The 72089-nt window shown below is 42.6% G+C and overlaps 2 protein-coding genes across 2 annotated transcripts; both read right to left on the bottom strand.

Annotated features, from left to right (window-relative positions):
* Window positions 1–5156: 5156 nt before the first annotated feature.
* LOC132832866 (zinc finger protein 721-like) lies at window positions 5157–32353 on the bottom strand. The gene is made up of 3 exons (XM_060851059.1): window positions 32313–32353; window positions 28946–30499; window positions 5157–9276 (listed from the first exon to the last, which is right to left on the bottom strand). Exons 2-3 carry the CDS (start codon window positions 30092–30094, stop codon window positions 8110–8112), a joined length of 2316 nt encoding a protein of 771 aa, XP_060707042.1. The 5' UTR covers window positions 30095–30499; window positions 32313–32353; the 3' UTR covers window positions 5157–8109.
* A 5976-nt stretch (window positions 32354–38329) lies between these two features.
* On the bottom strand, window positions 38330–58949 carry LOC132832867 (zinc finger protein 271-like). Its single transcript, XM_060851060.1, has 2 exons — window positions 57308–58949; window positions 38330–41410 (listed from the first exon to the last, which is right to left on the bottom strand). Exons 1-2 carry the CDS (start codon window positions 58065–58067, stop codon window positions 40593–40595), a joined length of 1578 nt encoding a protein of 525 aa, XP_060707043.1. The 5' UTR covers window positions 58068–58949; the 3' UTR covers window positions 38330–40592.
* Window positions 58950–72089: the final 13140 nt, after the last annotated feature.

Genomic DNA, 72089 nt, shown 5'->3' on the forward strand with positions numbered 1-72089 from the left:
TCAAAAACAGCAAAGGCAGTAACTATGCAGGTTCTCTCTCTCTCTCTTGCACTGTCCTCACCATGTGCTTCCTTTGTCTGTTCTTCTCCTTTTTAAAACTGCTGTTGTTTTGACTTTTTTTTTTCCCAAAGTTCCTAAACAATGCAACAGCATATAAAATAGTCATTGCTGCTCCTGGAATTCGAGGAAATCACTTCCAGCACCTAAAATACCTCAAAAAAAGGAGCAGCTCTTACAGCCAGAAATTTTGTAAATCAGATAAGTTTTTCTGAAAACTGCAATGGATTCAGAGTCATCATTATTAGACTCTTAATTCCAGATTCTTACTGAATCCACGTTCCACCATCTGCCAAGACAGGATTCAAACTTGGCCCTCCAGACACTATCTGAGTCTTAGGAGTAATAGTCCAGTCATAACACCACTAGACTGTTGTCTTCCCCAAATTGGTGTGCCTATAGGAGAGATAGGGATTTCCCTTATCTTAATTGTCAATCATTTTTCTTCATCCTCTGCATCTCATATTTGCTTTCTCAACTCAATTCTGAACATTTTCCATTCAGCTTGGGTTCTTGATTGAATTTTTCAACTGACACTCCCATATGCACACTTCTTCTTCTTAATTTCTATCTTTTCTTTTAACCAGGGAGGTCTAGATTTGTTTTCCCTACTTTTACCTTTTGAGGGAATGCACATTGCTTGTCTCCATATCACATTTTGTCTGAAGGTAGCTCATTGTTGTGCTGATTGTTATTCCCATAACCTTTGGCTCCCATCTATCTGGCCCGGCTGCACTCTTGTCCAATTGGAATCACCTCTACCCCAGTTAGTTATTCTTACTCTCAGCTGTCCATTTCTCAAGTGATGCAGTCACAGGCACAGAAGCAGGTCCTTTGGTCGAACCAGTCAATGCATACCATAATCTCAAACTAAACTAGTCCCATCTGCCTACGCTTGGTCTATATCCCTGAAAACATTTCTTATTCAAGCACTTATCCAAATGTCTTTTGAACCCTTTACTATTGTCATCTTAAACCTTATGATACAATGATCACTGTCCCCTTGATGTTCCCTCACTGACATTTGACTTATTGACCGTACCTCATTCCCAAGCACCACCTCAAGACAGTCTCCTTTCTTTTTGGATATAGGGCTGCTGGGGGTTATGGGAATGTGCTAGGGGCAGAGAGGCGGTGCTGGGAAGAGCAGGTGGGTGTCAGAGAGAGTTATGGGGAAAAGCAGGAAAGTGGAGTTGAGGATTATGATATCAGCAATGATCTCATTAAATGGGAGCAGATTTGATGGTTTGAATGTACAACCTTTGGAAACACTATAGGAACCAAAGCACATTTACAGAGAGTGGTGGGTATGTGAAATGCATTGCCAGCAGTGATAGGAGAGTCAGATACATTAGGCATATTTAAGCGACTCTTGGATAGGCACATGGATAATAGTAAAATGAAGGATATTATGGATGTTAGTTTGATCTTAGAGTAGGATTAAAGATCAGCACAACATTGAGGGCCAAAGCGCCGATACTATGCTGTACTATGTTCGAAGATGCTAAACAGAATCGTTCAGATTTCAGAGAGATTTTTAAGGGGCCTGGAGTCAGGAGGGACACCCATTATTGTTCCGCCAGGCCTGATCCCTCCTCCTTTTCCTCTCTCTTGCCCCTTGCCTTCCTGACAGGATGCAGTAACATTCAGGTGAATGATTTTAGGAACAACAGTTCCACAGAGAGATTGGAGAAGTTGGGATTGTTCTCCTTGGAGAAGAGACGGTTGAGAAATGAGATCAAGGTTTTAAAAATTATGAGGCATCTGGACAGAGCAGAGAGGAAGAACATGTTCCCCTAGAGAATAATGACAATAAAATATGATTTTGTGGCTGTAACAGACACCTAGCCCAAAGAAGGATGATGTTGGGTATGAAATAGTCCTTGGTACAAGGTGTTCAGAAAAGACAGGAAAGGAAGAAAAGGTGGACGAGTAGAAGTGTTGGTAAGAGAAACATTCAATCACGATAAGTGTTTGGCAAGACAAACAAGGCAAGTGAATACATGAAGAATGTAGGACTCTTAGACGCACTGAGGATCAGAGAGACCTTGGTGTACATTTACATTTGTCCTTTAAGATATCAATATAGGAGGATAAAATGGTTCTGAAGGCATATGGTATACTTGCCTTTATTAGTTGAGGCACAGACTTTAAGGGCAGGGAGGTGATGCTGAAACTGTATAAAACATTGGTTAGGCCACAGCCTAACAATCCAAGAGTATTGTCTTGCAGTTTTGGAAATTATATTAAGTGAAGGATGTGACAGCAGTGTAGAGAATATTTACGGGAATGTTGCCTGGGCTGGAGAGTTTCAGTTATGAAGAGAGATAGGATAGACTGGGGTTGTTTGCCTTGGAGTACAGGAGTCTGAGCTGGGCATGTGATTATGGTGAATTAAATTATGGCAACAATGACAGGATAGGCAGAAAACTTTTCCCCCGGTGAGGGAATAATCACCAGAAGGCATTGATTTAAGGAGCACAAGGTTCAGAGCGGATATGATGAATTTATTTTTCACCCAGAGTGTAGTGGAATCTGGAATTAACTGACTGTAAAGGTCGTAGAGGCAGAAACACTCATAACACTTAATAAGTATTATGCCAAGACATACAAAGCCATGGGTCAAGTCCTGGAAAATGGGATAAGAAAAGGTAGGTGGTTGTTTTTGACTTTATGGGCTGCAGAGCTTTTTTCTATGCTTTAGACCCCTATGATGTGTCAAAGAGAGACGTTATCATAGAAATGTACAGCACAGAAACAGATCCTTTGGTCCAACCTATCCATGCCGTTCAGATGTCTTAAATTAATCTAGTCCCATTTGCCAGCATTTGGTCAGTATCCCTCTAAACTTTTCCTATTCATATACCCATCTTGGTAGGTCTTTTAAATGTTGTAGTAATCTCCACTATTTCCTCTGACAGCTCATTCCATTCATGCACCACCCTCTGCATGAAAACATGCTCCTTCGGTCCCTTCTAAATTTTTCCCATCTTATCCTAAACCTATGCCTCTAGTTCTGGACTCCGCCACTCCAGGCAAAAGATCTTGTTTATTTATCTTACCCATGTCCCTCATGATTTTATAAATCTCTATAAAGTCATCCCTCAGCCTCCAATACTCCAGTCAAAACAGCCTCAGCCTACTCAGCCTCTTCCTATCTCTTAAACTCTCCCAACCCTGGCAACATCCTTGCAAATCATTTCTAAACCCTTTCAAGTTTCACAATCTGGACTAATCAAGGACAGAATCTATTTGGATAGCACTAAAGAACAAAAAAGGGTTTAATCACATACTGCTTGTAATCTATAGCTGAGACACAATGGAAATGATATAGAGTAATCTACAAGAAGATCACAGTTGGGGAAAGAAATATAGAGTAGTCATGATGGGAGAATTGTAATTACCTGAAAGTAGACTGGGATTGTGCTGGTGCAGAGGGCATGGGGCAAGGGTTCCTAGATTTTTATTGCACTACATTTCAAATCCAATGAAAAGGAAGCAGTGCTTGACATGGTTCTTAGGAATAACGTGAGCCAAGTAGATCAGATTTCATTGGAAGAACATTTAGGAGGCAATGATCATTCAATCATAAAATGTAGGTTCACGATGGAAAAGGACAAAGAACAGTCTTGAGTAATAATAAACTCTGTGAAAGCCAACTTCAATGTAGTGAGAATGGATCTGGGTTGAAAGGCTGGCAGGAAGTATGGTAGCTGAATAGTGGGCTACTTTAAGAGAATCTAGTTTGGATGCCATGTAAGAATTTGAATATTCTGATTTAAAAACCCTTTTAATTCAAATATTTATGTTCTGAGTTCTTAATTTGTAATAATGAGATCCTCAGTTGTAAGGGTTTGGTTAGCTCAGTTGGCTGGATGGTTGATCAATGATGCCAACAGTGTAAGTTCAATTCCTGCACTGGCTAACGTTATCATGAAGGACTCTCATTCTCAACCTCTCTCCTCATCTGAGGCATGGTAACCCTCAGGTTAAATGACCACCAATCATCTTGCTCTCTCTCCTTAATGAGAGAATAATACTTTGGTGATTTTACTTTGTTTTACCTCAGTTGTGCCTGACAGAACAAGGAAAGAACAACTAGTATTTGTGAATGTAGTAGAACTGCTGAAGTAAGATGTTAATATAGCCAACAAAAAGCTGTCAAGACAAGGTAGAAATTTTGAGGGCTTAGGGTTCGTCAAACAAGTCAAAGTCTTTCTTCTACCGTGGAACTGTGTCTTAGGAGAATTGTAATACAAAAGCAAAGGTCAAACAATGCCAAGAAAAACCCAAGCATTTCCAAATTTTATCCAAAAGGTTCTTCATCCCTCATTAGGAAATCATCCCTTTACATTGTCTGAAGGTGAGGGACAGCTGGTGTCTTTCCACATTTGTAGCCCCTGTCCTTTGTGCAGTAGGATGAGATAGATGTCTATATCCTACTTCAAGGCCCCTGTAGCTCACAATACATTGTGAATAAATGATACATCTTCCTTAGATACGTACTGTAGTTGTACAAAGAATGTCACATCCTCAACAATAATACAAACTGTTGTGGACAGTTGACACTAACATGCTAAACAATTACATGGATAAGAATGTGAAAACAGTTCTTTGCATTATTTCAAAGCAAGGTGTCAGAAAAGATTGTCTTTAAAATGTAGCTGTTCTGTCCTACAGATATAGTTACTATATCAAAGCAATTAGTGAGCTGAATCCTAATTAAAATATATGATTCTTGATTAAAGATAAGGTATAATTTTACATCAAACATTTTATTAACCAGCACCTATGGATCCAGCACTGTTATACATTATTTACAGCATAAATCATTTAAATAATAATGCAACTTTCCCTTAAATAAAGCTTACCAGCCTCAATGGATATTGTGGATATCGCAATAATACAATAATCTTCCAGTATTTCATGTATATAATTTTTGCCGGTTCATTGAGAGTGCCAGTTGGTAAGTGCTGATTAAAACAAAGTTTGCTGTAATTTCAAATCATTGAGTTCAAACCTTTTGCTTATTTCTTTAAAATTGAAAAACAGGCCTTATATTGTACATTTAAGACAGATGCAAATGCTTTAATCTAGTCATTTTTCTTACATCTTTAAGGTCATGTACTTCATCAAAAACAGTATCTCACAAGCAGTTCCTTTCGTGTTCTCAGGCTGCCTTCAACATTACTTGTCCATCAAGCAGAAATTCAAACTGAATTATTTCAAAAGGTGGTTTGATAAAATCCATAAATATTAGTTCAAAATAGTAGACTTCTGAAAATTTATTTTCAAAGTTATACATCCAGTTCTTTAGCAAAGACCTCTTGGTTTATAGCTGTATCCCTTCTGATCACTCTAAACCTTCAAGCTAAAAATTATAATCCTGAAACTAAAATTTATATTCTGCAATGCATGAATCATGGACTAAGTATTTGCAACACTTACCTGCCAGAAGAAAATTAAAATGTATCACACATGATGGGTTATCATTTACAGTTGCAATTTAGCATGGTTGCTTTTAATATACTCACAGACTAGATTAATCAAAGTGACAAGGGTAGCCTTGAGGGAGAGTTCACTGAATGTATCAGAGATTGTTTCTTGGAGCAGTATGTTGTGGAACCAACCAGGGAGCAGGTTATTCTGGATTTGATACTATGTAACATGGTGGGATTACTTAATGATCTCATAGAAAAGGATCCTTTCAGAAGAATGATCATAGCATGCTAGAATTTCTAATTCAGTTTGAGGGTGAGAAATAGGTCTGGAATTAAACAAAGGTAATTACAAACTCATGAGGACAGATCTGACTCTAGTGGACAGGACAGGAAGACTAAAAGTTAAGACATTTGATAAGCCGTTAGCTGTTTAAGGAGATACTGAATTGTTTCCAATGAAGATATATTCCAGAAAGGAAGAAAGGTTGTAAGAGAGGGAAAAAAAAAATCATGGCTGAGCAAGGAAGCTAAAGATAATATAAAGACAAAAACCAAGACATACCATGTTGCAAAGGCAAGTGCCAGGCTGAAAGATTGGGAAACATGTAAAGATCAACACACGGTTACTGAAAATTTCATAAAAAGAGCAGAACATAAATTATGGAAGAAAACTAGAAAAATATAAGAACAGTTATCAAAAGCTTCTAATAGTATATAAATGGAATGAAAATAGATGTAGTGAATGTTGGTCCCTTGGAGGATGCCTTTGGGAAGTTAATAATGGGGAACACAAATAGCAGAGACACTTTGCTTCTGTTTTCATGGCGGAGGACTAGTATCATCCCAATTAAAACTGGTAATGCAGAGGTTATAGAAATTGAGGAACTTAGAATAATCATACCAGGGAATAAGTACTGAGCAAATTATTGGGATTGAAGGCAGATAACTCCCCAGGGCCTGATATCCTATAAGTAAGTGCCAGCAGTGATAGCAGATCCATTGGTTATAATAATTCAAAATACCCCTGGATGAGAGAACGGTTCCAGGGGATTTCAAAAATGTTAAAGTAACACCCTTATTAAAACAGGGAGGGAGGCAGAAAGTAGGAAACAGTCAGTTTAAGATCTGTCAATTTTTAAAATCTATTATTAAAGAAGATATTTGGAAAGTTAAAATAAAGTCCATCAGAATCAACATGATTTTATGAAGGGTGAATCATGTTTGACTAAATTGCTCATGTTCTTCAAATACGTAACAAGTGAGATCCTGTAAATGTAGTATATCTGGACTTACAGAATGAATTTGATAAGGTCCTGCATAAAAGGTTAGCACACTAAGTAAGATCCATAAGATTAAGGGTAATTATGAACTTGGACATAAGACTGGCTAAACAACAGAAAGCAGAGGGTCAGGATAAATGAGCCTTTTTCTAGTTGACAAGCTGTAACTACTGGGGCACCAAAGGGATTGATCATTGTGCCCAATGATTTACAATCTATATTAATGACTTGGATGCAGGGATTGAAGGTCCTATAGCAGATTTGCAGATGACAGTAAAATAGGTGGCAATGTAAGTTGCAGTAAAGAAATAAGAAACTTACAAATTAAAATGGATAGATTAGGTGAATGGGCCAAAACATGGCAGATGTAGTATAACATGGATAAGTGTGAGGTTATCCAGTTTGTTTGGAGGAATAGAAAATCAACCTATTATCTAAATGGAGAGAAACGTCAGAGTGCTTCAGTGCAGAGGGATCGTTTTTATTCACTCACTGCTGTAGGCCAGCATTAATTACCAATCCCTGAAGACAGTTAACAGTCAACCACATTGCTGTTGTTCTGGAGTTACATGCAATCAAGGCCTGATAAGGATCGCAGTTTCCTTCCCTGAAGGACATTAGTGAACCAGTTGGGTTTTCCTGACAATCGACAATGGATTCATGGTCATCATTAGACTGTTAATTACAATTCTTTTTTACTGAATTCAAATTACACCATCTACCTTGGTGGAATTTGAACCCAGGTCCCCAGAACATTACAAGGGTCTCCCGGGGAAGTCCCCAGAGGATCTTATTCATTTCAATTAAGTAACTTTTCATTCCTCCAAAATCAATGGACACAGGCTTGATCTGTCCAACCTTAGCTGAGTGAATCTTCACTGAACTGTTTCTATTGTATTTATATCCCTTCTTAATTATGGAGACCAAAACTGTACATGGTATAGTACAGTAAAACTGTATACTCCATGAATGATCTCATTGATGCCCTGTACAATTGCAGCATTACGTCCATTTGTTCATCCTTTCACCTTGCAATAATATTCTACCATTTAAACCTGGAAACAAAAAACAAAGACATGCATATATAAGTATCTACAACACCAAGAAGAACAACTGTGTGCAAAATGGTTCAACTTCTTGCAGATAAAACACTCTAAGTTCACAATTGAAGACTTCCTCCTCTGTGTGGATCCCCTGATGGAATATAAGGTCTGACAAACTTAAGAAGGACTGTTACACACTTTGCAGGGAAAAGGTTTTCCTCTCTGGGTGTGTTGGTGTGCACAGAAGGATGTTGAGTCAGAGAATGATTTCTTGCACATTTAGCATGATTAGAGATTCTCAACTTTGTGAATGTATTTGTGCACACAGAGGTTTCCTAGCTGTGAGAATGATTTGTCACACACCTCACACGTGAATGGTTTCTCCCCTGTGTGGATGTGCCAATGTTTCAGCAGGGCTGATGATTCTGCAAAGCCCTTGCCACACACCTTACACTTGAATGGCATTTCCCCAGTGTGAATGCATTGGTGGGCACGGAGGTTTGATGATCTCAAGAATGATTTGTTACACACTTGACACGTGAAAGGCTTCTCTCCAGTGTGAGTCCGTCGGTGTCTGTGGAGGTGCGATGAATCTGAGAATAATTTGTTACACATCTCACACTTGAACGGCTTCTCCCCAGTGTGAATGCGTTTGTGTCTACCAAGTGTCGATGACTGTGTGAAAGTTCGATTGCACACGTCACATTTATAGGGTTTCTCCCCTGTGTGAATCAACTGGTGTCTCAAGAGATCAGAGGTTTGGTTGAAAGCCATCTCACAAAATTCACATTTGAAGGGTTTCTCCCCTGTGTGAATCCTCTGGTGTATCAGGAGAGTTGAGGATGTTGCAAAACCTTTATTACAAGCCTCACACTTGAAGGGTTTCTCCCCTGTGTGGGTTGTCTGATGTAGCAGGAGACTCCTTAACTGTGTGAAGACTTTGTCACATACCTCACACTTGACTGCTTCCTCCCCTGTGTGAATGCGTTGGTGTGCACGGAGGTTTGTTAACCATGAGAAGGATTTATTGCACATCTCACACTTGAATGGTTTCTCCCCAGTGTGAATACGTTGGTGTTCGCGAAGGTTCGATGACTGCCTGAATGCTTTGTCACAGACTTCGCATGTGAATGGTTTTTCTCCCGTGTGAATACGTTGGTGGTCACGGAGGGTCGATGGCTGTGAGAATGATTTGTTGCACACCGCACATGTGAAAGGTTTCTCCCCCGTGTGGATTCGCAGGTGCACACGGAGAGTCCATGACTGCGAGAATGATTTGTTGCACACCTTACAGGTGAATAGATTCTCATTTTTCTGAATGCACTTGTGCACACGGAGATTTGATGATTGTGAAAAGGATTTGTCACACACCTCACACGTGAATGGTTTCTCCCCTGTGTGAATACGTTGGTGTTGAACAAGTGCTGAAGGCTTTGTGAAAGCTCGGTCACAGAACTCACATTTGAACAGTTTCTCTTCCATGAAGCTGTTCTTGTGTTAACAGGTTGGACAATAAACCTTGTGTGTTAGGTGATTCTATGAGCTTGTGCAGTTCTCCTCACAACCTCACATTTGAATAGTCTCTCATCAATAGGAATGAGTCAGTAGTTCATGAGGTTCATACACTTCTTCCCAGCCTCACCCTGACCGATCATCCTTTGCCAAACCTTCAGAAAGTTTGGTTCTAATGGAAGGCTCCATACCACTGACCAGTTTCAGATCTGGTGATATATCAAATGCTCCTGACCCAATCCAACATCCAGATGATGGTTTCACTGCCCAACTTCCTCTGTGTTGAGCAATGTTACAGAGGGACTGGATTTCTCCCCATTGTTGTGCAGTTGTTTCTTGGGTAATGGTCAGCATCTAACTGTGGTGTTTATCCTCTCTGATTCTCTGGTGTAGTACAATGCAATCCTTCTGTAAAACAGGAAAATGAAGCATGATTTCCTTCAAATCCCACTCCTCCTTTGCTGAAGGGGCTGACTCCTCAGATAGAAACTATTCTATAGAGAGTGCCAGTCTGTAATTCCCCAGTGTGGGAATCATATCCAAATCTTTTCTTCTTCCTCACCTGACAGTTACACACCTTCTGTTTCTAGCAGGGACACGAAATAGTGACCAGAGCAGACAAGGTGGCTACTTTCTTTCCTCTACCCATACCCCAACTTTCCAGACACCTTGAGGGCAATAGAAAAGAGTCAAGTGCAGTGTAAAATGGGTTATAGTTCACTATGAGATTAAGTCATGTTGGTGAACACCAGTATTACCCTTAGAGAATGTGTTTAGTGTAACAAAAAGATAAATCTGATTAAGAAATTTCATCCACTGATTTCAATTTATTTAAAGAAATAAGACTTAGCATGAATTTCTATAACTGAGGAAATATTGCTTCAGTGTAGCTGATTGAAGGGTTCTGGTTTACCTTGAGAAATCAGATAATTTGATACACTAAAGGGCGAGGTCTTCAGGTAAAATCTTTAACAAAGCATAAAAAGACATTTTAATAAATGTGTTACCAGGTATGACAGCTGAATTGTTATGGAGCTGGATTAACAATACAGATTGTGGAAAGATGGAAATTTCTGGAGAAACTCAGCAGGTTTGGAAGCATCTGCAGAGAGACAGAATCAGTTAACATTTCATTTCCATTGATCCTTTGTCAGAATTGTAGAACAGAGTTTGGCTGCAAAAATGGATAGCTCATGGGAAATTTCCTGACTTTCTAGACCCATCTCGGTGCAAAATGTCCAATTAAGTCCTATTTGCAATTCGTGAGGAGAGAGTGAGATATTGTCAGGTCTGCTTCTACTGGATGCAAATTGAAGTAGACCAATTTCAAATGCCGAAGCAAGCTGGTTAAAAGGTCCACCTTTATGCCATCTCATTTTTTTTTAAACATTTGTGGCCTTCAGCCCTTCCACACTGCCTATCTTCCCTCTAAACTGCATGTGCGCAGCCACTCCAACATTCCATATCAGCTGTGGATCACAGCAAAAACGTCCAGTTCCAGACCTCAGAGATCTGTGCAGATGAAAAAGAAATTAAAGGGAATTCTGACTCGAGCACCTCTACGCCATGATAATTAACTGCCAAAATCATATTCCCACCTCTCATGGCCCTCTTTATCCCAACCCTTCCACGATCCTGAGCAATTAGCTTTCATATGAACTAACTAAATATTCACCATAGGCAGACCTCAGCAGCCATGCTAAGCAGAAAGAAAATCAAGACATGCATCTTCACCACGACTGAAAGACTCCCGGATTAACAATTTCTTTTAGAACCCAAAATGTGGGAGGCCTGTCACAAATCTGGCGCTGACCATGTTCACCAAGGGGTGGCGAGAACAGGAATCCTGAAAATCCCTACAGTGTGGAAACAGGCCATTTGGCCCAACAAGTCCACAGGGACTGTATGAGGAGCATCCCACCCAAACTCATCCCCCTACCCTATAACCCTGCATTTCCCATGGCTAATCCACCTAACCTACACATCCCTAGACATTATGGGCAATTTAGCATGGCCAATCCACGTAATCTGCACACCTTTGGACTGTGGGAGGAAATCCATGCAGACACAGGGAGAACATGCAAACTCCACACAGTTGCCTAAGGCTAGAATTGAACCCCGGTCTCTCTTGCTGTGAAAAAGTAGTGCTAACCACGTGCCACCCTAACTGTAAATGGGTTGTCCTTCACACGTACGAAGTCAATGCATATGTGAAACAGCAGCTGCCTTCAGTCAGATACAACGTTCTCTTCTGGGACTTAACAAGAGAGGGTTAAACTCTTCTTTAGAGAGGTGAGGTAGGCTTTTGGATAGGTTCAAGGTATGTTTTGGAGAGATACAGTGATCTTTGGAACTGTTAGAAGTCGACATGTATGTGTGTAAAATCAAATCAACTCATTGGAATAGTGAGGTTCAGGCATGAACTGTGGGTGTTTGATGTGGCATCCACTGAATGGGCAGAGGAATTTGTGGTATGGGCAGTGAGGACTGAAGGCTTTTTTTTTTGCTTTTTTCTGTTCAAGCTATGAATGGAAATGTCCAGTTGTCAAAGGATTCTAGAGGGAACTGTAAAGGTACACCAGGCCAGACAAAATGCCAAAGCATTGAGGTGAACCTTTCCCACAGCCTACCTCCATGAACTTTTTCCAGGTTTGTAGCTCTGATTCAAACAAATACCCACTCCTGTGGATTGAAAATTCGTGTGTCTAGAGCTCTTTCTCCCAAGTTGTGAATTTTCCCAACTCTGTGCTTGAGAGTGAAAGTTTCGACAAAAGTTCTGAAAATGTAATGTATCCTTCAATATAATTTACCTCTTATGTAATTAATGCATTACGACCATATATTCATAACTCTACTTCAGGCGGGTAATCAATCACTATCCTGATTGACTGTCAATCAAATTATGAACTTCAAATTCCCCCTTTGAAATTATTTTAACTTTGGGCAGCATCCAAGCACTCACAACGACACAATGGCAACCCTGAGGGAAATGTCAACAAAGAAGTGCTGGAACTGATGGAACACAATTTATTTTTCATCTCTCTCTGACAGGAAAGTCTGTGTTTTCTTGAAATTTAAATGGATGGGGATTTAAACATTTCACATCATTAGTTACAGAGAACCCTACCCACCATTAAAAAGCATAGAAATGGAGGCAGGAATCCAATATCCAATTACTTCCCATCATTTTGGAAGCTGCAAGAAGTCTCCATGATTGTTGCGAATATCTGGCCCTTTGAGTTTAAATCCAAACACAGAAGGTTACACAGAATCACAGAAATATTACTGTGCAGGCCATTCAGCCTATTGGCATGAGGGAATAGAATCAATGCTACCACAATCTCCTATATTTTCCCAATACGGCAGACCATTACCATCCAAAAATAACGTCTGATGAATGGCTTAGTTGAACCTGCTTCCACCACATTTTTTAGGCAGCATATTACATACCTTAACTATTCGCTGTGTGAAAAATGTTTTCTTATATCATCCTTACATATTTGCACATTGCATTAAATTTATGTTCTCGTTCTTGTTTTTTTGATGAGCTAGAACTATTTCTCCTTATCTACTCTGTACGGCATGCTCACAGTTTTGAAAATTTCTAGCAAATCTTCTCTCCGCCTTCTTCTTTCCAAAGGGAGCAGTCCCAACTTTTAGAAAGAATCCTCATAACTGAAGTTTCTTATTTCTGGAACCATTCTTGTAACTTTCTTCTGCACTTCCTCCAACGTATTTAATATATATATATATATATATATATATATACACACACACACACCTTTCTATAATGTGGCATCTACAACTGTACACAAAACTCCAGTGAACATTTTGCAAGTTTCTTGTACAAAGCAACATCACCTCCCTGCTTTTATGCTCTATGCCTCTACTAATAAAGCTGAGAACACTATGCTTTATTTACTGCTTTCTCCATCTGTCTTGCCACTTTTAATGATCCATGCAACTATACACCCAAATCCCTCCACTTCTACACTTCCTTTAGAATTGTTACCCCCTATTTAATATTGTCTTTCAGTGTTTTCTGATCAAAATGCATTATCTCACACTTGATGCACTGAAACTCATCTGCTACCCACTTCATCAACTTATCAATGTCCTTTTGGAGTTCCACACTATTACCCACACAGTTTCAAGTTTAGTGTTACCTGCAAACTGTGAAATTGTCCCCTGCACATCATTAATATATATGAGGAGAAACAAGGGCCCCAATATCAACTTCTTGAGGGTCTCTACCATAAAGTTTCCTCCAGTTTGAAACATATACATTGGCCATGCAGTTTGAAGAAAAAGTGTCTCTGGAAATATTGTTTGATAATTTTGATTGTTGAATGATTATTTAGGTATTTATTAATGGTAAAGTCCTAGGGAATGTTTCTGAACAAAGAGACCTTGGAGTGCAGGTTCATAGCTCCTTGTAAGTGGAGTCACAGGTAGATAGGATAGTCAATAAGATGTTTGGTATGCTTTCTTTTATTGGTCAGAGTATTGTGTAGAGGAATTAGGAGGTCATATTGAAGCTGTACAGGATATTGGTTAGGCCACTAATGGAATATTGTGTGCCAATCCTGGTCTCCTCCCTATCGGAAAGATGTTGTGAAACTTGAAAGGGTTCAGAAAAGATTTACAAGGATGTTGCCAAGTTTGGAGGATTTGAGCTACAGGGAGAGGCTGAACAGGCTGGGGCTGTTTTCCCTGGAGTGTCGGAGGTTGAGGGGTGACCTTATAGAGGTTCACAAAATTATGAGGGGCATGGATGGGATAAATAGACAAAGTCTTTTCCCTGGGGTCGGAGAGTCCAGAACTAGAGGGCATAGGTTTAGGGTGAGAGGGGAAAGATATAAAAGAGACCTAAGGAGCAATTTTTCACACAGAGGGTGGTACATGTATGGAATGAGCTGCCAAAGGATGTGGTGGAGGCTGGTACAATTGCAACATTTAAAAGGCATTTGGATGTGTATATGAATAGGAAGGGTTTGGAGGGATATGGGCCGGGTGCTGGAAGGTGGGACTAGACTGGGTTGGGATATCTGGTCGGCATGGACAGGTTGGACCGAAAGGTCTGTTTCCATGCTGTACACCTCTATGACTCTATGACCATAATGTCTGTTTTCTATCACTCAGCCAACTCACCTTCATTCCCCTACGCCCTCGGATTAATGAGTTCAACACGCGCCGAGATATTGAGCAATTCTTCCGCCGCCTTCGCCTCCGTGCCTACTTTCACAACCAAGACTCCCGCCCACCCTCTGACGACCCCTTCTCCCGCCTCCAACACACCCCATCCACCTGGACACCCCGTGCTGGCCTCCTACCCGCCCTCGACCTCTTTATAGCCAACTGCCGCCGTGACATTAACCGACTCAACCTGTCCACCCCTCTTACCCACTCCAACCTCTCACCCTCAGAACGTGCAGCCCTCCACTCCCTCCGCTCCAATCCCAACCTCACCATCAAACCCGCAGACAAGGGAGGCGCGGTGGTAGTTTGGCGCACTGACCTGTATACCGCTGAAGCCAAATGCCAGCTCGCGGACGCCTCCTCTTATCGCCCCCTTGACCACGACCCCACCTCCCACCACCAAACCATCATCTCCCAGACCATCCAGGACCTCATCACCTCAGGGGATCTCCCATCCACCGCCTCCAACCTCATAGTCCCACAACCCCGCACCGCCCATTTCTACCTCCTGCCCAAAATCCACAAACCTGCCTGCCCCGGCCGACCCATTGTCTCAGCCTGCTCCTGCCCCACCGAACTCATCTCCCAATACCTCGACACGGTCCTGTCCCCTTTAGTCCAAGAACTCCCCACCTACGTTCGGGACACCACCCACGCCCTCCACCTCCTCCAGGATTTTCGCTTCCCCGGTCCCCAACGCCTTATTTTCACTATGGACATCCAGTCCCTGTACACCTCCATCCCCCATCACGAAGGACTCAAAGCCCTCCGCTTCTTCCTTTCCCGCCGCACCAACCAGTACCCTTCCACTGACACCCTCCTTCGACTGACTGAACTGGTCCTCACCCTGAATAACTTCTCTTTTCAATCCTCCCACTTCCTCCAAACTAAAGGAGTTGCCATGGGCACCCGCATGGGCCCCAGCTATGCCTGCCTCTTCGTAGGGTATGTGGAACAGTCCATCTTCCGCAACTACACTGGCACCACCCCCCACCTTTTCCTCCGCTACATTGATGACTGTATCAGCGCTGCCTCGTCCTCCCACGAGGAGGTTGAACAGTTCATCAACTTTACTAACACCTTCCATCCCAACCTCAAATTCACCTGGACCATCTCAGACTCCTCCCTCCCCTTCCTAGACCTCTCCATTTCTATCTCGGGCGACCGACTCAACACAGACATCTATTATAAACCAACTGACTCCCACAGCTACCTGGACTACACCTCCTCCCACCCTGCCCCCTGTAAAAATGCCATCCCATATTCCCAATTCCTTCGTCTCCGCCGCATCTGCTCCCAGGAGGACCAATTCCAACACCGCACAGCCCAGATGGCCTCCTTCTTCAAGGACCGCAGATTCCCCCCAGACGTGATCGACGATGCCCTCCACCGCATCTCCTCCACTTCCCGCTCCTCCGCCCTTGAGCCCCGCTCCTCCAACCGCCACCAAGACAGAACCCCACTGGTTCTCACCTACCACCCCACCAACCTCCGCATACAACGTATCATCCGCCGCCATTTCCGCCACCTCCAAACGGACCCCACCACCAAGGATATATTTCCCTCCCCTCCCCTATCAGCGTTCCGCAAGGACCACTCCCTTCGTGACTCCCTCGTCAGATCCACACCCCCCACCAACCCAACCTCCACCCCCGGCACCTTCCCCTGCAACCGCAGGAAATGTAAAACTTGTGCCCACTCCTCCACACTCACATCCCTCCAAGGCCCCAAGGGATCCTTCCATATCCGCCACAAGTTCACCTGTACCTCCACACACATCATCTATTGCATCCGCTGCACCCGATGTGGCCTCCTCTATATTGGTGAAACAGGCCGCTTACTTGCGGAATGCTTCAGAGAACACCTCCGGGCCGCCCGAACCAACCAACCCAATCACCCCGTGGCTCAACACTTTAACTCTCCCTCCCACTCCACCGAGGACATGCAGGTCCTTGGACTCCTCCACCGGCAGAACACAACAACACGACGGCTGGAGGAGGAGCGCCTCATCTTCCGCCTGGGAACCCTCCAACCACAAGGTATGAATTCAGATTTCTCCAGTTTCCTCATTTCCCCTCCCCCCACCTTGTCTCAGTCGGTTCCCTCAACTCAGCACCGCCCTCCTAACCTGCAATCCTCTTCCTGACCTCTCCGCCCCCACCCCACTCCGGCCTATCACCCTCACCTTGACCTCCTTCCACCTATCCCACCTCCATCGCCCCTCCCCCTAGTCCCTCCTCCCTACCCTTTATCTTAGCCTGCTTGGCTCTCTCTCTCTCTTATTCCTGATGAAGGGCTTATGCTCGAAACATCGAATTCTCTATTCCTGAGATACTGCCTGGCCTGCTGTGCTTTGACCAGCAACACATTTGCAGCTGTGATCTCCAGCATCTGCAGACCTCACTTTTTACTCAGTTTTATATCTACTTTGCTACTATCCCTTTTATACCATGACCCATAACTTCCCTCACAAATCTGCTGTGGGTCACTGTAACAAACATGTTCTGGAACTTATATCACGTGAACAGCAGTACCTTCATCAAGCCTTTCTGTTACCAATCAAAAAACTCCAAGTTAGTTCAACACAATGTATACTTCAGAAATCCATGCTGACTCTTCCTAATCAACTAACCTTTTTCCATGTGACTTCTGATTCTATTCCAAATAATTGTTTCAAGAAATTTTCCCACCACTGAAGGTAAACTAGTTTGTTTGTAATTGCTGGGATTATCCTTAGAGCTTTTTCCTGAACATGACTGAATTGTTTGCAATCCTGCAGTCTTCAGAGAACTTCCCCAAGTCCAGGGAAAACTGAAAGATTACAGCACAAGCAATTTTTATCATAACTTCCTTCAAAATCTTTCAATACATCTCGTCTGGTATCTTGTCAATTCTGAGTGTCAAAAATCTATCCAAAACTTCTTATTAAATTTGAACATCTCCAGTGACAGTTTCTTCATCTGTTACCATGGCCTGGACAGCATCCTACCCTTTTATAAAAGTAGATGCAAAATATTAATTTAATACCTGTGCCCTTGCCTCTGTCTGCAGATCCCCTTTTGGTCTCTGATCAGCCCGACGCTTCCTTTAACCACTCTTCTGATCATTTATGTACCTATGGAAGACTTTGTGATTTCTGTTTACATTAGCTGCTAGTTTTTTCTCATAGTTCCACAATGGAAATAGGAACAGGCATAGGCCCTAACCAGTCCCTTCAGCCTGTTCCACCATTCAATGCTGGCTGGTTTGTGGCTTAAATCCATATACCTGTATTTTGGCTCATATATCTTAAAACCTTTGCTTAACCAAAATTGCATCTATCTCAGATTTAAAATTCACAACTGATCCAGCATCCTTTACTTTTTGTAGAACAGAATTACAAACCTTTACCACCCTTTGTATGTAGAACTGTTTCCTAAAATCTCTTCTAACTGTTTGGTTATAATTCTCCTCTAGTTCTAGAATCCCCAACAAGTAGAAATACTTTATTTTTATCTAACCTGTCTTTTCCTTTTAATATCTTGAAAACTTTGATCAGATCACCCCTTAACCTTCTTTGCTTCTCTTATTTGCACTCTCACCTTTCCCCTAAACCTGTGATATTCCTATTGGTTCTCACATAACAAAAGCAGATTATTTGGCTTGACAGGTCCATGCTGGTGGGTCTCAGCTGTACTTTCTCTATAACTCTTGGTGTCATTGTTTGTCAAAAATCTATCTAACTCAATCTTGAATATAGTCAATGACACAGTCTCTGCCGCTTTTTGAGTAGGGGAATCCATTGAATAATAACAGTAAGAAAATAAAATTCTTTTAAATTCTATCTTGAAGGGAGACCTCACATTTAAACTGTGTGACTGGTTCTATTTTCCTTGGTAATTGGAAACATCTTCCCAATATTCACCCTATAAGTTTTTCTCTGGTTTCAATATATTTCAACAAGATTACCTTTTTCTCTTCAAAGCTCCAAGAGGTACTAGTACAAGCAACTTCATGTTTCCTTATAAGTTAACACTTATTCTCAAAATAATCTTATCCAAACTGCAATTACATCCTTTCTGAACCACAGAGACCAAAACCATAGACAGTATTTCAGATGTGATTCCACCATGGCCCTATGTGGCCTTCTGAGAGTGCATCCTTACAACTGCTCCCATCTGACAGTGAAGTACATCCTCAGGTAGAAGTCATGTTTCAGTGACGCAAAGCCCTAGTTTGACCACACCTGGAATACAGGTAGCAATTTTGCACACCTCACTACAGGAAGGAGATGTTAACCTTGGAAGGTGTGCAGTGTTGATTTGAAATGAAACAAGCTGGGGATAAATTCCCAATGTTTAGAAAGTTAAGGTGTAATAAAATCAACATTTTTGAGATATGACAGGGTGAATACAGATCAATTATTTTGATTGGTTGGAGAAGATAAAGCCAGGTCATCATTTAAAAATCAGAGCCAGACCTTTCAGGGATGAAATGAGGAATTACTTTGACACACTAAGTGTGGAAGAAGATTTGAACTCACTTCCACAAATCATAATGGATGGACAGCATAGTCATTTTGTGGTTAGCACTGCTGCCTCACAGCACCAAGGACCCAGGTTTGATTCCCTTCTTGGGTGACTGTCTGTGTGGAGTTTGCACATTCACCCCGTGTCTGCATGGGGCGGGGGGGCTTTCCTCTGGGTGCTCTGGTTTCCTTCCACAATCCAAAAGTATGCATGCTAAATTGCCCATAGCGTTAGGTGCATTAGTCAGGGGTAAATATAGGGTGGGGGAATGGGTCTGGGTGGGTTACTCATCGGAGGGTTGATGTGGACTTGTTGGGCCAAAGGGCCTGTTTCCATACTGTCGGAAATCTAATCTAATAATATGTGGAATGTGTAATGTGTGAGACTGATTGAATTTTGCTCATCCAAGGTCTATGACCATAAGATAGAGGAACAGAATTAGCCCATTTGGCCCATGCAGTCTGTTCTGCCATTCAATTATGGCTGATATAGTTCTCAACCTCATTCTCCTTCCCCCCCATCACCACTGATCCCCTTATAAATCAAGAACCTATCTATCTCTATCTTAAGTACACTCAATAACTTGGTCTCCACAGCCTTCAGAGAGAATGAGTTCTTCAGATTCAATACGTTCTCGTTGAAGAAATTCCTCCTCATTTCTAAAGGGTCTACCCCTAATGCTGAGATTGCGCCCTTGTTTGAAGGGATGGGAGAAAGGGCAGAAATATAGAGCTTGATCACAGAACCACCCTGATCTTGTTGAGTGTGGGACATACTTAAGACACTAAATATCCGATTTCTATTCTGACATACAATCTCCCACTCCCTCAACACTGCACTGCACCTACCCATGCTTCCCCACCCCCCCCCCCCCATACATCTCACCAAGGCAAAAATTCCCTCAGAGGAACTGTAAAATGATGGTCGACTAGATAATAATTAGCTTCCGACACACATACGGAATTCAACACGAGGAAATCAGTAAGAATCCCCAGACACTCTGCATCTCCCAGATAATTACATCTCATTTTCTCATATTCAGTAATGAGCCATCAACAAAGTTCAGGCTGGAAATCAGAATGAAAGTGCTTCCAATAAACGCACCCAATATCCAACACAGTTTCTGTCAAACAGTTCAGCACAAAGCACCGAGTAAACAGCTCTCTCAGCTAGATCTTCTCACACAGCATAAGGGACATTTCCACTCCTGATTACCCACAGGATAGTCAGACTGCCTGAAGATTGGTGTGGATATTCTGGGATACAATTTATATAAAAGCTACTCCTTCACTCACCATCTCCTCACTTGGTTTTCAGTCCCTATAGGAAGTGAACCAGCTCTGGAAGAGGAAGAGGAGACAATGGGCAGAGTGGGTGGGCTCTCTGATTGACGTCTCTCTCAGTCAGTCCAAATATTTCTGTTAAAAATCACACAACACCAGGTTATAGTTCAACAGGTTTAATTGGAAGCATGCTAGTTTTCAGAGCGCTGCTCCTTCATCAGGTGATAGTGGAGGACACAATTTATAGCAAAAATTTACAGTGTGATGTAACTGAAATTATACATTGAAAAATACCTTGATTGTCTGAGTGTAAGGATGCATATGTGCTTTGGGGGAGGGGGGCAATGCACGGTAGAGTATGTCACATCATTATAGCGTTGTGTGCTCTGCACAATCTCAGCAGGTAACAAGGCAATGTGATAGATGCTGAGGAGCAGGGAGAACAGGAGCAATTTTGATTAACATGCAAGTGGTTTGTTATATTCTGGAGGCAAAATGCATCTTCTGTTCATTTGGTTTCTGTTTGCTTTTGATGATTATAATAAAAAGATAATCTTTTACATTTTTTGAAGGTCTCTCCGTGGTGGTTTCCCCACTGAACAATGATCAAATGCTGGTCTACACTGGGGAAAGAGTAGCGATGACTGGAGAGAGCAGGAAGAGTGGATATGCCTAAGGCTGGCTAAGCTAGATGGCCTGGTGGTGGTACACAACTCCATTTTATCAACCCAGTTGCTGCATATGAGGGAGTGTCAGCCATGCCATAAACCGTGTAGGTTTTGGCTGCTGTCCATAATGCCAGTGTGTGTTCAGTATTAAGGCTGAGGTATCAAGATGGCATTGGCACCAGAGATGCCACTCTATTCCAGGATATGTGTACATCAATGATTTCTTCCACCTGTGGTGAGTGGGAGAATTTGGCTAGCATCGGAGAGGTGCAGAGTACATAGTTAATGAGGTGCATTTGGTACAATTATGGTGAAAAAGCCTTACTAAGGCTCAGAGAAAAAAACATTCCAAGAACCATGATGAAATTAACTCAGCCAAAATATGATAAGATTCAGTCCAAGACAATGCTGACACTGATAGCTCAAATCATTTGCTATGTTAGAGCAAATTGAACATTCAGGATTCCAATTTTGAGGGGAAAAAACATTCTGTACTAAGCCTTGGGACTTAGAAGGTGAATCAACTACAATGAAATCACTGAATATGTTCAAGACAGAAATTGATAGACTTCAAGGGATTTGAAGATGGAGCAGAAGATGGCTTTGAGGTAGATGATCATGTTATGATTTGTATGAATGGTAGAAAACGCTTGATGAACCAAATGGCTAACCCTTGCTCTTAGTTCTTATTTTCCGATAAAATATTGAGTTATTGTCAACCATGTCTCAGAGAGCACTCTCGTTTCTGAGTCAGAAGGTTGTGAGTTCAGATCTCAATCCAAAGATCTGAACAGTGTACCAGTCCAAGGTACCATCTCGCTGAAGAGTTATAGAATCACAGAAATGTACAGCATGGAAACAGATATTTTGGTCCAACTTGTCCATGCCAACCAGATATCCTAAATTAATCTAGTCCCATTTGCCAGCATTTGGCAATTATCCCTGTAAACCCTTCCTATTCATGTACACATTCAGAGGTCTTTTAAATGTTGTAGTTGTACCAGTGTCCACCAGCTCCTCTGGCAGCTCATCTCATACTCTGTGTGTGAAAACGTATCCCATATGTCCCTTTTAAATCTTTCCCGTCACTTCAAACCTATGTTGTCTAGGTTTGGACTCCACTACTCTGGGAAAAAGACCTTGGCTATTCACCCTATCCATGTCCCTCATGATTTTATAGACTTCTATAAGATCAACCCTCAGTCTCCAAGGAAAATAGCCCCAGCCTGTTCAGCCTGTCCCTATAGCTGAAACATTCCAATCCTGGCAACGTCTTTGCAAATTGTTTCTGAACCCTTTCAAGTTTCACAACTTGCTGCAACTATACAAAAGTCTAGTGAGGCCGCACTTGGAATATTGTGTGCATTTCTGGTCGCCCCATTACAAGAAGGTTGTGGAAGCATTGGAAAAGGTGCAAAGGAGATTTAATAGGATGTTGCCTGGTCTGGAGGGAAGGTCTTATGAGGAAAGGCTGAGAGACTTGGGTCTATTCTCGTTCGAAAGAAGAAGATAAGAGGAGATTTGATAGAGACATACAAGATGATTAGAGGATTAGATATGGTAGACAGTGAAAGTCTTTTTCCTAGGATGTCAGCTTGTACAAGGGGGCATAGCTAAAAATTGAGGGGTAATAGATTTAAGACAGATGTCAGAGGCAGGTTCTTTACTCAGAGAGTGGTAAGCACGTAGAATGCCCTGCCTGCCAATGTAGTTAACTCAGCCACATGAGGGAAATTTAAACAATCCTTGGATAAGCACATGGATGAGATGGGATAGTGTAGAGGAGTGAGCTTAGATTCATTCATAGGTCGGTGTAACATCAAAGGCAAAAGGGCCTGTTCTGTGGTTTATTGTTCTGTGTTCTAACATCCTTCCTATAGCAGAGAGACCAGTATTAAATGCAGTATTCCAAAAATGGCCTAACCAACGTACATTACAGCTGCAACATGACCTTTCAACTCCTATACTCAATGCACTGACCAATAAGGGAAAGCACACCAAATATCTTCTTCGCTACCTGTCTACCTGCAACTGCACTTTCAAGTAAGAACAAGACTGCACTCCAAAGTCTCTTTGTTCAGCAACACTCCCTAAGACCTTACCATTAAGTGTATAAGTCCTGTCCTGATTTGCCTTTCCAAATGCAGTATCTCACATTTATCTAAAATAAACTCCATCTGCCACTGCTTGGCCCATTGGTTCAGCTGGTCTGTTTGGCCTCTCAGGTGAATGTAAAGATCCTGTGACACAGGTTAGAGAAGAGCAGGGGATGGTATCCTTTTGTCCTGATTAATTTAGATCTTGCAATCAATTTGAAACAGATCATTTGATCATTGTCACATTTCTGTTTATGGGAGCTTGCTGTCTGCAAATTGACTGCCAAATCACAACAGTGGCTATATTTCAAAAGTATTTAATTGGATTTAAATTACTATCATTTTTACCTGAATTTGTGAACATTGATATTTAAATGCAAGTCATTTTTTTCAGGAAATATTCTGCTTCCTGTGAACTGTAAATTATAAATCCATTGATGTGGAAAGTATCCCAGCTGACAGTAATACTGACCAGTGTACATTGTACAGGACTCTTACTCAAGGATCCTGAATATTAGTGAATAGGAACACAACATGCTGATAAATTATAAAGAGTTTGGGTTAAGCCAAAATTTATTATGGATTACAGATCTATACTGAAAGCGGAAAGAACAGCTGAAAAACAACATAATATTCAGCCTACAATAACAAAACATTTGCAAATGATTCGATGTTTCCCAGGACATAAAATGAATCTTGCAAGTGTGTAAGGTGAACATATCACACTTTTATTACATTGAGCTATGATGAACTGTGGCAACTCAGGTCTGTAGATACTCATTCTACTCCCTCACCATACTCAGGACAGTAGTTTTCCTAGACAGAAAAATACAGAAATAAAAACGGGGTATCTAAAGCTAGAGTAGCCTGGATGACTAAGGGTAGTGATGAAAAAAAAGGAAGAAAAGGAGGCACATGATGCACTCCAGAATAATAATAGCAATAAATATCAGGAAGAATATCTCAAATATAGGAGAGAGATTAAGCCTGGAAATACGGAAGGCAAACAAGAAGGAGGAAAAGATGGCATGCTGTGCTGAATCAAATTTGTTCGAACATATTAGTTGTAAAAGATTAGGAAAGGCCCATAAGGAACAAGTAGGATAAGCTGGTCATTGAAGCAAAGGTATTGCAGAGGTACTAAATGAGTACTTTTCTTTTGTGTTTACCAAATTAGAAAATGGTGACAACAGCCCATTTGAAAATGTGGGTATTGAGCAACTGAGCAGAACAATGATAGATAAAGATGAGGAGCTAAAAAGACTGGTAGCACTCCAGATACAGAAGTTGCTAGGCCCGAATGGGATATTTTGCAGATTACTGAGAGAGGTAAGGGAGAAAATCGCGGAAAAGTTGATAGAAATCTTCCAGGCTTCTCTGAACATAGGATTAGTCTCAGGGCACTGGAGGATTGCAAATGTGACACTGTTGTTTAAGAAAGGTTCAAAGGATAACCTAGGAAAATATAGACTTATTAGCTTAACATCAATTGTGTGAAAACTGAAGAAGACCATAATACAGGATAAGATAAATATACACTTAGTGGAAAATAAGTTATTACTAAACAGTCAGTATGGCTTGTCAAGAGCAGGGCATGTCTGACAATTTAATTGAGTTCTTTGGTGAGGTGACACAGACAGTGGAATGAGGGTAGTGTTTTTGATATTGTTATTTGGACTCTCAGAAAGCATTTGATGCAGTACCATGTGGTAGGTTGGTGAGCAAATTTAAAAGCATGGGATTGATGGGTTCTTGGCAGCATGGATCGGAAGTTGGCTAAATATAAGGAACAAAGCATTGGTACTGGCAATTCTCAGTCTGGAGACAAGTTGAAAGTGGTGTTCCCCAAGGATTGCTTTTTCTGATTTACATATGCAATTTTGAAATGGGTATTTAGAGTAAAATCTCTACATCTGTAAATGAGAGAAAGTGCTAAGGAGAATAGTGAATTTTACATGTTGCCAAATGGGCAGACACATGGCAAATGAATTTCAATACAGAGAAATGTGAGATAATAATTTTGGTAGAACATACATGGAGAGACATTACAGTTTCAATCGTACAACTTTGAGGGGAATACAAGAGCAGAAGAACTTCAGGGTTCAAGTGCTTGATTCTCCTGATGGTGGCCAGGAAAGTTAAAACAGTGGTCAGAAGCTTTATAGGATCCATGGGTATATAAATAGAGACAGAGAGTATAAAAGCAAGCAATTGATGCTACCCTTTAAAAATCATTGGTCAGACCATATTTGAAGTATTGTGTTCAATTCTGGGCACCTTACTTAAGGAAGGTTGTTAAAGTCCTGGAGAGATTACAAAGGAGGTTTACCAGAATGATACCAGGAATGAGGCATTTTAGATACAAGGTAAAATCAGAGAAATTGGGTTCATTGTCCTTGGAGTAGTGAAGATTAAGAGGTGATTTTATTGAGATATTAAAAACTATGAACAATTTTGACAGGGTAAAGAAGGATATTCTGCTTCTATTAGCTAATAGGCCAGTAACTAGGGTTTTAGATTGTCAAAAATTGAGAGCTAGGAGTGAGAGGAAGAGAAATGTCTTTACTCAGAGATTTGGAATGCATTGCCTGTGAGAGCAATGAAGGTTTCAAAAGAGAGCTGGATATATATTTGAAAGTGATGAATTCAGAGAAGTACAGAGACTGGGCTGGAAAACGGGACTAGCTGGGCAGCTTATTCTGGAGCAGGTATAGACATGGTAGGTTGAATTGCCTCCTCCAGTGCTGTAAAATTCAATCAATCTAATCACCATGGTATTAACCAAACACCTGTCACCTGAAGAGGGTCTCTCAAAAGTCAGATCACCAACTAAAGCAGTGTCTGATTCTACCTCAAACCCACTTGTGAGAGCTGGCTCATTTTACTAACATTTTACTAACTTAGTGGGCGGCACGGTGGCACAGTGGTTAGCACTGCTGCCTCACAGCGCCTGAGACCCGGGTTCAATTCCCGACTCAGGCGACTGACTGTGTGGAGTTTGCATGTTCTCCCCGTGTCTGCGTGGGTTTCCTCCGGGTGCTCCGGTTTCCTCCCACAGTCCAAAGATGTGCGGGTCAGGTGAATTGGCCATGCTAAATTGCCCGTAGTGTTAGGTGAGGGGTAAATGTAGGGGTATGGGTGGGTTGCACTTCGGCGGGTCGGTGTGGACTTGTTGGGCCGAAGGGCCTGTTTCCACATTGTAAGTAATCTAATGTAATCACACACACACACACACTCACATCAGGGGAAACTCTCTCAAAATAATGTAGACAGAAGTTTCTTTAAAATCCCTTTAGTCTGGATCTCAATTCTGATGGTCAAAAATGACACCGAATTTTGGTAACACAGGATGGAACCTGTTTCCAACTTACAAACCCACCAATGGTTACAGAGATCCAATGATCACATGAGTACATGAACCAATCGGTTCCATTCCTGGAAGATCCTTTCTTCCCCCCCCTCCACCAGGCGAATTTGACAGTGTTTTCTAATTCCCAACTCCCTGCTCTTTGTCCTTCTGTGCACCACAATGTTTCTGTAGCTATCAATCTGGTTTGTCATTCAACTATATCAGCATTCTGTGCTTCAAATTACCTTTACTCTCATCCTTTTGGTCCATCTTCCTGCTGCTAATGTTGAAGGCAAAAAGATTTGAGTATATCTTGCTCACAACTGATTTCACCAGAATTGTTTGATCCACATCAAGAACTAGTGGTCCTGCTTTCCTCTGTCAAAAGTGCTCATTACTCTCGGACCATCCTGAAGAGAAAAGATAAACCACAGCCTCTCCTCCCAAAACCAGTTGTGTCCTTGTGGATGTTACATGCAAATGGTGCAGAGCTCTGTTGAGATTCTACCTGGAGAACTTCATTCATTTCTGGGCACTGCACCTGAGGAAGGATATAATAGTTTTGGGGGAGTGCAGCATGGATTCACCAGAATGCCTGGGATAAAAGGTTTAAATTATCTGTACAGACTGAGTTTACATTCCCTTGAATGTAGAAAATTAAATGGCGAGCTAACTGACATGTTTAAGATTAATAAGCAAATGAGTAAAGTAGTTCATGAGAAACGATTCCTCTAGTGGGAGAGTCCAGAACAAGGAGCAGAGCATTAAAATTAGGGAGAGAGTGTTCAGCAAAAAGGGGACTGGAAATCTTGCCCCACGGAAAAAACCTGTTAAAGCTGGGGCTCAACTTAACATTTCAAAACTGAGACTGACAGATTTATTGCAACAAGTAGGTAAAGTTAAGATGCAGATCAGCCATGATCTAACTGAATGGTGTCACAGGCTCAAGGTATTATTCCAGTTCCCACATTCCATAAGTTACTCTCGAATACTCTCTTCACTTACATTTCCAACAAAAACTGGTCAATATCATCTTCTTCAACCACCAGCTGAGCTTCCAATCACATATCCTCTCCATCGCAAATGTCACCTGCTTCTCCCTCTGTAATATTTCTAATTCCTGATGAAGGGCTTTTGCCCAAAACGTCGATTTTCCTGCTCCTCAGATGTTGCCTGACCTGCTGTGCCTTTCCAGCACCACTCTGATCTAAATTCTGGTTTCCAGAATCTGCAGTCCTCACTTTTGCTTAACATTCCCAATTTCCAACACCCACCCCATATTAGTCCATCTACTGTTGAAATTCTCATCCATACTATTGTTTCTAGATTAGATCATTTAAATGTTCTCCCATCCAGCTTCCCATCTTCCATACTCCGTAAACCTCATCTCAGCTAAAGCTCTGCACTCTCTATCCTAACTCTCATACCTATCTCCCCTGTGCTCACTGGTTTTCACTGGTTCTCAGTCCCACAGTGTCTCCAATTTAAAATTTCCATACTTCCAATACAAATTGCTGCATGACCTCAGCTCCTCTGTATTTCTGTCATCTCAAACTCATCTCCCTCTGAAATCTCCAATGGATGCAGCACAGGAATGGTGATGTTGATCGGAGGAATGGCCTAGTTACATTATCTCTTGGTTATTAACAGAGAGACTCAGCTGATGTTTTGGGATCCAGGTTTGAATTCTACCAATGGCAAATGGTGGATTTTGAATTCAATAAAAATCTTCAATTAGGAGTCAAATGATAACTATGAAATGATTGACAGGAAAAACCCATTTGATTCACTAATGTGCTTGAGGGAAGGAAATCTTGTCATGCTTACTTGGTCTGGCCTACATGTGACTCCACACCAACAGCAAAGTGGTTGTTTCTTAAACTCTCTGTGGACACCAGGACCTATGCTGACCGACAAAGATTTTTAAAATATATTCTTTTGTGGGGCTTGAGTATTGCTGTCAATGTAGGAGAGGTTTGAGACAGACCCTGCTGAAACAGACAGTGCTTTGGAACCACAGCTCCCCTGGAGGGGAAACAACACAGACAGCTCTCAGTGCAGCGGAAGCAGGTGACCTGGCTCCAGGATCACATTGAATCATTGGTGTCTGCTGGGGGAGGAGGAAAAGGTGAAACAATCCTGACACGTGACTCCCCCATCTCTGGTTTGTCTCCCATGTGGGTTCACTAATGATCCAGAAGGTCCGACAATTGTATAAAGGCTTTATTAAACAATTCACACCAACAAGAGTTTCTTCACCCTGTGTGAATGGACCAGCAGATACACTAACCATGTAAAAGCCTGTCACAAACAGTGCACCTGAATGGTTTCTCAATGCCTTGATCCCATTGGTGCTTCAGAAGATTGGAGGAGTTTCATGAAGAGTTTCACTCCAATTCCAGGAGGGTGAAGATGTGATGAAGGCTTAAACCACACACTTTGCATGTTACTGGCTACTCCCCTGTGTGAATGCACAAGTGATACACTGTTCAAAATCCTCATTACACACCTCACACTTAAAGGGATTCTCTCCAGTGTGAATCTTCTGGTGTGTCAGGAGACCAGAGGATTGAGTGAAAGCTTTATCACAAACCTCACACCTGAAGGGTTTCTCCCCTGTGTGAATCCTCTGGTGTCTTAGAAGGGTTGTAGAGGCCGCAAAACCTTTGGCACAAATCTCACATCTGAAGGGTTTCTCCCCTGTGTGAACTGTCTGATGTCTAAGGAGGCTTGACAATTGTCTGAAGGATTTAGCACACACATTGCACGTGAATGGTTTCTCCCCTGTGTGAATGCGTTGATGTACACGAAGATTCATTAAGTGTGAGAAGGATTTATTGCACACCTCACATGTGAATGGTTTCTCCCCCGTGTGAATACGTTGATGTGCATGAAGATTCGATGACTGTGAGAAAGATTTCCCACAAACCTCACATTTGAAGGGTTTCTCCCCAGTGTGAATCCTTTGGTGCATCAGGAGCTCGGAGCATAGCGTGAAAGACATCTCACACACTTCACACCTATACGGTTTCTCTCCTGTATGAATCCTCTGGTGCATCAGAAGCCTGGTAGATGTTGGGAAAGCTTTATCACAAACCTCACATTTGAAGGGTTTTTCTCCTGTGTGGATTGTCTGATGGGCCTGGAGGTGTGATAACTGTGTGAAAGCTTTGTCACACACCTCACAGGTGAATGGTTTCTCTCCTGTGTGAATGCGTTGGTGAACCCGGAGGTTCATTAAGTATGAGAATGATTTGTCGCACACCTTGCATGTGAATGGTTTCTCTCCTGTGTGAATGCGTTGGTGTTCGTGAAGAGTTGATGGTCGCGAAAACGTTTTGTCACACACCTCACATGTGAATGGTTTCTCCCCTGTGTGAATACGTTGATGTTTACGGAGTGTTGATGAATGTGCAAATGACTTATTGCATACTTTGCATGTGAATGGCTTCTCTCCTGTGTGGATACGTTGGTGTACACGGAGGTTTGATGACTGTGAGAAGGATTTGTTACACAGTTCGCAAGTGAATGCCTTCTCCTCTGTATGCATGCTTTGGTGTGTTTGGAAATTTGAGGACTGTGAAAAATCTTGGTCACACATCTCACATTCAAATAGCTTCTCTTCCATGTGGCTGTAGAGCAGATGCACCTTGTGCATTAGAAGATTTTACAAGGCTGTGGAGCCCTCATCACACTTGAACAGCTCTCACCTACATGAGTGAGTCAGTTCATGAGGCTTGATGAATGACTGAAGCTCTAACCACATTTGGACCCACTCAGATTCCTTCCCAACCTCACCCTGTTCGATCACCTACAACCGAACCTTCAGAGGGAAGGCTCCACACCACTACTGAGTTTCAGATCTGATGACAGATCAGAGTTCCCCTGACCCAATCGATTTCCAGCTGATGGTTTCACTGCCCAAACTTCTTTGTGTTGAGCAATGCTGTGAAGTAATTTGGTGTCTTTCCACTGTTGTGCTGTTGTTCCTTGGGTGACAGTCAGGATCTATTGGCAGTGTCTATCCTCTCTGTATTCTCTGGTGTTAAACAAAGTAATCCCTCTGTAAAACAGGAAAAGGAAACATGATTTCCTCCAACTCCTTCTCTTTAAACAAGTTCAAGTAAACTTACCATTCCCTACCTAACTGATGAATGAATACTTCAACATTTTCATCATTACAAGGGAGTAGACTGTGGGCAGATCTCAAAACTGGGTGTCCATAAGGTACAGTGAACGATCAGCAGCAGCATGATTGTATTCCACCAAAGTCTCACAGCCCGGCACAGTCCTAATTCCATGATTATCATCAAACTAGGAGACAGACAGGTTAGGAGCAATGTTGGGGATATGAGGGGCAGACTAAACATCAAGAGTAACCAGTAATAAACAGAGTTAAACAGCCCCACAGCCAAAAGATCAAAAAAAGCTATGTAGTCCCGTCAGATCCTGTTAAAAATTGTGGACCACCAATCAAACAACAGTAAACATTCATACCTCCATTCACAGTCATTAAGGGGGCCAGCATACTATAGTGAGACACAACGTTAAAGTGTCTTCAGGAAAAAATATCAAGTAGATGATCAAAACCACCTCCTCCTGACACCCCTCTGTCTCCAGACCATTTTTATCCTCTGCGCAGTCAAGAAAGTCAAGGTGTCGAGACGATCACTCCCCACTCACATAGATAGGAATGTTGGCAGCAACCGATTCCTGATGAAGGGCTTATGCCTGAAACGTCGAATTTCCTATTCCTTGGATGCTGCCTAACCTGCTGTGCTTTAACCAGCAACACATTTGCAGCAGCAACACTGATCAGTCTGTACAGTATCAAGAACACAGCTGTTCCCCTGATCACAGCTGCCCCATAGGACTTAATCCCATTAGCACACCATCCAGCAATGTTACATCACCAGAATATTCCAGTATATTTCATGTTCAGTACTGAACATTAAAGGATTTAATCTATAAAAACTCTGTTTATTCACACACTGAATATGGAGTCTTTGACATTTGCGTGGGTTTTAAGAAATAAGATTCTCTGATAATTTCAACTCTGGAACCTTATGTAACAGTGCAGTCCTTTCACAGTAATGATGTCACTGTGATGTCTTCAAGAAACTATTCCCCATATTAGTGAATGATTTGATTGATGAGACAGCACAATTTCAAATCTGCTGATGAATCAATGGCATCATGTAAACATGAGAGGCAGATTTTTCAAGAGTGAAATGAGGAAACACTTGAACACAAGATTAAAACTCACTTCCACAAACAATGTGAGACATCAAGTGTGAGATGGATATATTTTTATTCAGTAAAGGTTTGTAAAGGGAAATGGCAGGAATATTGATCTCACTCTGAGGTGGGAATACTCGAGACACAAGATGTCTGAATCCTATTCCTGTGTACAGCCTCCTCAGCACACTCTCCAAGAAAGCAGCTCTCTTCAGTACTATCCCAGCAATAGGGCAACATTTTCTTAGGGGAACTGTATAAATTACAGTGCACAGAATAATGACCAGCTCCCAAAATACATACACACACAGAACTCAACAACAAGAAATCAGTAAGAATCCTCAGACACGCTGCATCTCCCAGGTATTTACACCTCACCTTCACATATTCAGGAATGAGCATCAACAAAACTCAGCCTGGAAATCAGAGGGAATCCAATAAACACACTCAATATCCAACACACAGCTCCAGTCACAGTTCAGCACAAAGCACCGAGTAAACAGCTCTCTCAGCTGGATCTTCTCACACAGCATAAGGGACATTTCTACCCCTGATTACCCACAAGATAGTCAGACTGCCTGAAGATTGGTGTGGATATTATGGGATACAATTTGTATTAAAACTGCTCCTTCACTCACCATCTCCTCACTTGGTTTTCAGTCCCTATAGGAAGTGAACCAGCTCTGGAAGAGGAAGAGGAGACAATGGGCAGAGTGGGTGGGCTCTCTGATTGACGTCTCTCACAGTCAATCTAATTATTTCTGGAGCAACGTGAGTTTCCTGAAACTTGGGAAACTGACCGGTGAAATGAAATCGACTTAGAGCAGCAGATCAGGTGGGGATTTAAACTTGTCATTGTCCCATCTGAATAAAACCTCACATTGCAGCTGCCGTCTCAGTTCCCTTGGTAAATATTTAGAACACAGAACAATACATCGCAGAACAGGCCTTTCGGTGTTGCACCGACCTGTGAACTATTCTCAACTCGTCCCCCTACACTGTCCCAAAATCATCCATGTGCCATCTATGTGACAGATTTCTAATATGGAAATAGCATTCTTAATCCTTAGAGGTTTTCAAAGTAACAACATCAGTGTGGTTACATCCTTGGATGTGTGTGATAGCAGATCAAAAGAGAAAGACCCATTGCATCTAAGACAATGTTGACCTGCATTGATGGCATTAGCACATGCACAGGAGAGATGGGGTCATGGGAGAGAGAGAAGATTGGCCTTGCACTTTGTTGCTGTTCTATGAATGGTTTGGAATAGGGATGATTTATACAGAATACCCAGAGTCTGAGGAACTATTCACCTGACTCTGACACGTCCACGCAGTATACCATTTGGAGTTGGACCTGAACTCATAACCTTGTTCTCTGAATCAGAGGATTGTGGTTTCAAGTGCCACTTCAGGACCTGAGTACAAAGACTCTGGCTGACACTCCAGTACAGTTGTGGGCGGCACGGTGGTTAGCACTGCTGCCTCACAGTGCTTGAGAAACGGGTTCAGTTCCCGACTCAGGCGACTGTCTGTGTGGAGTTTGCACGTTCTCCCCGTGGCTGCGTGGGTTTCCTCCGGGTGCTTCGGTTTCCTCCCACAGTCCAAAGATGTGCGGGTCAGGTGAATTGGCCATGCTAAATTGCCCGTAGTTGTTAGGTTAGGGGTATGGGTGGGTTGCGCTTCTGCGGGTCGGTGTGGACTTGTTGGGCCGAAGGGCCTGTTTCCACACTGTAAGTAATCTAATCTACAGTACTGAGGGGTGCAAAAGATTATAGGGAGTCCACGATTTACATTCAACTTCCAAACACTTGTATTTATAAATGTGATCCCACACAGGGGCTTAATTTTAAAGGTCTGATATGCAAACATTTCCTGTACTACAAATGGCTGCTTTACATTGTCCTGTATTGTATTCAACTTGCTCACAAATTGGCTTGTGAATGGACTCAAGAAGGAAACCTGTTCCCATTCTGGGTACTGCCTGTACAGGGATCGGGAGGGTCAAAGCCATGGAGGGATTGGAAAACAAGCTCAGAATCCTCACTTGAGTTTTCCTGGTAAGAGTGGGTTATTCCTCAAGTTTAATTCCTGACACACTGTTAGAACTGTATCTAAGCAAGAGAATTTTCCTGAGTAAATGAAAGCAGAATGGCCAATCAGCAGTAGAAGAGAAGAATCAGCCTTGGGATTTAATGCCATAGAAACTAAGTCTAGTGCAACTGAAATATACTAATTTGTCACTCATGACTGTTAACATTCTTGTTTCTGAGTAAGGAGGTTATGAGTTCAAATAACTCACCAGAGTTAAACTCCGAGGCTGATATTCCAATGCATTACTGAGGAAGTACTGCAAAATCAGAGGTACTATCTTTCAGTTAAACCAAGGCCCAAATTGCGGGCGGCACGGTGGCACAGTGGTTAGCACTGCTGTCTCACAGTGCCTGAGACCTGGGTTCAATTCCCAACTCAGGCGACTGTGTGGAGTTTGCACGTTCTCCCCATGTCTGCGTGGGTTTCCTCTGGGTGGTCCGGTTTCCTCCCACAGTCCAAAGATGTGCGGGTCAGGTGAATTGGCCATGCTAAATTGCCTGTAGTGTTAGGTAAGGGGTAAATGTAGGGGTATGGGTGGGGTGCGCTTCGGCGGGTCGGTGTGGAATTGTTGGGCCGAAGGGCCTGTTTCCACACTGTAAGTAATCTAATCAAATCAAATATCCTCTTACAATAATGTAAAAGATCTCATGATACTACATCATTGAAAGGCAGAGTTATCCTCGACTTCCTGGCCAATGTGGATCACACAATCTGTGTATCAAAGCAGATTATCTGACCATGCTAATATTGCTTTGTTAGATCTGGTGTGTACAAACTGACTTCCACTTTTACTACATTATGACTGTAACTACATTTCTAACCGCTTAAAAGGTTAAATACTTTCTGATGCATTGTGCTGGCTGGTGTTCGTGGGCATTGATATACCAATGCAAGTCTTTCTTTTTTACCAAAACGTATGCATCCTCAAAACTGGATATTATAAACTCATTGTTAGAGGACCTATTGTCCCAACACACAGTGTCATTGAGCAAAATATTAAAGGACTCTTGCTGTAAGATCCTGAGTGTTTCAGTGAATAGGAATGCTGATAAATCAGGACGTTTGAGTTAAGATATGTGAATTTATTGTAATTAGTAAATCTATACAGAAGATTGATAAAACAGATAAACAGAACAATATTTAGGTAAAAACAACGACTGCAGATGCTGGAAACCAGATTCTGGATCAGTGGGCTTTATTCCTGATGAAGGGCTTTTGCCCGAAACTTCGATTTCGCTGCTCGTTGGATGCTGCCTGAACTGCTGTGCTCTTCCAGCACCACTGAGCCAGAACAATATTTAGCTTATATCAAACACTGAATCAACCAAAACAATAAAATATTTGAAAATGATTCAAGATCTTTCCCCAGAACATGAAATAAATCTTGGAAGAGTGTCAGGTGAATATGTCACACTGTTGTTAAATCAAGGTATGGGCTGAGGGAACTCAATTCTGTAGAGACTCAACTGCAAATGTGTTGCTGGTCAAAGCACAGCAGGCCAGGCAGCATCTCAGGAATAGAGAATTCGACGTTTCGAGCATAAGCCCTTCATCAGGAATAAGAGAGAGAGAGCCAAGCAGGCTAAGATAAAAGGTAGGGAGGAGGGACTAGGGGGAGGGGCGATGGAGGTGGGATAGGTGGAAGGAGGCCAAGGTGAGGGTGATAGGCCGGAGTGGGGTGGGGGCGGAGAGGTCAGGAAGAGGATTGCAGATTAGGAGGGCGGTGCTGAGTTAGAGGAAACCGACTGAGACAAGGTGGGGGGAGGGGAGATGAGGAAACTGGAGAAATATGAAGAACAGCAGGGGTCCTTTGCAGGTCTGTGAGAGTGTTGTCCTGAGCTGGGGTAGGGCTGATTGCAGGGAGTGTAAGTGGCGACGCATGGCTGCAAGGGTGGAGCGGAGGATCCGGAGGGAGGTTTGTTGCTGGAGGCTTCGGATTTGTTGTAGGTACAGGTTGTCCTGGTTGGATCCAAATTTTGTTGGTTGGAATGTAGTTCGGAGTCCGTGTGGGATCAGTCGGTTCCGTAGACAGGTGCTGAGGAAGGAGATGTGGCTGTGGTAACGAGTCTGTTTGAGAACGTGGCTGAAGAGTTTCTGTGCAGAGGAGATGACCTGGGGGGTGCAGTGAGAGAGGGACTCACTGAAATCCTTGTAGAGGGAGGAAGAGAGCTTCTTCAAGGAAGGCATCCTTGTAAGAGGATTCGCAGTAGGTTAAAATCTTCGAGTAAAAAATGAGGTCTGCAGATGCTGGAGATCACAGCTGCAAATGTGTTGCTGGTCAAAGCACAGCAGGCCAGGCAGCATCTCAGGAATAGAGAATTCGACGTTTCGAGCATAAGCCCTTCATCAGGAATAAGAGAGAGAGAGCCAAGCAGGCTAAGATAAAAGGTAGGGAGGAGGGACTAGGGGGAGGGGCGATGGAGGTGGGATAGGACCTTACACAGGATAATAGTTCTCCCAGACAGGAGAGTACAAAACATTTTCTATGATGTGATAGTATAAACTTCAAAACTTTAATAATTGTATACAGGTTGAAAGAAGCAGTGATAACTCTGTCTGGAATAAATTGTTAAGGGACAAGGACAGACTGTTATACAGGGATTGAAAGTGATTAAGCTGTGTCTAGGAGAAGAAGTCAAAACTACATGAACAAAATTGTTTTAACAACTGATTGATAACTGGCTGCCTTATGCCACAAGGACAAATGATTGTCCCACAGAAGAAATTAAGGAGTTAACCACTGGAAAATTGTGTCTTCAAACAGTCAATGCTCATGGTGATGTCAGTGAACACTTTTTCACAAAAATGGGGACTGGAAATCTGAAACTGTCTCCCCTCAAAAATCTAATAAACATGGAGATCAATTGAAAATGTCAAAACTGAGATTGATAAGTTTATTGTTAGGCAAGAGGATTAAGCTACGGAGACAAGGCAATAGACAGAATTAACATACTGATCAGCTATGATCAAATTGAATAGTGTATTGAGTCCAAAAGATGCTTTCAATTCCTATATTCTTTAAATTCCTCTTGATTGCTCTATCCACTGTCGTCTTCAACAACGATTGGTCAGTGGCATCATCTCCTAGCATCAGCTAAGCTTCTGATCCCACTCTCTCCATCACAAAAATCACCTTCTTCCCTCTTTGTAGCATCACCCTCAGACTTAAAAGTTCTCAGACACAACTACAAATTGCTCCATGGCCACACATCCTCTTTAACTCTGTCACCTCTTGCCCCATCTCCCTCCAAGACTTCTGTACTCCTCCAATTCAGGTCTTTTGCACATCCATGCCACATTTCTTTAACTTATCCATTGATGGCTGTGCCTTCAGCAATCCGGGATCATGCTCATGAATTCCCTCCTTAAATCTTTCTGCATCTTTCTCGCTTCCCAATTTACACCATTGTTACATCCCACCTCTGTGACAGTGCATTTCATCATCCTCTCTCTGTCTCATTACATGTCCCTCAATTGAGGATGATGTAAACTCAGGGTCACAGGTTTCTGCATGTATCTTCTTATCACTGATCAGTTGATTCTCAACTTAGGGCACTTGGGGCAGGATGTCTCCCAGGATAGTGGGATCCAGAGAGTAGGATTTCCTTCTCTTTCTTCTCTTGTCTGATCATTAAGGCAATGGGAGTCAAAGTTTGATGGACAAACTATTCTGAATATTTGATAGTGAGCTCCTCCCAGTTATTAAGGTCATGATTCAAAGAGAGCCTCAGAGTGTCTTAGCACCGTTTCTCTGACCTCATCTGGAATGCTGGCCATTTGAGAGAACAAATGCCCGAATGGGGCAAACAGATTTTCATCCAAACAGCAACCGTGGCCATTCTATCAAAGTTAATTTTGAAGAATTTTGTCTGTAATGTTTGTGGTATTGGCTATATGTAGGACATTAACAATTGAGTCAGGATGATGCAGCAGTGATACTGACATAGGGATATCTCCAGTGCCCTAGTGAGCCAACGTTACACACTCCAATACTCTGCAGTACTAAAGTACAATAAAATCAGCTGCTTTCTACACTGAAATTGTTGTTTACTTACACAGTTCGTTTTCTGTGTTTTTATTATTTCTTTCGATGAGAGCATTATTAGGAAAGCCAACATTTAAGGCCCATCTCCCAGTTATAGTGAGCCACTCATTATCCTTGCAATTCAAAGTACTGCAGTTAAACCCTCAGTGCTGTCATTTTTAGAGTCTGAACTGACAAAACTAATCCACTGTTGGATCTCCTTGTCAAAGGCAGTCTTTTGTGTTGAAAAATGTGGGGCTGGAAAAGCACATCAGGTGAGGCAGCATCCGAGGGACAGGAGAGTCGGCATTTTGGGCATAAGCACTTCATCATGAATATGGGGGCAGAAGGGGGCTGAGAGACAAATAAGAGGGTGGGGTTGTGTTAAAGTACAGATTTGAAATGGCCCAGGGAATCCCTTGTGGACTCAGACCTGTAAAGCCTCTCTCTTGGTTCGTCCCGGAGATCATACTCTTTGGAAGTCTGGAATAAAAACCTCTTACAGACTGTTTAGTTTAATTTTAATCATCCCCTTTATTCACCAATAGCATCACTATTACAACATAACACTGATACCTACAAGCTACACTAACTAGGTTCTAATAACCTAGGAGAGTCGGGTATCAGCTCTTCAAGTGCTCCAGCAGGCTACTCCAATGTACTGATATAAAATAGCTTCCTCGATACAAAAGTTTACAAAATCCTTGCATGTTCTTAATTAGACAGATAACAGTGAAAGACAATCATTCGTAAGAAAGAAAAGTTAATTGCCAAGTCTGTGGACGCTTGACTGATCACTCCTACAGACCTTGAGCTATCCATCAGGTGGGAAAAAGAAATCCAGCCGAGTTAAGCGTCTGCTGGCGAGATAAGTTCCTGTAAAGAAGTACCAGTCTAAATCAAGTGGGAGATGTCATAAGGTAACTTTGCACAGCTCGCATGTCTGATATCATTGTTTTACGAAATGGCTTCTAAGCAAGGAGGGCAAACGTTTGACCTTAAAATGGCTTCCTGACAGATTGTGTCAGAATCTCGTCAATGTTAGGTTGACAGTGGGGCAGTCTGTAAAGTCTGTAGAGTGGTCTGTAAGAACAGCAAGTAAGTTAAGGCTTCATCAATATTACCTTTTACAGAGATTGTATTTAATAACTGGTAATGACTATTCAATATCATCAAAGTCCCAAAATACAATTAAACTCAATCCATAGCAGATAAGCACTAAGAGTTCATTTTCTACTGGCTTCAACAGCCTCAGCACTAAAATGGTCTCTCTCTCTCTCGTTTTCTTTTGAACTCTCAAGTCAGGGTTTTGGAACAGCAAAGATTTTTTTCTCTCTCCATGTCTGCCCCACTTGCAAGGGGTAATAAGAATCGGTTATAATTGGCAGCATCTGACCGTTAATTACAAAGTTTTTGATAATACCAAGTTTTGTTTCAGGATCAGAATCAAACACTGTCATTAGTTTCATTGATGCTATATGGTTGAAGGGTCTCAAGGCAGAAGATGAGGTGTTCTTCCTCCAGTTATCAGGTTGCTTGGATTTGGCCCATTTCACATTTTATCCAAACCTGAAGATACTGACCTGGAGGACAACTGTGGACATTGTCTCACCTCTAGTGCTCTGTTCAAATGACAGTTCAACATGTAGAAAGCCAGTCGAATGTTGTGGGATAACAGAATAAAGACACTCCCCTCCCCCCCCACCAACTTCCCAGCTATGGTCACTGATGAGGAATGGGATTCCCCTTCCACAGACCACAGACATTGAGGCTAATTGAAGTACCTCCATTATTACATCAGGAATTGCTCCTCCCCCAAGAATTTGTGCTGGTCGATCAGAAACTGAAGCCTTTCTATCACTGAGTATTTGATTGTCTTCTTGGTCAGAGTCAGTGTGACTTGTATCTGACACTGCACTGAAAGGATACTGAGTTTATATAGGAGCTTCTATATACTGATGTCTTTTCATGATGTTTGGAGATCTCATTAAAGATTAAATGAACCTTTTGAAACATTTGGACTGATGGTGGGAGAGGTTTGAGACAGACCTTGCTGAAACAGACAGTGCTTTGGAACGTCAGCTTCCCTATGTGACCACAGCACAGTAAACAACACAGACAGCTCTCTGTGCAACAGAAGCAAGTAACCCAAATCCAGCTCCATGTTGGGACATCAGTGTCTGGTGAGAGAGGAGTAGGTGGTGAAACAATCCTGACACACATCATACTGGAAGGATTTACCCCTAGTGGATTCTCTGAAGTTCAACAACATTGTGAAGCCTTTATCACAGAACTCCCACTACATTAGGGTTGTGTGAGGACCAGGAGACTTACACAGAATTTGTCATACACCTCACATTGAAATGTTTTTACTTCTGTATGGCTCCACTCACATATTTGAAGACTTCAGGTAAACATTATCACACACTTGTAAATCATACATTTGAAGGGATTCCTTCCTGTCAGAATTTTCTGATGGACCAGGAGTTTCGAAAGGTTGGCAAAGGTTTCATCATGTATCTCATCCATAGCTCATACAGGACCAGCTTCTCTCCAAGGTGATCCTGCAGCGTTTCATTGGGCCTGAGGGTTTGCAAAGTCTTCATTGCACAGCGCGCTTCTGAACAGCTCTTCTGCAGTGTGGAGGCATCAGTGCACATTAGCAGGATTGTTGTGTTTTAGGCTCATTCATTTCTCACACTTCAAAGGCTATTCTTGTTTGAATAAGGGTGTGAACCAGTCTGACACCAGCACAAAACCCTTATTACACACTCCACACATGAATGGTTTTCCTGTATGTTCAGATGTACGATGACTGCAAAAATGATTTCTTTCTAACATTGCATGCGAATAGTTTTGATTGTGCATGATTGTCTTGGTGCAGGCTAAAATAAAGTGATTGTGTGAATGATTTGTCACACAGTTCATGCATGGAAGGCTTCTCTCCAGTGTGAATGTGTTTGTGTTGCCTGAGTGTCGATGGCCGTCTGAAGGCTCGGCCACACACCTCACACTTGAAGGGCTTCTCCCCCGTGTGAATCCTTTGATGCATCAGGAGGTCAGAAGATTGGGTGAAAGCTTTCTCACAAAGCTCACACTTAAAGGGTTTCTCCCCTGTGTGAAACCTCTGGTGTGTCAGGAGCCTTGTAGATGTGGCAAAAGCTTTGTCACAAACCTCACACTTGAAGGGTTTCTCCCCAGTGTGGACTGTCTGATGGACCAGGAGGTTTGATGACTGTGTAAAGGCCTTGTCACACACTTTGCATATGAATAGTTTCTCCCCTGTGTGAATGTGTTGATGTGCATGAAGGATTGATGACTGTGAAAATGATTTGTCACACACCTCACAAGTGAATGGTTTTTCCCCTGTGTGAATGCGTTGGTGAACATGGAGGTGAGATGACTTTGAGAATGATCTGTCACACACCTTGCATGTGAATGGCTTCTCCCCAGTGTGGATACGTTGGTGGCTACAAAGGTTCGAAAAATGTGTGAATGTTTTATCACACACCTCACAGTTGAATGGTTTCTCTCCTTTATGAATGCGTTGGTGTGTGTGAAGAGCCGATGACTGCGAGAATAATTTGTCACAGATTTCACACATGAATGGTTTCTCCCCTGTGTGAATCCGTTGGTGTACATGGAGATTCCATGATCGTGAGAATGATTTGTTGCACACTTCACATGTGAATGGTTTCCCTTCCATTCTCTACAACAGTTGCACCTTGTAGAATCAGAGACAGTACAATCCTTTGGAGTTCTCCTCACACATCTCACACTCGAACAGTCTCTCACCTGTAGGAATTAGTCAATGGTACATGGAGCCACTCACACTTCTTCTCAACCTAACACAGACCCACAGGCAAACCTTTCCAAAGATTGGTTATAGTAGAAGGTTCCACACCACTGACCAGTTTCACATCTGATGATATGTCAAAGCTCAATTGGTTTCCAGATGATGGTTTCACTACCCAACGTTCTGTAGATTGAGGAATGCTGTGAAGGACTGGATCTTTGCTCACAGTTGTGCAGTTGTTCCTTGGGTGATGGTCAGGATCTATCTGTGATGTCTATCTTCTCTGTATTCTCTGGTGTAGTAAGGTGCAATCGTTCTGTAAAACAGGAAAGGGAAACATGATTTCCTCCAATTCCCTATTCTTCTTTGCTGCAGGACTGTTCCACAGTGAGTATCAGTCTGCAATTCCCCTGTGTGGGGGAATCAGATACAAGTCTTTCCTTTTTCTGTACTTGACTGTCACATCCTCCGTTTTCAGCAGGGACACTGTATATTGACCAAGAGCAGACAATGTAGCTAATTTCTTTCCTCCATCGAGATCCCCATCTTCCTAACACCATGAGGGCAATGGAAAAGACAGTTGGGTGGAGTGTAAAACAGGCTATCGATTCACCCTGTGTTCTAGTCGAGCTGACGAAGGACAGTTTTATCTTTAAGTATGCATTTAATATTTTAAAAACTGAAGAGAAATATTAAAAATATAATGCAAAATTTGAAATTTCTCACCTAATCATGCAAAATTATTTGTGGAAAACACATCGAGCAGAAGGTTTTAGAAGCTGAGGAAAATACTGCTTCAAATGTAGGAAAATCAACATTTCAGGCAAAAGCACTCCATCCTGCCTGATCTGCTGTACATAGAACATAGAACATAGAAAATACAGCGCAGTACAGGCCCTTCGGCCCTCAATGTTGCGCCGACCGAATCCTACCTAACCTACACTAGCCCAATAACTTCCAAATGCCTATCCAATGCCCGCTTAAATGACCATAAAGAGGGAGAGTTCACCACTGCTACTGGCAGGGCATTCCATGAACTCACAACCCGCTGTGTAAAGAATCTACCCCTAACATCTGTCCTATACCTTCCACCCCTTAATTTAAAGCTGTGTCCCCTTGTAACAGCTGACTCCATTAGCGGTAAAAGGTTCTCAGTGTCTACCCTATCTAAACCCCTAATCATCTTGTACACCTCTATCAAATCTCCCCTAAACCTTCTTTTCTCCAATGAGAACAGCCCCAAGTGCCTCAGTCTTTCCTCATACGATTTTCCTACCATACCAGGCAACATCCTGGTAAACCTCCTCTGCACTCGTTCCAATGCCTCCACATCCTTCCTATAGTATGGCGACCAAAACTGCACACAATACTCCAGATGAGGCCGCACCAGAGTCTTATACAACTGCAACATGACCTCAGGACTCCGGAACTCAATTCCTCTGCCAATAAAGCCCAGTACACCATATGCCTTTCTCACAGCACTATTTACCTGGGTGGCAACTTTCAGAGATCTGTGTACATGGACACCAAGATCCCTCTGCTCATCCACACTACCAAGTAGCCTACCATTAGCCCAGTAATCCATCTTCTTGTTACTCCTACCAAAGTGAATGACTTCACACTTAGCTACATTGAATTCCATTTGCCACCTTTCTGCCCAGCTTTGCAACTTGTCTATATCCCGCTGTAACCTGCCACATCCTTCCTCACTATCCACAACTCCACCGACTTTTGTGTCATCTGCAAACTTACTCACCCAGCTTTCAAGCCCCTCCTCTAGATCATTTATAAAGATAACAAAAAGCAATGGTCCCAAAACAGATCCTTGAGGTACACCACTAGTAACTGCACTCCAAGATGAACCGATACCATCAACTACTACCCTCTGTCTCCTTCCAGCCAGCCAATTTCTAATCCAAACCTCTAATGCACCCTCAATGCCATACCTCCGTAGTTTTTGCATTAGCCTACCATGGGGTACCTTATCGAACGCCTTACTAAAATCCATATACACATCTACTGCTTTACCCTCGTCCACCTCCTTAGTCACCTGCTCAAAGAACTCAATAAGGTTTGTGAGGCACGACCTGCCCTTCACAAAACCATGCTGACTATCCTTGATCACGTTATTCCTATCCAGATGTTCATAAATCTTATCCCTTACAATTCTCTCTAAGACTTTGCCCACCACAGAAGTCAGACTCACTGGCCTATAGTTACTCGGGCTATCCCTACTCCCCTTCTTGAACAAGGGGACCACATTCGCCATCCTCCAGTCTTCTGGTACTATTCCCGTTGACAATGACAACATAAAAATCAAGGCCAATGGCTCTGCTATCTCCTCCCTAGCTTCCCAGAGGATCCTAGGATAAATGCCATCAGGCCCAGGAGACTTATCTATTTTCATCCTTTCCAGTATTCCCAAAACCTCTTCCCTACATACTTCAATGCCATCCATTCTAATCACTTGTGACTCAATATTCACACCAGCAACAGTGTCCTGTTCCTGAGTGAATACTGACGAAAAGTATTGATTTAGTGTCTCTCCAATCTCCTCCGCCTCCACGCACAACTTCCCACTACTATCCTTGACTGGACCGATACCTACCCTAGTCATCCTTTTATTCCTGACATACCTATAGAAAGCCTTTGGATTTTCCCTAATCCTACCAGCTAAGGACTTTTCATGTCCCCTTCTCGCTGCTCTTAGCTCTCTCTTTAGATCCTTTTCCAGCACCACTCCAATCTTGACTCTGATCTCCAGCATCTGCAGTACTCACTTTACCCTGCTTCAAATGTAGCTGACTGAAGGATGAGATACACTGCACTTACTCAGACTGCACATCTTAAATTTGGCTATCAGTCACAGCACTGGGCAAAACTATCAAACCCAAGTCCAAGAGAATGGACAAGCCCTGCAGGCAATATCTATACAGAAGGCATTAACAGACATTGCTGTGGTGTTGGATCACCAATCCAGTGATTGAGAATTCAAATCCAACCACAGAAAGTTACAGACATATAATTAGAGACAGAAATAGACCACTCATCCCACTGGTCCAGTTTGGTGTTTATGTTCCACTTGAGTCTCCTCTCACCCATTCTTATCTCACCCTATCAGGATCTCCTCTGGCTCTTGTGGTCCAGTAAGACATGACTGCTATTCATGTCAAATATTTGAATTGATTGTGACAGATGCCAATCAGAAAGCTCACCCACTCTGACCATTCTATCTCTTCCTCTGCACCGAAATGGTGATTTCACATCACACAGGAGAATAACCAATTCCAACACACAGAGAGAACAATAGGAAACCAGTAAGAATCCTCAGACACTCTGCATCCTCCAGATAATAATATCTCGGCTTCTCATATTTAAGAATGGGCCTGAAAATCAGAGGGAAATGCTTCCAATAAACACATTCAATATCCAACACACAGTTCCAGTCAAACAGTTCAGCACAAAGCACTGAGTAAACAGCTCTCTCAGTTGGATCTTCTCACACATTTCCACCCCTGATTGCCCACAGGATAGTCAGACTGCCTGAAGATTGGTGTGGATATTATGGGATACAACTTGTATAAAAGCTGCTCATTCACTCACCATCTCCTCATTTGGTTTTCAGTCCCTATAGGAAGTGAACCAGCTCTGGAAGAGGAAGTCATGATTTGACAGTGCCAGTGTTGGACTAGGTGTACAAAGTTAAAAATGACACAATACCAGGTTATAGGCCAACACGTTTATTTGGAAGCACTAGCTTTCGGTGTTCTGCTCCTTCATCAGGTGGTTGTGGAGTATAAGATCGGAGGACACAAAATTTATTGCAAAAGTTCAGAGTGTGATGTAACTGAAATTATATATTGAAAAAGACCTGGGTTTGTTAAGTCTCTCATTGTTTAGAATGGGCATGTTGGTTTTAGTTCTTTCATATGTAAATCCCAGAACTTTCTTAAAGTTACATTCTCAAGTGAACTTTAACAATAGGTGCCATGTTAGCCCAGATAATGCACTGAAGGTGTCAGGTGCTTTGTGTGAGGATATCTGTGCCCCAATATTCAGACAGATTTGAATCTAAAAAATAGATTTTCAGATTCTTACATGAATTCATGCAGTTTTTCAGCAAAACAAAATGTAATTCTGTAATTACAAATTCACCCCACAAACTTATATGTGTCCGTGTGCATGTGGGTATGTGTGTGCAGGTGTGGTATGACTGCCTGTGAGACAGGGTGTGTATGTGTATGACTGTGTATGACTGTAAAGGGGTATAAGTCTATGAGAGGGTGCGTGTTTGAGTGCATGTGTGAGTGGATGAAAGAGAGCGTTTGTATGAGAGAGGGTCTGTGTGAGTGTATGGGTCTGTAGGAGTGTGTGTGGGTCTGTGTGTGTGTTTGTAGTGTAGTGGGATCACCTGCAATGTGACATGACCAAAGGTCCCAGTTGAGGCCATCATCATGGGTACCAAAAGTGGCTATCAGCCTCTGCTCAGCCACTTTGCGTTGTTAAGTAAAAACAATGACTGCAGTCATTTGGCTCCTGGGAAGTTCTGGACAACGAAGGGTACCCTGTCGGTTGCAGCTTGTGTCTGTCTCCTGAGGAGGTCATTACAGTTTCTTGCTGTGGTATGTTGGAACTGGTGGTTGATGAGTTGATCATCATACCTCTTTCTTATGAGGGCATCCTCGAGCACTTTCAAGTGCCTGTCACGTTCCTCCTCATCTGAACAGATCCTGTGTATGTGTAGGGCTTATCCGTAGGGGATGATTGTTTTAATATGCTTCAGGTGGAAGCTGGAGCACCCTGAGGTTATCCATGGGTTTGCGGTAGAGTGAGCTGCTGAGGTGTCCAACCTTGATGGAGATGCATGTGTCCAAGAATGAGACAGATAGTAGACAGTAGTCCATGGTGAATTTGATGGTGGGATGAAACTCGTTGCCACCAGGACAGAACCCCACTGATCCTCACCTACCACCCCACCAACCTCCATATACATCGTATCATCCGTTGTCATTTCCGCCACCTCCAAACGGACCCCACCACCAGGGATAGATTTCCCTCCCTTCCCCTATCAGCATTCCAAAAAGACCACTCCCTCCATGACTCCCTCGTCAGGTCCACACCCCCCACCAACCCAACCTCCACTCTCGGCACCTTCCCCTGCAACCGCAAGAAATGCAAAACTTGCGCCCACACCTCCCTCCTTACTTCCCTCCAAGGCCCCAAGGGATCCTTCCATATCAGCCACAAATTCACCTGCATCTCCACACACATCATTTACTGCATTCGCTGCACCCGATGTGGCCTCTTCTATATTGGGGAGACAGGCCGCCTACTTGCGGAATGTTTCAGAGAACAACTCTGGGACACCTGGACCAACCAATCCAACTACCCCGTGGCTCAACACTTCAACTCCCCCTCCCACATGCAGGTCCTTGGACTCCTCCATCGCCCGACCATAGCAACACGACGGCTGGAGGAAGAGCGCCTCATCTTCCGCCTAGGAACCCTCCAACCACAAGGGATGAACTCAGACTTCTCCAGTTTCCTCATTTCCCCTCCCCCCACCTTGTCTCAGTCCCAACCCTCGAACTCAGCACCACCTTCCTAACCTGCAATCTTCTTCCTGACCTCTCCGCCCCCACCCCACACCGGCCTATCACCCTCACCTTAACCTCCTTCCACCTATCGCATTTCCAACACCCCTCCCCCAAGTCCCTCCTCCCTACCTTTTATCTTAGCCCGATTGGCACACTTTCCTCATTCCTGAAGAAGGGCTCATGCCCGAAATGTCGATTCTCCTGCTCCTTGGATGCTGCCTGACCTGCTGCGCTTTTCCAGCAACACATTTTCAGCTCTGATCTCCAGCATCTGCAGTCCTCACTTTCTCCTAGATAATTTCAGTTACACCACACTGTAACTTTTGCTATAAATTCTGTGTCCTACGATCTTATACTCCGCAACCACCTGATGAAGTAGCAGCACTGTGAAAGTTTGTGTTTCCAAATAAACTGTCGGACTATAACCTGGTGTTGCATGATTTTTAACTTTGGAAGAGGAAGAGGAGACAATGGCAGACTGGGTGGACTCTCTGATTGACATCTCTCATAGTCAATCCAAATATTTCTGGAGCAACATGAGTTTCCTGAAGCTTGGAAACTGACCAGTGAAATAGAGGTGACTGAACAACATACCAGTGGGGATTTAAACTTTTCGTTGTCCCATCTGAACAAAACCTCACTTATTGCAGCTGCTGTCTCAGTCTCCCAGTAAATGGTAGAGATTTCTAATGCGGGAATAGCATTCTTCATCCTCTGAGCTTTTCAAACTGACAACATCAGTGCAGCATGTGTATCTTTGAATTTGTTTAACAGAAGATCAGGAGTGGAAGACTCACAGCATCCAAGGCAGTGATAACTTCCAGTGATGGGATTGGCACATGTCCAAGAGGGAGGTGTACGATGAGTGACCCTATTCTTGGAGTTTAACATGTACCCGGGAAGTGACTGTGACTCTGATAATAGGCTCTCTGACTTGGGGTGTGGTCCGTCACTCCACACTGTACAGACCATTTTGTCGGCTTCTCACCCCTTGCTATGCCACTCTCCTTGCCTAATCAGGGGATGTAATACTATCCTGCAGTATTGGAGCTTAAGAAAATATGTTGCCCATTTTTTCAAATATACATCTACATTCTTTTCCTAAGTATAATAATTTGACTCCTTAAATGAGTGCTTAGTGAAATATCCCATGTTGACCAAGACAAAGAAAAGGGGCCTGATTACAGCCTCTGTGACTAATGCTCAGTTAGTACTGAGATAAAACATTCACTGTTGGGGTTCATTTGAACCACACGTCAACAGTCAACTATGTTGACTGCTCTTTCCTCACCCCACAGTACTACCCCAATCCCCAACCCCACATACACATTTCAGCACTATATTTCTAAAATGAAATTAATATTTTAAAATATTAGTGTGCTGCTGCTTCACTATTGATTATAAAATTAAAATTTCTCCAACTTTTCTCTGCAAGTTTTCCTCCCTGTTACATTACATTTACTCGCACCAAGTTCCGCTGAACCATTAGCACTGTATTTAGTGAAGTTATGTTATCTCCAGGCCCAACAACACTTTCATTTAAAATTCTCATGCTCATTTTCTCATCTGTGCACAACTGACCACCGTCACATCTCTGGGCCTCCTGTAGCCCACAACTTTCTGAAAACTCTTCACAGTCCCATTCTCAACCCCATGGTGGCCCTATTTTAACCCCATGTTGAGTCCACATAGTTTAAAAGTTTAATTTCATATCTAGGAAAACCACCGCCCCCAACTCTGGTAAACGAATACTATGAGCAACTCTGACTACTTAGCACGACCATTCCCACCTCATCAGATTCCACTTTGAAAATATAAAGTTGAGATTAATCTAATGATGAAAAGATTTCGAGCCTAAACCCTACAATTTTTTCACAACTGTCATGTACAGTAGTTAAGGTCCTTTCTCATGTCCAAAAACAGAGGTCCCTTTCTAGAGATTGCTCCAGAGCTGATCTGGACAGTGATTACAAATGGCCGTACCAATGACCTGTTTAACACACTGCACTGAGACAATAACGTATTCAAGTTAGAATTGATGATAACTACAATAGTGTCAATGAGACTATTACACATCACAATCCATAGTACCTCATTGTCAGCCAATGCTGTAAGCAGCACTGGGTACCCGAGTCAGTCCAATTTGAAAAAAAATCAAATGAGGAATTACATTCATTGATATTCTTTCTGAACTTACAGCTTGCTTTAAATCAACCATAATTATTAGCATCCACTTTATCTAGACTGCCAAACTTAAACTGAATTCTGCACACATATCTGGAAGCTCAAGACAATAACTCTGCTTTTAAGGCTAACCCCTTCAATGTGCTTTATAATCCTGGTCAATCTTCAGACTCTGAGGCTGCTTCAGACTCAAATTGATTGCTTTGCAGCCATTCATTAGGAAATCATTTTCCTTTGGTTGAGACCCGAATGATTGTGAATGGGGTGGAACCTTACCCTGTGGCCACAGGACGTACAAAACGTGTCCCTACACCTCCCCCCAACCTCTATCCAAGGCCCCAGAGAATCATTCCAAGTAAGGCAGAGAGTCACATGCATTTCCTCCAACCTGATTTATTGCATTCGTTGCTCCTGATATGTTCTCCGCTACATCGGACATACCAAGCGCAAACTTGGGAACCGGTTCAGGAAACATTTATGGTCCATATGCTCCAATCAATCCCACCTTCAGGTTGTCATCCATTTCAACTCCCCTTCACACTATGACATGTCCATGCTGGCCCTCCTCCACCATCAATATAAGGCCACACGCAAACTGGAGGAACAACATCTCATCTTCCACCTCAGGAGCTTACAACCATACGGTCTTAACATAGAATTCACCAGCTTCCAAATTTCCCCATGACCCCTAGCTCATCCCAGTCCCAGCCCTCCCTCTCCAACTGTGTCCCCTCAACTTGGCCTTACCTGTCCATCTTCCTTACCTATCTTATATACTCCACCCTTCCCAGAGACCAATCACAGCTACCTCCTACCTGCATCCACCTATTGCCATCCCACTCCCTCTCTCTATTTATTTTGTAGCCCGTTCCCCTACCCCAGTCCTGATGAGAGGTTCTGACCTGAAACATGGACTCCCTTTCTGCTCTAATGCTGCTTGACCTGCTGTGCTTTTTCCAGCTGCACTCTTTATCCACTCAAATAGTTAAAAATCACACAACACCAGGTTATAGTCCAACAGGTTTATTTAGAAGTAATAGCTTTCCGAGCACTGTTCCTTCATCAGGTGACACTCAAACAGTTAATGTTTCCAATGCCAGAACCAAACTGGGTCCAGCACTACAATGGAAGTGGATAGGGACCTGATGTGGGACGTTTAGACTGTCTGTGACAAAAACCAAATGGTTGGAGGAAGTGACGTATTTTCTCTCCAGAGTGTTGGGCCCAAATTCAAAGTTGGTCATCAAAATGGTCTCTTGCACTTGTACACGTAAGCCTGGTACTGTCAGTTACTGGCAACAGACATCCCTAACCCAGAATGAATCTGCATGTGTGGTCAACAACATCTCAGTCTGGGTTTAATAACATCACATCAGCCATCATGCAAACTGGCCCGACTGAAGCTGAGCTTGTGAGGGTGGAGGTCTGACAGGAGTGGGGGCGAAGGTCGTGAACGTTGGTCCGAAGTTCAGCAGTTCTGATGAACAGCCACAATACTCGAAATATTAACTTTCATTTCCTCCTACAAATTCTGCCAGACCTGCTGAGTTTCTCCACCAATTTCTGTTTTCATTCAGCAATGCAGTTGGACAGTTCCTCATAGTGGACAAGGGAGAGACAGCAGCTCTAGGTTTAATTTGGACAAGGATGAGGAAGCCCCAAAAGCACTGCGTATCTGCCATCTCTTTATTTAGTGCCCAAGGGGTTTCCCTCTCTTCACTGAATGCCCGAGAACTGGATATTAGATTACTCTGCCGGTTGTTTGCAATGCTGTGACACTGACAGATGCAGTTTCAATGCTCGTCTGCCCTTTGTACCAGTTGAAAAGGCATTCCTACAATATAGCCTCTTGTTCCAGGACCTTCACCCCATATCCCTGCTCCTAGAACACAATTACCTTCATGTCAGTGATACAGGAGAGTCTGAATGAGTGAAACAGTCTTGATTCTGATCCAGGTGAACCAGACACTTTGGGTACAGTTGAGACTGAATTTGATTCTTTAACTAATCTGTGCTGTATCTTTTCTGAGAGTGTTCGATGGACAAGGTAAATGTGGAGAAGTTATTCCATCCTGTTGGTAGATTTCTGATTTGTTCCACACCTCACTCTTATATTACAAACTCTAAGATGCAACCTGAACCAGTCAGGTAGAGAAAATGGTCAATGTTCACGACTCTTTCTTAAAAGTTTATTGTAACATTGAGCACATTTTTAAGGTGAGAGGAGAAAGATTTTAAAAAGACATAAGGAGCAAAGTTTCACAGAGGGTGGTTCGGACATGCAATGAACTTCCTGAGAAAATCGTGGATGTGCCTACAATTACAACGTTAAAAAAACATTTGGATATAAGAATCTGAATAGGAAGGGTTTGGAGGGATATGAGCCAGGATCAGGCAGATGGGACTAGTTTAGCTTGGGATTATGTTCGGCATGGACTGGTTAGACCAAAGAGTTTGTTTCCATGCTGTATGTTTCTGTCTCAATTCATAAAGTTATAAACATCGGATACCTGCTCCCCTTCTGAGTTAAATCATTATCACACTTACAAACTTTGTAACTGGAACGTCTGAGCCTCAGTTTTGCTGTTAACTGTTGAGTTGCTACTTCCGAGAATTTGCTGTTTCGGTTCCTGCTGTTCCTTTAGCTTCGTTGTCCTGTTTGAGTTCATCCAATCCTCTTATCAAAGTGATTTTCTGAGCAGTTCTATGCGGCGCAGTGTTGTTACTGCCATCTGCTTTCATTGTTGTCTGATTCTGCTCTTACTGCTCTTTGCTACTGCTACCATCTGCTCCTATGATCATTCTTCATGCTAAACACACATTTCATAAAACTATCAAAAACATAACATCCTTGACAATGTCACCACAAACACCTCTGTGTCATCGCACACATTGTAACAATCTCACATCCCGATTCATGACCAGTCCATTAACATAAAGAGTTGGCTTCAATGAGGAAGATCCTGTTTATTAGATCAGGTGGGTTTCACATTCATCAGAAAGTTCCCTCTAATGAGCATTTCCAAGGAATGTAGAGCACATTTCGAGTGGTGCCTCCATGCAGCTCGTTACCTTACTATTATTTACAATTTCATGGAGTGGTCACAAGAATTCAGTAATCGAGTCAAATAATCAAATTGGATAGACACTCATTCATCATCCTCCTTTAATGTTGATTGAAAAAGTCATTCATTGTGTCTCGGTCAGGTTTCCAAGCTCCTGGAAGGATGATTTTCAATGCTTTCTGAAAATTGTTCATTACGAGCAGTATGTTTACTTCCTGAGCATCTTTTCTACTTTTAATTTGAATGTGTTCTAGCTGAAAGGCCAACTTAAATGTGGTGATTTTATTCATTCAAGTTCTTATTGCAATGGATTTTAAATGTGTTGAGGTTTTCTATCTCTATCATCATTTCAGACAGTAATTTCCAGATGTTCACCACAGTCTGAGTGGAAGAATTACTCCACGACTTCCCTCTAATCCTTCCACCAATTCTGTAACTCTTTGCTCCTTGCATATTGACTGCTCTACTCAGGGAAATAAGCCTGAAACAATCCCAGCAGCTACCTTTGCCAATAGCCAGCCTGGGCAAACTTCCATAATACGCCCCCTGCATGAGCCTTGAACTCTCAAGTTTCTCACATAACCCCTCCAATGCCTTTTCTAAGCTTAGTTTGACCATGAAACCCACCTCCTGAGCCATGCTCTCCAGTGCGCTTGTCTTCTGTACATGTGCTGATCTCACCACTTCACATCATCACTTCCTTGGATGCTGTGTGTCTTCCTCTTCTGATCTGCGGATCCACATCCAACACTGATGCTGTCAGTTTGAAACCTTCCGAGGATAAAGAATACTGTTGCTATACCGAAATCTCTGTCAAACATTAACTAGAGGAATTGGGAGAGCAGCTGCAATAAGTGAAGTTTTATTCAAAGTTAAATTCTCCAGGGCTGACTTCCAGGACTGATAGTTATTGTTCAATTGGTAAAAATTAGATCTGCCTCATCAGCTGCCTGCTGTGAAGGAGCAATATCTCTGATTGCAACAATAGGTCTAGTCATGCACTCTGACTGTGTACAATCAAGGTGACAATTTCTCTGTATGACTCCCAGTTTGGCAAATGAGCTGACTTTTGTTGAATGTTTGTACTGTGACAGGCTTGCCCATTCTCAGCTCTGGATTTATTAACAGTATTATCAAAATGAAATGTGGCTTTCTGTCATTTCAGTTTGATCTTGGCATTCATTGCTGTTACTAGATCTGGCCTTGGTCACTCTTCAGACATTGAAAGTGTAGTTTACTATTGTATGACATTAGTAACTCCAACGATTCCACTACCTGTGTTTCTCATTTCTAAGATTGCCTTATACACATCTGCACTGGATCTGGATAATATTATGATGATTCCATTGGCAAATAGCAGGAATAGACCACATAAACAGTCAAACCTGCTCCACTGCTCTATAGAATCATGACTAATCTTGGGTTTCAGATTCACTTTCCCATTCATTCCCCAACTCGTTTGATGCCCAAAGACTAAAGTTCTGTCTATATGAGCCTTAAGCGTATTCACAACACAGCATCCACAACTTCTGAGGTAGAATATTCCAAAGGTTCACAATCTTTTTTGTGAAGTAATTTCTCCTCATCTCAGTCCTAACTAATTAGTCCCTGTGATCACAGGACCTAACCTAATAAACCTTTGATGCACTATCTCCAGTGCAAATGTATCTTTTCTTAAATGATCGAAACTGCACACTTCCTCCAGATGTGATTTCAACAAAACCTTGTGCGACTGGAGAAGGATTTCTTTATTCCTGTTTTACAACTCCCCTTATTATGAAGGCCAACTGGTTACTTACTCTGCTAATTGCTTATTATACTTGCACATTGGTTTCTTTGTTAGAGCAAACCCAATTCCCTTCGAAAATCACCTTTGAAAAATATCCATTTCTCTAATGTTGTGATCTAAATGAATAATTTCACAATTCCTCATACTAATTGTTTTAATTGATTCATGGAATATGGGTCCCACTAGCTGGCCCAGCATTTATTCCTCATCCCTAGCTGTTTTTGAGAAGGTGATAGTGAGCTGACTTCTTGAACTGTTACAATCCATGTGCTGTTGGTGGACCCACAATGGTACTAGGGAGGAGGTTCCATGTTTTTGACTGAATAACAGTGAAAGAATGCTGATATATTTCCAAGTCCAGGTGGTGAGTGATTTGGAAGAAGAATTTGCTAGTAGTGGTATTCCCATGTGTCTGTTGCTCTTGTCCTTTTAGATGAAGTTGGTTGTGGGTTTGGTAGGTGTTTTCCACGAAGCCTTAATGAATTTCTGCAGTTCATCCTGTGAACAGTACACACTGAGTATCAGTGATGAAAGGAATGGACATTTGTGGATCAAGTGGGCTGCTTTGACCCGGATGGTATCAAGCTGCACACATCCAAGCAAGGGGGGAGTATTCAATCATAGTGCTGACTTGTACCTGGTCGATGGTGAACAAGTATCTTTCATCTTGTTGTCCACACACTAAACTGTCTGTATCGCTTTGCAGCCTCTGTGTGTCCTCCTCACAGTTAGGTTAATATTTAAGGACAAATACATCAATTGCAACAGTTATACATTATTTGTGGGTGAAACAACACAACAGGATAAATGGTCCCACCATGGCTAACAAGTGAAATTTAGGATGGTATTAGATCTAAAAAGGAGCCATATAAATTTACTGGAAAACATAGCAAGGACTGGGAGCAGTTTAGAATTCAGCAAAGGAGGATCAAGAGGTTGATTAAGCAGGGGAAAATAAGCATATAAAAAATAAAAAGGTGACCACAGATAAACACAGGCCGTTTATAAGTGGAAACACGAGAACTGATAACAGATAACAAGGAAATGGCAGATCAACTGAACAATTGCTCTAATTTTGTCTTTACAGAAGAAATGTGAGGGAGCAAGGGTCTACTAGGAAGATGGAACTGAAGAAATTAGTACTAGTAAAAAAGAAGAAAGTGGAGGAAAAATTAATGAACTGAAAAGTGATGAATCCCCACTGCCTGATAATTTACATGTCAGGGAACTAAAGGAGATGGCCATGGAAATAGTGCATACATTGAATGTCATCTTTTAAAGTTCTGTAGATTCTGGATCAGTCTTAGCAGATTAGAGGGTAGCAAATGTAACCTCATTGTTTCAAAAAACAAAAGAGGGAGGGAGAAAAGTTGGAATTACAGACTGTTGACCTAACATTAGCAGTATTAGTGGAGTCTATCATAAGGATGTGATAACAGGACAATTAGACCCAACTCTATTCCATGAAGTCAATATGGATTTATGAAAAGGAATCATATTTAACACTATAAAAACAAGGTAAGTTTTTTGAGAAAACATCCATTAGAACAGATGAGTGACAACTGGTGAATATGATGTATTGGGATATTCAAAAGCTCTCAAGTCTCCACATAAGAAGATAGCGTGCAAAAATCAACATTGATGAGATTGTTAGTAAAGTACTGGCATGAACTGAGGATTGATTAGCAGTCAGAAAATAGCTTGATTAAATGGATCATTTTTTGATTAGAAGGAAGTGATCAATGCTTGACCCTAACTATCCACAATATATAATCAATGATACGGATGAGAAAATCAAATGTAATATTTCTTCATTTGCTGACAACATAAAACAAGTTGGATTGGAAATGTGAGAAGGATATAAAGAAGCTTCAGGGCAATTTAGAAAAATTGAGTGAGTGGATTAGTGCTTTGTTGCAACATAACTTTGGATAGTCTGAAGTTGTCTACTTCAGTAAGAAAAATGAAATGATAGAATATTATCTCAATGGGGATAGATTGCAAAATGTTGATGTACAAACGGATCTGGGTGTCCTTCTGACACCAGTATCTGAAAGCAGGTTTCACTCCCACCAAACAACTAGTGATGACATCACCAGTGCTGAGGGATTATGATGTAACAATGGAGTCACCCTGCAGTGTGATGTCAGTGAAACAGGACTTGGAGTAACCCCCTTGCCGTGAGGACAACCCGTTGTGTTTGTATCCAGAGGGTTTACACAAACTGAACAACAAAGTATGAACTTTGAGAACGAGAGCGTAAATATTGTCTTTGATGATGAGGATTTCAATCGGTACCTGTTTGGGAGAAAAAATGTGATGGTCAAGTCTGACTACAAGATAATTCACATCAACACGAGTGTGTTGAGGGACCAGGAAGTACACTCACCGTACAAATGATTTGTCATGCACCTCACACCTGAACGATCTCTCTTGGATGAATAGGAAGAATACTTCAGGAGATTAGGGAATGGGTGACAAACATAAACAGTGTATCTGAAGGTAACCTCCCTTGTGTGATTCCTCTCATATCTCAGGAGAATTAGAATTGCCACAAAAGCTTTATCACAAGCCACACATGTAAAAGATTAATTCCCTGTGAGGCTTCTCTCCTGAGCAGGAGGTTCAATGATAGGAATACTACGTTTCACACTCGTTATATTGGAACAGTTCTGCCGGATGCATTGCTGTGAGCAGAGGTTCAATGGTGACAAAAAAAATTCTCCAACACATCACATATGAACAGTTTGTCCAAGTGAATGCATGGTGTGAGCAGGGAATCCATGTTGCTGAGAAGAATGTGTTACAAATCTTCCTTTTGACTGGTTTCTCTTGTGTGAGTACATCGGTGTGTGCTGAGGGTTGAAGAATTCGAAAACGATTTGTCACACATCTTGCACATAAATGCTTTCTCCCCTGTGTGAATCCTTTGATGGAGCAGAAGGGTCGATGACCTCGAGAATGACTTGTTACACACCTTGCACGTGAATGGTTTCTCCCCAGTATGAGTGCGTTGGTGTCTAAGGAGGTGGGATGAATGAAAGAATGACTTGTCACATACTTCACAGGTAAATCGCTTCTCACCTGTGTGAATCTGTCGGTGTCCACGAAGGGTTGATGATCTAGAGAAAGATTTGTCACACACCTTGCAAGTGAACGGCCTCTCCCCCGTGTGAATACTTCGGTGTGCTTGGAGGGTCGATGACCTAGAGAATGATTTGTCACACACCTCACATTTAAATGGTTTCTCTCCTGTGTGAATGCGTTGGTGGACATGGAGGTTCGACGACTCCGAGAAAGCTTTCCCACATATCTCACATTTGAAAGGTTTCTCCCCTGTGTGAATCCTCTGATGGACTAGGAGATCCGATGAAGCTGAGAATGATTTATCACACACCTCACATGTGAATGGTTTCTCTCCAGTGTGAATGCGTTGGTGTTTACGAAGAGCAGCTGACCACGAGAATGATCTCTCACACACCTCACACTTGAATGGTTTCTCACCTGTGTGAATTCGTTGGTGTCTGCGAAGATGGGATGAGTCAAAGAATGATTTGACACACAACCTACATGTGAATGGTTTCTCTCCAGTGTGAATGCGTTGGTGTAAACGGAGAGTGGATGAATTTGAAAATGATTTGACACACACCTTACATGTGAATGGTTTCTCCCCCGTGTGAATGTATTGGTGCACAAGGAAGGCTGATGACCGCGAGAATGATTTGTTACACACCTTGCATTTGAATGGTTTCTGCCCAGTATGAATACATTGATGATTCACAAGCATCGATGACTGTGTGAAGGCTCCACCACACACCTCACACTTGAAAGGTTTTCTTTCCATGAAGCTGTCCTTGAATTAGCAGTCAGACAACAGAGCACCTTGTGTGTTAGAACTTTGTGAGCCTATAGAGCACTCCTCACACAATTCACAATGGAACAGCCTCTCACTTACAGGAATGAGTCACTGGTTCAAGAAGCTTCCGATGATGCTGCCACTTTAATAAGGTTATTTTGTCCATGAGTTTTTTTCAAGAGAGGTCATAAAGGCAAAGGCGCCGAAATGTCTGAAAATGTCTACTTTAACAATGGCAGGCGAGTATCCGGTTCTCCCATTTCAGATGTTTTTCTAGTTTGGTTTAGTTGTCATCGAGAAGGTGCTGGTGGCTGCTACAGTGCATAAGGGTTCCATGCTTCAGCAGATAGTTCTTGACTGGCTTCTCTCTCTGAAATGTCTCCTGCCTGTAAAAACCTGTGTTGAACTTACTATTTGCCAAGGGGTATGTTTATACAATGTTATGGTAATTAGAACAGCTCCTTAGTTAAGTTGCTGTATTGAGTCAGTTAGGTTTTCCAATAGTTAAGTTATTCTGAATTTTCGTGTTTCAACTGTAGTGTTTAAATAAATTCTGTTTTGCTTAAAGCCGAGTGGTTTGACCAGCTACTTCACACATGGATCTACTTCACATCTGCCTTTAAAATAAGAAAAGGCTAGAGTGTAGGTTACCTCCTTAAAATATGGTTCTGATGGAAGGCTCCACACCACTGACCAATTTCAGATCTGATGATATATCAAAACTCCCCAGACCTGACCACTTTCCAGATGATTTCACTGCCCAACCTTCTCTGCGTTGAGCAATGCTGCAGAGGGACTGGATGTCTTCCCACAATTGTGTAGCTGTTCCTTAGGGGATGTTCAGGATTCATCTGATATTATACGATGCCATCCTTCTGTAAAACAGGAAAAGGAAACATGATTTCTTCCAACTCCTCCTCCTCCTTTGCTGAAGGGACTGAGCCTGAGCGTTTATTATTGTTTCTACTTTCACAGGACATTGGCATCACTGGCTTGGCCAGCATTTGTTGCCCATGGTTAATTGCCCTTGAAAAATTTGTGATGACCTGTCTCCTTGACCCGCTGCACTCCATATGGTGTAGTTACACACACAATACTGTTACTGTGACCCAGCAACATTATAGGTTTGGCAATATAATTCCAAGTCAGGATAGTGTGTGACTTTGGAGGGGAACTTGTTCAAAAGTATCTATTGCCATCACCCTTCACAGGTATGGAAGGATCTGCTGAAGGAGACCAAGTGAGTTCCTGCAGTCCATCTTGCAGATGGAGCGCATTGTTGCCACTCTGCATCAGTAGTGGACAGAATGAATGTTCAAGGTGGTGGAAGGAATGCTCATCAAGCAGGTTGCTTTATTCTAGATAGTGTTGAGTTTCTTGAACATGGTTGGAATTGCACTCGTCCAGGAATAAAGAATACTGTATCACTGCCTTCTAACAGGCATTCGGGAGATAGGAGGTGAGTTACTTGGCACAGAATTCCAGGCCTCTGACCTGCCCTTGTAGCTATGTGGCTATGTGGCTGGTCCAGTTCAATTTCTAGTCCGTGTTAAACCCCTTGATATGGATACTGGGGAATTTAGCTGTGTTGGCTGACACTGACACATTAAACAGTGTGTGAGAAGATTTCAGGGGGCATGGTCAGAGTAAGAAAGTGTGATGGAGTAGAGGAGAGCAATCGAGAATAGGAGAAGGGGGTGGAGGTCCTCCCAGGTCCTCCTCATTGTTCCACCCCCGGTTTCTTCCCTTCTCAGCCTGAGGGTTCTCCCTGTTCTGTGCCCCCTATCCCTACCACTGAAGCCCAGATCAAAATTGTGCTTTCCAGCACATGTGCAGCAATGCATTTACACATGACATGACATATAAAGAACATGATAATGTCAATGTTTGGAACTGTGTGTTTCCCAATAAATACGCATGTGCAATTGCCTGCAGTTCAAAGCATCAGCAAACACTACTGGGAATTTAGCTATGGCAATTGAATGTCAAGGCAAAATAGTTATATTCTCTCATGATGGAAATTGTCATTTCTCAACACTTGTGTGGGGTTTGGAGCTAGCAAACAAGGAGCTTGTGTGAGGTAGTCACCATCACCTTGAGTGGAATGCAGCCTGAGAAACTGAAAACAGTGTGAGATAGGATTCTGCACTGGGAGCTGTCTCTCATAGTTGGCTCTTATTGTGGTGTGGACTATAAGCTGATTGGCGAGCACTGCTAAACCTTTCTTGTGATTGCAATAAATGGCTTTAAACTTTTTGGATGGCTGGTTGATTTGGCTGAGAGTGCACATCCTGCAGTACCTGTGAAGTCAGGGACACACCTTGTGTTGCAAATGAACACATTTGCAAGAACTGTCACCAACTCACAAGTTCAACTCCAAGTTTTGGAACTTGATTACTGCCTCCAATTACTGTTATACATCCACTAAGCAAAGGGCAAAATGATTAGCATTTTTACAAGTGATCTTGGCCCATGTTAGAAGCAGGGTAAAAAATGAGGTCTGCAGATGCTGGAGATCACAGCTGAAAATGTGTTGCTGGTTAAAGCACAGCAGGTTAGGCAGCATCCAAGGAATAGGAAATTCGACGTTTCGGGCATAAGCCCTTCATCATTCCTGATGAAGGGCTTATGCCCGAAACGTCGAATTTCCTATTCCTTGGATGCTGCCTAACCTGCTGTGCTTTAACCAGCAACACATTTTCAGCCATGGTTAGAAGCATACAGGCAGTGAGGTCCAGCAATCTGATACAAGTAAGCAGCCAGTGCAGGAGTTCCCATTATATTGTCCTTGTGAATTGCTATTTGTTTTTGGAGACTGGTGAGAGTGATGCTTCTTTGGGAAAGTGCAACTAGAGCCAAGTCAGTGGTGCTTCGAGGGCTCAGTTGTTTGGGGGTAGAAAAGAATAAAAAATAGAAAGGCATTAGTGACAGCGGATTTCACAGACAGGATCAGACACGCATTTTTGCAGCCATCAACATAACTCAAGACTGTATTCTTGCCTTCCTAGTACCAAGGTAAAACAGTGTAATACAGTAGCTATAGGATATTCTTCTGTGGGAGGGTAATCAGCCAGAAATCATGGTTCACATTGACACCAATGATTTGAGTATGCATGGGGATGAAGTTTCAAAAGCAAATTACAAAAAGCTAGGCAGGAGATTGAAAGGCAAGACCCTAAGCCAGTGGTCTCAGGATTACTCCCTGTCTCACTTGCAAGTCAGTACTGAAATTGGAGAACTGAGCGATTAAGCATGTGGCTGGAAAACCAGAGGGAGGGCATCACATGTCTGGGACATCGTGACCGGCAGAGGGGAATGCATAATCTGTACAAGCTGGATGGACTCCACTTGAACAGGAATGGGAAAAATATCCTTGCTATTCCTGTTGGGAGGGGGGATGGAAATATGAAGGCAAATTCAGAGCAGGGAATATGAGGCAGAAACTACACAAGTGACTTTGAAAAACAGGAAACAGCTTAAAAAATGTAAGCACAGACGTTTGGCAGCATTAAACAATCTTTTTGTAAAATAGGGATTATTAGTGAATGAAGTGGATGATATGAAGGCACAGATAGGTACACGGCTGCATGATATAATTGCTATAACGGAAAGCTGTATTAAACAGGAGTGAGGATAGCAGTTTAACATTCTGGATGTAGTGCTTTCAGGCAGGTTAAAAAGGGAATAAAAGCGAGGTGTTGCAATGTTCAACAAAGAATTAATCATAGCTGTGAGGAAGGGTGATGTATAACAAATTAGGCTAAATGAGTTGTGCTCAGAAACGAAGGGGCATTCACACTAAGTTGTGAACCATAGAGCCCCAAACAGTGAGGTAAAGGGGCAAGAATGTAGGTAAATATCTGAGTGCAAAAAGCGATAGAGAATGCCTGTCAACGCAGGATATACTAATAGTTTGGTTAAGCGAGCAGAGGTGTGGCAAATGGAAATCAATCCAGAGAAGTGTGAGGTTATGCATTTTCCAGGCAAGAAAGAAAGGAAACATATAATAAATAGGACGGTGTGGAGAAGGATATAGGAAGTGAGAGATTTTGGAATACATGTCCACAGATCCTTGAAAATACAGGACAGGTAGATAAAGTGGTAAAGAAAGCGTATGGATACAAGAGCCAGAATGTAATGCTAGAATTATATAAGACATTGGTTAGGCCAAGCTGGGGTATTGTGTACAATTCTGGCCACCACATTATAGGAAGGGGATAATTATTCTAAGGACAGAACAAAGGATTTTTTCCAAGAATATTTCCAAGACTTAAATTGCAGCTAAGAAAGATTAGCTAACCAATCCATGGAACAAAGAGTGAAGGGTGACTTAATTGAGAGCTACAGAATAATGAGAGGTTAGGATAGATTGGACAGGGAAGGCCAGTATCCACCAGCACACAGGTCAGTTACCAGGGAAAATGAATTGAAGGATTAGAGGGAATGAAGAAAGATCTTTCCGCAGAGGCAGGAGGGTGTACCTGAAATTCATTGTGCATACTGGTGGGTGGGGCAGAAACCTTCAACTCACATAAAGTGAACCAGGATCTATACCAAAGTGCTCGAACCTGCTAGGCCATGGGTCAGGGGCTGAAAAATAGGATTATAATGGATGGCTAGTTTATGTATCTGGTGCAGACATGATGGGCTGAATGGCCTCTGTTCTGCTTTTCCTGTACAGGACAAAACCTGGGCAATTTTCCACATTGTCTGCTCGATGTTGGTGTTGTAGCTGTACTGGAATAGCTTGGCTAGGGCAAGTTCTGGAGCACAAGTCTTCATACTATTTCCGGAATGCTGTCAGGGTCCACAGCCTTTGCATTATCCAGTGCTTTTGCCATTTCTTGATATCACAGAGTGAATTGAATTAGCTGAAGACTGGTGCCTGTGATGTTGGGGAACCTTTAGAGTAGGCCAAATTAGATCATTCACTAGGCTTAAGGTGGAAGCAAATGCTTATTTTTATTTATTTTTTTCTTATTCATAAAATTCCTACAGCATCTTTGTAGTGTGCACAGGAACTGGATTCAGTTTAATATAAAATCAGAAAGAATTGTAAGATCATTAATCACTAATCTTCAGTTTGCAGTAAATAGTAGATTTAAGTAATGGCAAAATAGCTCAGCCAGTGGAGGTGGCAGATGAAGTTCAATGCAGAGAGTTGAGAGGTGATATATTTTAGTGGAAAGAACATGAAGAGACAGTATAAAGTAATGGATATTACTCTATAGGGTGTACAGGAACAAAACCACTGAGTATACATGCACATAAGTCATTAAAAGTAGCAGGACGTGGGGAGAAAATGGTAGATAAAGCATCTGTTATTTTCGATTTTATTAATAGGGGCATAGAGTACAAGTGCAAGGAAATTCAGAAAGCCATAAGACACTAGGTAGACCTTAACTAGAGTATTGTGTACAGTTCTAGATGCCATACTTCAGGAAGGATGTGAACAGACTAGAGACTTCAGAAGAAGTTTATGGGAATAGTTCCAGGATGAGCATCTTCAATTTTCAATATAGTTTGGAGAAGTTGGGATTGTTTTCCATGGAGAGAAAAAGGTAATTAAGAGGAGGCTCTTTTTTAGATTCGATTACTTACAGCGCGGAAACAGGCCCTTCAGCCCAATAAGTCCACACCGACCCTCCAAACAGCAACCCACCCAGACCCATTCCCCTACATTTACCCTTTCACCTAAGACTATGGACAATTTAGCATGGCCAATTCACCTAACCTGCACATTTTTGGACTGTGGGAGGAAACCGGAGCACCCGGAGGAAACCCACGCAGACACGGGGAGAACGTGCAAACTCCACACAGAATTGAACCCAGGTTTCTGGCGCTGTGAGGCAGCAATGCTAACCACTGTGCCACCGTGCCACCCATATTAAGTCAGTGAGCCAATGGTCCAAATGTTAACAAGGAGAATTCGACAGGGTTGGCATGGTTTGATTTGCCATTCTCATTTCCAGTGTCTAGATTGATGATAGGTCGTCCACGTAGTTTCATTCTTCTGTAACTTTGGAGCATTTTATACAACTGAATAGTTTGCTTGGCCTTTTCAAAGTTGCGTAGGAGTCAACCTTATTGCGGTGGGTCTGGAGTTACATGTAAGGAGATTTTCTTCCCTAAAAGGCATTAGTGATCTAGATGAGTTTTAATGATAATCAACAGATGGCAGGATTGATGTATGGAGAGAGACAGACTGGATCTGTTAGGACTACATTCATGGGAGTTTTGAAGAATGAGGGGGGAATCTCATAGAAACCTTTAAAAGTCTAACAGGATAAGACAGGATAAATACAAGAAGGATGTTCCCAATGACCAGAAAGTCCAGAATCAGGGGTCAAAGTTTGAAGAGATGGAATAAGTCATTTAGGACTGATATTAGGAGAAATTTATTCATCCAAAGAATGATGATCCTGTGGAATTCCCTTTCACAGAAAATGTTTCAGGGAAAAACACTGACTGTTTTCAGGAAAGAGTTAGATATAGTTCTTAGGGCTAAAGGAATCAAAGGGTACAGAGAGAAAGTAGAAACACGGTACTGAGTTGGATGATCAGTCATAGTCATATTGAATGGTGGAGCAGGCTCAAAGGGTCAACTCCTACTCTTATTTTCTACATTTCTATGTGTAAACATACCCAAGGCCACAGTTGCATAACTACTAACGTGAAGAGAAGTTCACATGAGAAAAAGCATTCCGAGTCATGGTTGACGAGACGCAAGTACTCTCACTGAACTAAATACCAACTGAAAATGGTAAGATTTCTCTCTACATTTTTTATATGAAATAATAATTCAATGCAGATTCTGAAATTGCTCCAGCTGTTTTCTTGAAGTAATTTTATTGAACACACTCGTCAGGGAATGGTGGAAGTCAAAGAAAATATTGCTTCAGTGTGGTTGATTGAAGGGTTCTGGTTTATCCTGAGAAATTAGATACGCCGCACCCGTTCAGACGGCACATCCCAAATTCAATATTAAATCCAAGCCTAGGCTTTGGAAAAGGCATGAGTTCTTCAAGTAAAATACATTTCAATAATTGTGTCTCTAGGTTTGGCAATTGAATTACTATAGAGCTAGATTAACAATGCAGAGGTTGAGAGATCAAATCCAATCACAGAAAATTACAAGCAAAGAATTCAGCTTCACACAATCCTCCTCTCACCCTCTTCCTTTCATCCTATCAGCAGATCCTTCTGTTTCTTTCTACCTCATATGTTTATTTAGTTTCCCCTGAAAGGCATCTCTTTTATTCATCGCAAACACTACATGTTATGAATGTAAATTTAATTAATACTGAAATTTGTGGAATAGAATCAAAATAAAAACATGAAAACTTTTGGCTTGTTCTAAAAACCCAAACATTGTGTTTCAGGGTAGGGAACCTGTTGCAACGACATGTGACACTAGTCCCATTCAACATGGCTGACCCTGAACTGCTCTCTGAAGTGACTGAGCAAATAATCACTACAAAGTTTAATAATAAGGAAAATCAGAGAGATCTGGACAATCTTGACATTGTATCAGAATAAGATGAAGATGATCTCAGCCCAGTGTAATCTGTAAAGTCTCTCTTACCAAGGTCTGAAGACAAGTTCTCAATTGAGGAGAGCTGCCCTACAGACTGGTTAAGCAGCAATGCTACTCACTGAAGCATAACCTGGGAACATCCCAGACTCCTCTGTCACCATTCCTGGGAATGTCCCATACAAGTGGCAGTTGGCTCAGTGATTAGCACTGCTGTCTCACAGTGCCAGGGACCCAGGTTTGATTCCAGCCTTGGGCAACTGTCTGTGTGGAGTTTGCACATTCTCCCCGTGTCTGTGTGGGTTTCCTCTGGGTGCTCTGGTTTCCTCCCACAATCCAAAGATATGCAATTAGGTGAATTGGCCATGCTAAATTCCCATAGTGCTCAGGGATGTGTAGGTAGGTGCATTAGTCAGGGGTTATATGTAGGCAAATAGGTTTGGGTAGGTTACTCTTTGGAGGGTCGGTGTGGAGTTTTTGGGCTGAAGGGCCTGTTTCCACACTGTAGGGATTCTGTGATTTGATTCTAATATTGATTCCATGGAATCTCATGGCTTCAGGTCAAATAACTTCAAGGAAATCTACCATTTCCCTCCCAACTGATGAATGAAACCTTCACCATGTTCATCACAACGAGGGAAGTAGACTAAGGACAGGAAACAATAAGGACTGCAAATGCGCATATTCAACAATTTTTCATTTGATTCCTCCTATTTCCTACAAACCAAAGGAGTAGCCATGGGCACCCTTATGGACCTGAGCTACGCCTGCCTCTTTGTAGGATTCGTGGAACAGTTCCGCAACTACAACAGCACCATCCCTCATCTCTTCTTCTGCTATATCGATGATTGAACTGGTGCTGCCTCATGCTCCCGTAAGGAGCTCGAGCAGTTCATCAACTTTGCCAACGCCTTCCACCCTGCCCTCAAATGGTCACCTAGACCATTTCTGACACCTCTCTCCCCTTCTTGGACCTCTCCATCTCCATCTCCGGAAACTGACTCACCGCTGAAATCCATTTCAAACCCATTGACTCCCACAACTACCTTGACTGCACCTCCTCTCACCCACCCTCCTGCAAAACTTTTATCCCATACACCCAATACCTCTGCCTCAGTTGCATCTACTCCCAGGATGAGGCATTTCACTCCAGAAAATCCCAGATATATTCCTATTTTAGAGACCGTAGTTTTCCCTCCTCAGTAACTGAGGATGCCCTCAGCTGCATGTCTTTCATCTCTGCACTTTTGCCCTCAAACCCCCTTCCCCCAACAACAAGGACAGAGTTCCCTTAATCCTCACAGACCACCCCACCAACCTCCAAATTCAACACATCATTCTCCGACATTTCTGCCACCGACAATCAGACCTCATCACCAAAAACATATTTCCCTCCCCACCCTTGTCTGCTTTCCACAGGGACCACTCACCCTGCAACTCCCTCATCAACTCTACACTCCCCACCAATTTCTCCACCATACCCAATATTTTTCCCTGCAACTGCAAGAGGGTCAACAACTGCCCCCACACCTATTCTCTCCATCCAAGGCTCTAAACAATTTTTCCAGATCTGACTGACATTCACCAGAACATCACCCAACCTCCTATTGCATGCATTGCTTCTAATGTGGTCTCCTCTATATCGTGATTTGGAGTTGCTGGTGTTGGACTTGGGTGTACAAAGTTAAAAATCACACAACACCAGGTCATACTCCAACAGGTTTATTTGGAAACACTAGCTTTTGGAACACTGCTCCTTCATCAGGTGGACAACAAGATTGTAAGACACAGAATTTACAGCAAAAGTTTACAAAATGATGTAACTGAAATTATATATTATAAAAAGAACAATTCAGGTTACATCACACTGTAAACTTTTGCTATAAATTCTGTGTCTTACAATCTTATTCTCCACAACCACCTGATGAAGGAGCAGCGCTTCGAAAGCTAGTGCTTCCAAATAAACCTGTTGGACTATAACCTGGTCCTCTATATCGGAGAGACTAAACATAGCCTCAGGGAATAGTTCATGAAGCACCTGCAGTCTGCATGCATCAACTGACCTGACCTTCCAGTTGCCATCCATTTTAATTCCCCCTCCCACTACCCCAGTGACATGTCCATCCTTGGTGTCTTCCACTGTCAGAGTGAAGCCAAACAGAAACTGGAGGAACAACACCTTATATTTCAACTGGGAAGTTTACAGCCCAATGGCCTCAACATAGACTTCACCACTACAAAGTCCTTCCTTTCTCCGTCTTATCTCTTGTCCTGGCCCACCCTTCCTCCTTGTCTCCCTGACCTATCCTAACCTGTCTATCTTCCTACTCACCTATCCATTCCACACTTCCCACTAGCCAATCAAACTAACCCTCTACCTGCACCCACCTACCACCGTCCCACCTACCCCACCCCCTCCCTCTATATACTTCTGGGCTCCCTCCCCCTCTCCGGTCCTGGTTAATGGTTTCGGCCCAAAACATTGACTTTCCTGCTCCTTGGATGCTGTCTGACTTGCTGTGCTCTTCCAGCTTCACATCTATGGACTAAGGACAGATCCCAAAGCTGGATGACTACAGAGTGCAGTGAGCCATCGGCAGCAGCAGGATTGTACTCCACCACAATCTCACAGCCCATCACAGTCCTCATTCTATGATTATCATCAAACCAGTAAATTAACAAGTCAGGAGCAACACTAAGTATAGTTTAAAGTTAAGTTTGAACATAAGTCAATATCTAACAGAGGGGTGCATCCACATTAAAGAATAACACCAAGAATAACTGGTAATTAGATTCCCTACAGTATGGCAATAGACAGCTAAACAGCTCCACAACCAAAAGATCAAATAAAAGCTCTGTAGTTCATCAAACCCTTGTTGAGAATTGGGGACAATCAGGCCTTTAACAGAAAAAGGCAGCTCCAATAACACCTTCATTCATAGCCATGCTGCGTCCCAGCTCATGATAGTATCTTCATGAAAGAGTATCGAGTGGTTGACCAAACCCGCCCCTTCCCAAGGCGCTGGGAGAACTCCCCTCCAGACCACTCCAATCCTCCCCCACTGAGAAGTAGGCTCACAACAAGTGTTTTTCTAAATGTAAAGATTGTTAGATCTTAAACAGATTTGCAGTGAAAGTTTGGAAGGATATTGCGAAGTGGTAAAAACAATGACTGTAGATGCTGGAAACCAGATTCTGGATTAGTAGTGCTGGAAAAGCACAGCAGTTCAGACAGCATCCGAGGAGCAGTAAAATCGATGTTTCGGGCAAAAGCCCTTCATCAGGAATACAGGCAGAGTTTCTGAAGGATGGAGAGATAAATGAGAGGAGGGTGGGGGTGGAGAGAAAGTAACATAGACTACAATAGGCGAGTGGGGGTGGGGATGAAAGTGATAGGTCAGAGAGGAGGGTGGGGGAAGGTAGCAAAGAGTACAATGGGTGGATGGGGGTGGGATGAAGGTGATAGGTCAGAGAGGAGGGTGGAGCGGATAGGTCGAAAAGAAGATAGGCAGGTAGGACATGTCATGGGGACAGTGCTGAGCTGGAAGTTTGAAACTGGGGTGAGGTGGGGGAAGGGGAAATGAGAAACTGTTGAAGTCCACATTAATGTCCTGGGGTTGAAGTGTTCCGAGGCGGAAGATGAGGCGTTCTTCCTCCAGGCATCGGGTGGTGAGGGAGCGGCGTTGAAAGAGGCCCAGGACCTCCATGTTCTCAGCAGAGTGGGAGGGGGAGTTGAAATGTTGGACCACAGGGCGGTGTAGTTGATTGGTGCGGGGGTCCCAGAGATGTTCCCTAAAGCACTCTGCTAGGAGACGTCCAGTCTCCCCAATGTACAGGGGACCGCATCGGGAGCAACGGATACAATAAATGATATTGGTGGATGTGCAGGTAAAACTTTGATGGATGTGGAAGGTTCCTTTAGGGCCTTGAATGGAGGTGAGGGAGGAGGTGTGGGCGCAGGTTTTGCAATTCCTGTGGTGGCAGGGGAAGGTGCTAGGACAGGAGAGTGGGTTGTAGGGGGTGTGGACCTGACCAGGTAGTCTTTGCAGAAGGCGGAAAGGGGTGTGGAGGGAAATATACTGCAGAAGGCAGAAAGAGGTGGGGAGGGAAATATATTGTGGAAGGTGGAAAGGGGTGGGGATGGAAATATATGCGGAAGGCAGAAAGGGTGCTCAGTAACAGGCCAGATCATCTGGTTATCATGGAGACACACTGAGAATTGCTGAGCAAGATGCAAAATTATCACACCTGAAAACAAAGGCCAGAGCATCTGGGGCCTGACATGACAGAGATTGCATTTCTGAGATTACGGAGGGAGAGAGAGAGAGAGAGAGGGAAAAAGACAAAGGACTGTAGCCAGCGTAGTCAGCAGAGAGGATAGTGTGTCCTTTCTGTAGGCTGCCAGGCAGAAAGTGGGAGGGAACGCAATCTGTGGTCACAGAAAGGACACACTATCCTCTGCTGACCACACTGGCTACAGTCCTTTGTCTTTTTCTCTCTCTCTCTCTGTAATCTCAGAAATACAATCTCTGTCATGTCAGGCCCCAGATGCTCTGGCCTTTGTTTTCAGGTGTGATAATTTTGTGACAATCGAAAGATTCCAGACCTATCCTGGCAAAGCCAGGGAAGGAATCTGTTTTGGGAAAAGTCTGTTTGGAATTTCTCACAAAACGCAATGATAGCTTTTGACATCCACTGAGTGAAACAGGAGAAGCAAACCCTTAGAGCCTCTTAGACACTAAGAGAGCCATTGCACTGGTTTCTGTAAAACAAAACTGAGATTATGTAGATAGCAGAATGTACAGTAAAACAGTGAGGTGTTCAGTCATGTTTTTAAATGGACAATATTATTTTGGTAGTTCAGTGCATTATTTGCCAATTGGTTATTATTTTATCAAGTTGTTTTTGGATGGTTTATTTGAATAAATGTCTTGAAATGGGCAAAATAATTCAAATTCCTTCTAGAAGGTTTTTGTCTCCAATGGGATCATCAATAAATATTGAAGATCAGAAAATGTGGCTGTTACCACAAAGCTGTTTCTGAGATCTTGCAGTGCACATATTGGCTGCCTCGTTTCCTAAACTGTAACATTGCTTTGGGACATCTGGTGTGCCTGATGGATTATGTAAATGCAAAACCTTGTTATTTTCATGAGTAACTATAGGGTGGTGGGAGGTCTTGGAGAGATTTGAAAAGACAGAAAACATTCAGTTCCCAACAGGCAGAACTGACCATTCTCAGTCTACAGGATAATAACCAGCTCCCAACACAGAACTCAACAATAGGAATTCAGCAAAAATCCTCAGACACTCTGCACCTTCAAGATAATTACACCTCACCTTCTCACATTCAGGAATGAATCATCAACAAAACTCAGCCTTTAATTCAGAAAGGAAATGCTTCCAATAAACACCCTCAATATCCAACATTCAGGTTCACTCAAACAGTTCAGCACAAATCACCAAGTTCACAAATGTCTCAGTTATAGAGTCACAGATTCATAGTCGTACAGCATGGAAACACATTCTTCACTTCAACTCATCTGTGCTGACCAGACATTCCAATCTGATCTAGTCCCATTTGCAGCATTTGGCCATATCCTTTTAAACATTTCCTATTCAAATAACCATGCAGGTCCCTTTTAAATGTTCTAATTGTACCAGCCTCCACCACTTCCTCTGGAAGGTCACTCCATAAACTCACCACCCTCTGTGTGAAAAGATTATACTTCAGATCCTTTTAAAATCTTTCCCATTTCACGTTGAATCTATGCCCTCTAGTTTTGGACTCCCTCACCCCAGGAAAAAGGCCTTGGTTATTCACCCCATGCACATCCCTCATGATTTTATAAACCTCTAAAGGTCACCCCTCAAACTCCAACGTTACAGGGAATATAGCCTCAGCCTATTCAATCTCTCCGGTTCTGGCAACATCCTTGTAAATCATTTCTGTACCCTCTCAAGTTTAACAACGATAGAAGGGAGAGCAGAATTATATTGGTTCTTCTCACACAGCATAAGGGACATTTCCACCCCTGATTGCCCACAGGATAGTCAGACTGCCTGAAGATTGGTGTGGATATTATGGGATACAATTTGTATAAAAGCTGCTCCTTCACTCACCATCTCCTCACTTGGTTTTCAGTCCCTATAGGAAGTGAACCAGCTCTGGAAGAGGAAGAGGAGACAATGGGCAGAGTGGGTGGACTCTCTGATTGACGTCTCTCACAGTCAATCCAAATATTTCTGGAGCAACATGAATTTCCCGAAACTTGGGAAACTGACCGGGGAAATGGAGGTGACTTTGAGCAGCAGATCAGGTGGGGATTTAAACTTGTCATTGTCCAATCTGAATAAAACCTCACTTATTGCAGCTGCTGTCTCAGTTCTCCTGGTAAATGTTTGACAGAGATTTCTAGTGTGGGAATAGCATCCTTCATCCGGAGGCGCTTTGGAACTGACAACATCAATGTGGG

The sequence above is a fragment of the Hemiscyllium ocellatum genome, chromosome 35 (genome assembly GCF_020745735.1).
Source record: "Hemiscyllium ocellatum isolate sHemOce1 chromosome 35, sHemOce1.pat.X.cur, whole genome shotgun sequence".
NCBI lineage: Eukaryota > Metazoa > Chordata > Chondrichthyes > Orectolobiformes > Hemiscylliidae > Hemiscyllium > Hemiscyllium ocellatum.

Excerpts from the sequence above, each read along its gene's own strand:
- LOC132832867 (XM_060851060.1), bottom strand. The coding sequence starts at position 58,067 with ATGGAAAGAAAACCTTTCAAGTGTGAGGTGTGTGGTGGAGCCTTCACA. Across the intron at positions 41,411-57,307 it reads ACACCGACAGATTCACACAG|GGGAGAAACCATTCATGTGT; the intron begins GTGAGAAGCGAT and ends GGATTCACACAG.
- LOC132832866 (XM_060851059.1), bottom strand. The coding sequence starts at position 30,094 with ATGCACAAGGTGCATCTGCTCTACAGCCACATGGAAGAGAAGCTATTT. Across the intron at positions 9,277-28,945 it reads AGAATCCCTTTAAGTGTGAG|TTCTGTGACCGAGCTTTCAC; the intron begins GTGTGTAATGAG and ends TTCAAATGTGAG.